The sequence below is a fragment of the Scyliorhinus canicula genome, chromosome 11, assembly GCF_902713615.1.
Source record: "Scyliorhinus canicula chromosome 11, sScyCan1.1, whole genome shotgun sequence".
NCBI lineage: Eukaryota > Metazoa > Chordata > Chondrichthyes > Carcharhiniformes > Scyliorhinidae > Scyliorhinus > Scyliorhinus canicula.
The window spans coordinates 117,087,858-117,159,946 of record NC_052156.1 but is presented as its reverse complement, the minus strand read 5'-3'; the positions used below and the strand labels follow the sequence as shown (position 1 = coordinate 117,159,946).

Genomic DNA, 72,089 nt, shown 5'->3' with positions numbered 1-72,089 from the left:
ATCCTCATCACTGGACAAGAGCAGCAGACATGAGAGGCATCAGTCTTTGGGGAATGGGTGGGGTACCTTTCATGGATGGGGGATTTGGTGATTGGGGGGGGGGGGGCAGAGTTGGGAGGTGCCCGTACCAGCAGCAGCACATATTTACTGTGTCCTCATTGTGGGCAGGCAAGACACCCAGGATTCGGAGGGTGTTCTTGCAGAGGAAACAGTGCGCTGGCCCAATTTTGTTACATTATTATTGAGCAGCAAAAATGGAAAAGGTACGGCAGTGGTGGGAGGAGGAGGCGTCACAGTCGTTAAGGATGGAGGGTGTGGTGATATGCATCACTGTAAATGCACAAGGGGTTATGTGAATACACTACGACTAAGTAAACACTAGAGGGAGCACCTGAGACATCATGACTTGCAGACATACAGCTAATGAGCACATAGAATAGGACATGACCAATGGGCAGTCAAGACACTCAGAGGTGACACGACCACAAGGGGGCATTACCCAACCCATATATAAGGACAGGGCACACATGCTCTGTCTCTTTCCACAGGCGACGCTTAGAGAGTAGGACAGGGGCAGATCAGAAGCATCACACGCACCACGTGGCTTAGAGCAGACTGGTTAGTTAGACTGAGTTACTATAGCAAGATTGCAGTAAGAAGTCTTACAACACCAGGTTAAAGTCCAACAGGTTTGTTTCAAACACGAGCTTTCGGAGCACAGCTCCTTCCTCAGGTGAATGGAGAGGTATGTTCCAGAAACATTTATATAGACAAAGTCAGAGATGCCAGACAATGCTTGGAATGCGAGCATTTGCAGGTAATCAAATCATTACAGATCCAGAGATAGAGGGTGATCCCAGGTTAAAGAGGTGTGAAGTGTCTCAAGCCAGGACAGTTGGTAGGATTTTGCAAGTCCAGGCCAGATGGTGGGGGGTGAATGTAATGCGACATGAATCCAAGATCCCGGTTGAGGCCGCACTCTTGTGTGCGGAACTTAGCTATAAGTTTTTGCTCGGCAATTCTGCGTTGTCGCGTGTCCTGAAGACCGCCTTGGAGAACGCTTACCCGGAGATCAGAGGCTGAATGCCCTTGACTGCTGAAGTGTTCCCCGACTGGAAGGGAACATTCCTGCCTGGTGATTGTCGCACGATGCCCGTTCATTCGTTGACGCAGTGTCTGCATGGTCTCGCCAATGTACCACGCTTCGGGACATCCTTTCCTGCAGCGTATGAGGTAGACTACATTGAGGCACAAGTTTGAACAAGACTTCCTCATCGCCCAGGACCTTCAACCGACGTTATACAACAGATACATCGATGACATTTTTTTCCTTTGGACCCACAGTGAAGAATCATTGAGAACTGTGCTAATGGTTCAATAAATCACGTTGAACTTACTTCAATGTCTGGAGTATCTTTTGGTCAAAGTTGCAGCCTGTGTTATCCCAGAGTACATAACACAACAGAGGAAGCCCCCTTTGTGGGGGGGTGTTCAGGACTTTAGCAACAGCCTCTCTCCTGTTTTCGCCAGACAGGTTTACAACGAATCAATGGTGATGGCATCCCTTTGGAACCAGCCTAGGGCAGCGCGGTAGCACAAGTGGATATCACTGTGGCTTCACAGCGCCAGGTTCCCAGGTTCAATTTCCGGCTTGGGTCACTGTCTGTGCGGAGTCTGCACGTTCTCCCTGTGTCTGCGTGGGTTTCCTCCGGATGCTCCGATTTCCTCCCAGAGTCCAAAAACGTGCAGGTTAGGTGAATTGGCCATGATAAATTGCCCTTAGTGAACAAAACGGTTAGGAGGGGTTATTGGGTTACGGGGATAGGGTGGAAGTGAGTGCTTAAATGGGTCGGTGCAGACTCGATGGGCCGAACGGCCTCCTTCTGCACTGTATGTTCTATGTTCTAGGCGACACTTGAAGTGGCCCCGATATGTGGGAATCATAGATTTGCAACAGCGAGGATGGATGTCAGACAAGGCCGAGATTAGCTTAACTACCCTCTGAAAAATGCCTTGGGGAGGAATGTTGGGAGGGACTGGAACACAATCAAAAACCTTGGGAGAATGTTCATCTTTATGGTCTGCATTCTCTCTGCCAAGGACAACGGGGGGGGGGGGGGGTGGCTTCCCACCTCTTTAGATCCCCACTCACCCCCTCTGTCAAAATGGCCAAGTTCCACTTGTGCATTATAGCCCAATCACCAGGCCACCTGAATCCCCAAATACCTAAACCTTCTTTTGGCCAACTTGAACGGCGGAGCTCCCAAATTAGCACTTCTTCCTTGGTCATTCAACGGGAATATCTCAATCTTTAGCACATTGAGTTAATGGTTAATTGAGTTAGCCTGAAAAGGTGTTGAACTTCCCTAACAGGCCCATTATCTTCTCCATGCACGCCAATGGATCTGAGACATATAGCAACAGGTAATCTGTGCTCCCTGTGCTCCCTACTTCCTCTATCAATACCCTTCCAATCCTTTGATGCCCGCAATGCAATAGCCAGAGGCTCAGTAGCCAACACAAGCAACAGCTTTGTTCCCGTGCAGCCGGAAATATCCCAAGCTCATCGCATTCATCCTTACACTCGCCATGAGGGCAGCATACAGCAATTTCACCCAAGAGGTGAACATGGGCCCAAACCCAAACCACCCATGATCTCAAGCAAGTACCTCCATTTAAAAGCCTTCTCCATTGAGATGATAACTTCTGGAACCTTTCCCCAGATTTAGTCATCACCATGTTCAACAGCCACCTGTTACTTGACAATTGTCACCCCTTGACAAAACCCTCATCCTCAGAAATCACCTCCAGTGACCTCGTCAACACCTTGGCCAACACCTTCACATCGGTATTCAGCGGGGAAATGGGCCTAAATGACCCACACTCCACTGGGCCCTTATCCTTTTTTTGGAATCAAAGAGATCGATGCCTGTGCCTGTCACACCCCCGTGCCAACGAATCATCGTACATTCCCAGGAAATGTGGTGTCAATACCGCCGTGAATTATTTATAAAATTCTATGGGAAAGCAATCCTGCCCTGATGCCTTCCCCGGTTGCACAGCCCAATGGTCTCCACTATCTCCTCCAATCCAAATGGTACCTCAAACTCTCTCCCTTACCCCTCTCCACCTCTGGGAACTCCAACCCATTGCCACGTTCTCCCCTTGGGACCCGCACCTACACAACCCCCTGTAAAATGCTCAAGTGCCTTGATATTTTTTTCCGGATTTGTCACCAACCTTCCCCCCTATCCCTCACCTGCGCTATCTCCCATGTAGCCACCTGACATCTCAACTGATGGGCTAGCAGGCCTTTTCCCCATATTCATAGAACAATCACCTTGAATGACGGAGCTGGCCCGCCACCTTCCCTGTCAACATCAGATCAAACTCCACCTGCAGCCTCTTTTGCTCCGCCAATAACTCTCGAGTTGGTGCCACTGAGTACCGTCGGTCCACTTGCCTTCACCAACCTCTGTCTCTCTGTCCTCTTACCCTTGTCCCTGTGAGCCTTTTAAGATATGGACCACTGCCTTCAACGTTTCCCAAAATGGGGAGGGTGAGACTTCCTGGTTTTGGTTAAACTCCGTATGTTCCTCTATCGCCGAGGACACCTTCTTGAAGAACTTCTTGTCTTGGGGCTCGACCTATCCATTCTGGGATCTAAAACACAATCAAAATCTCCCCCCATAATCAATTGGTGTGAGTCTAAGTCCTGAATGGCCACCACCCCTTCTTAACGAATTCCATATTATCCCAATTAGGCACATAAATATCAACTAACCTGATAGGCGCCCCACCAAGACCCCGCTTACCATCACTTACTACCCTCTTGAATCCTGCACCTCATTAGCCAACACAAATAGCACCTACTTACTGAACAAAATCGCGACCTCTCTAACCCCGAGTGGAATGACTTCCCAACTCATCCCACCCTTAACCTCATCTGGTCCTTCATCCTCAAGCGCGTCTCCTTCAGGAAAACCACATCTGCATTCAAACTTTTCAAATGGACAAATACCCGGGATCGTTTAACCGGACCATTCAGCCGCCACATGTTCCACGTCACTATCCTCACCGGGGATCTCTGAACCCGTCTCTATTAAGGTCCCACCATTACTCCTCCGCCCAACCATGCATCCCAGTCTTACAAGAAACCCCCACTACCTCCGGGCTCATCTATCATTCGGGCCCACCCAAAATGGCCTTCCTCTCCATGCCACCCTACACCCTACCACAAAGCCAGCTGTGTCACCATCTCCCTCTCACCTGACCCCATACCTCCTGTCTCTCTGCCTCCCCTCCGCCTTGAGCCTCCCATCCAACCCACCCTCCCCCTACCTCTCCATTCCTTTTCTAAAATAAATAAGTACCCGATTATTTATTTTTTTCCAATTAAGGGGCAATATAGTGTGGCCAATCGACCTACTGTGCACATCGTTGGGTTGTGGGGGCGAAACCCACGCAGACACGGGGAGAATGTGCAAACTCCACACGGACAGTGACCCAGGGCCTGGATTCGAACCCGGGTCCCCAGCGCCGTAGGCAGCAATGCTAACCACTGTGCCACCATGCTGCCCTACCTCTCCATTCCTACCTAACTGCTCCACTGCCCATCTCTGGCTCCCCGCTGCAGCGCCCACCATATACGAGCATCCCCCTTCCATTCACGAGCATCCTTGCTAGCATGGCAGCTCCCACCTGGAGGTCTACACAAAGGACCCCACCCAAGTCACCCTTCCACCCACTTCCTTCCCAATCTTCGCCTTTTGGATAGTTCCTGCCCAGGCGTTCCCCCCCACCTCCCACTTCCCTGCTGGAGCTCCCTCACTCCTCATCTTCAGCTGCAGAAGAGAAAACCCAGGACTCAGAACCACCCCCTTCGACCATACCAGAGTCAAACATGTGCAGCAATAATATTTTCAAACATTCACGTTACGAACGTATCGACATCAAGCAATTCCCACCCAACAGGCAGCACATGGCACAGTGGTTGGCACTGTTGCCTGCAGCGCTGAGGACCTGGGTGTGGTGAATCACAATCCTGGTAATTCACACTGTGTTATATTGTATGTGTTGTGTCTTTGTAAGCTCGGTATACGAGCAGTTGCGCGGCTCTGCCCATAGGGGGAGATGAGGAGTTTGTACTGGGCTCCACCCTTGGCTCCGCCCATGATTCCGCCCATGGCTCCTCCCACTGACTGGAAGTATAAAGGTCTGCAGTTGTGAGCCTGCTGCCAGTTCATCTCGTCGCAGGCAGGCTCAGTTGTAAGACTATTAAAACCACTGTTCACTTCCAACCACGTGTCTTGTGAATTGATAGTCACATCAATTTAATAGTCTTAGGAAACTTGAAGAAAATGACTATGGAATCAGCCCTCAAACCTGATCGACTAGAACTCGACCCGCAGGCTGCAGAGGCGAAAGAAATCTTTCAACACTGGCTCAGATGTTTCAAGGCCTACCTGGCTGAATCAAGCACATCAGAAACTACAGAGGAGCAGAAACCCAGCCTACTGCACGCAAGGGTGAGCCACCGTATCTCTACTCAACTTAACAGTATTACCTCGTATACGGAGACCCTAGCCATGCTAGATCAAATGTACGTGAGGCCCATCAACAAGGTCTACGCGCGCCACATTTTTACGACCCGCCGCCAGCGCCCCGTGGAGTCGTTGGATGAATTCCTGTGGGATTTAAAAGCTTTAGCTCGGGACACTAATTACCAAGCTGTATCAGCCGAACAGCATATGGAGCTCGCTGTCAAAGGTGCGTACGTGGCAGGGCTCAGGTCAACCTATGTGCGCCAGCGGTTGCTTGAAAAAGAACCCAGAACTTGGAGGACACTGTAGAATTGGCTACTACCATGGAGGTCTCGTTCCGCAGCCTCACCTCGTTCCCCGCGGACCAAGCGACCCCATCCTGGGCCCCCGACCAGCGACTGCCCCAGGCCTGCGCTGCGCGGCCACCCACCCACTACGCAGCCCCAGTGTGCCATTTTTGCGGCCAGCCCCAGCACCCACGGCAGTACTGCCCGGCCCACAACGCGACCTGCAGCAGCTGCGGTTGCAAAGGACATTATGCCCGGGTTTGCCTGGCGAAGAAATCCCCCTCTCCAAACTCTCCCGCAGCCCAGAGTACTCGTTTCCAAAACGCACAGGCCCGCAGGCGCCGAAATGCTGCGGCCTGTACTCCGACTCCGCCCCCACCAACACATGTGACTCATGGGGGCCGCCATCTTGGCAACTCCTGCACCATGCGGCCGGCCACGTGCGACTCATGGGGGCCGCCATCTTGGGCGCCATCTTCCTCGCCACCCACCACGTGCGATTCACGGGGGGGCCATCTTGGGATCCATCCTCTTCAAACTCTGAAACTCACCTCGAAGACTACGAACTCAGAGGACAGTCATCACGGGGTCACTCCAGCACAGCTGATCGAGCCACCGACTACCCGCAACTCAGCGCGGTCACGTTGGACCAGTCGCGTCCGAAATATCTCTGCAACTCAATGATGACCGTTAAAATCAATGGGTACAGGACACCGTGCCTCTTTGACTCCGGGAGCACCGAGAGCTTCGTACACCCAGATCTGGTAAGACGCTGTTCGCTCCCTAGCTTCCCTGCACGGCAAACTATCTCCCTCGCTTCGGGCTCTCACTCTGTTCACCTCCAAGGGCGCACAGTCGAGACCCTAACGATCCAGGGCACTAGCTACTCGAACTTCCGGCTATATGTACTCCCCGAACTCTGCGCCCCACTCTTACTGGGACTTGACTTCCAGTGCAACCTTAAAAGCCTCACACTCAGCTTCGGCAGACCCTCGACCCCACTCACTATCTGCAGCCTCGCTACGCTAAAATTCGACCCCCCTCCACTCGTTGCCAATCTCACGCCGGACTGCAAACCCGTAGCCATTCACAACAGGCGATACAGCCTGCTGGACAAGGTGTTTATCAGAACCAAGGTCCATAGGCTTCTACGTGAGGAGATCATAGAGGCCAGTAATAGCCCCTGGAGAGCTCAGGTGGTGGTCGTCAAGACCGGGGAAAAATTCTGAATGGTAGTGGACTATAGCCAAACCATTAATTGGTTCACGCTCGACGCGTACCCCCTCCCCAGGATTGCAGACATGGTGAATCAGATTGCCCATTATCGCGTCTTCTCCACGGTGGATCTGAAGTCTGCATACCACCAGCTCCCAATCCGCCCAGAGGACCGCTACTACATGGCGTTCGAGGCTGACGGCCGCCTCTTCCACTTCCTCTGGGTTCCCTTTGGCGTCACGAATGGGGTCTCGGTGTTCCAATGAGCAATGGACCGAATGGTGGACCAGTACGGGCTGCGGGCCACATTTCCGTACTTGGACAACGTCACCATCTGCGGCCATGATCAGCAGGACCACGACGCTAACCTCCAACGATTTCTCCAGACTGCCCAGAAACTCAACCTCACGTATAACACGGAGAAATGCGTTTTCCACACGACCAGGCTAGCCATCCTTGGCTATGTCGTGGAAAACGGAGTCCTGGGCCCCGACCCGGACCGTATGCGCCCCCTCTTAGAACTCCCTCTCCCTCATTGTCCCAGGGCCCTCAAAAGGTGCCTGGAGTTTTTCTCATATTATGCCCAGTGGGTCCCTCAGTATGCGGACAAAGCCCGCCCACTATTTAAGGCCACACTCTTTCCTCTATCAGATGAGGCTCGCCAGGCCTTCACCTGCATCAAGGAGGACATCGCCAAAGCGGCAATGCGGGCGGTGGATGAATCCGTCCCCTTCCAGGTGGAGAGCGACGCCTCAGAAGTCGCTCTCGCAGCCACACTAAATCAGGCAGGGAGACCAGTCGCTTTTTTATCCCAAACCCTCCCTGCTTCGGAACTTCAACACTCCTCAGTCGAAAAGGAAGCACACGCCACCGTGGAAGCTATACGTCACTGGAGACACTACCTCGCAGGTAGGAGGTTCACCCTCATCACCGACCAAAGATCGGTTGCCTTTATGTTTGACAACTCACAAAGGGGCAAAATTAAAAAGGATAAGATCCTACGGTGGAGGATCGAACTCTCCACCTACAAGTACGATATCAAGTACGACCCGGGAAGCTCAACGAGCCCCCAGATACCCTGTCCCGCGGCGCTAGATGACCACCTGAAAGCTATCCACAATGACCTCTGCCACCCGGGGGTCACCCGGCTCACCCACTACGTCAAAGCCCGAAATCTGCCTTTCTCCGCCGAGGAGGTAAAAGCAATCACCAGGGATTGCCCGATCTGTGTGGAGTGCAAACCACACTTCTATAGACCAGACAGGGCCCACCTGGTAAAGGCCTCCCGGCCCTTTGAAGACCTGAGCATCAATTTCAAAGGGCCACTCCTCTCGACCAATCAGAACGTGTACTTCCTGAACATCATCGACGAGTTCTCCCGCTTCCCCTTTGCTATCCCATGCCCCGATATGACCTCCCACACAGTCATTAGGGCCCTTCACAGCATCTTCACCCTGTTTGGTTTCCCCAGCTATGTACACAGCGACAGGAGTTTGTCCTTTTTGAGCGATGAGCTGCGTCAGTACCTGCTCGACAAGGGCATTGCCTCGAGCAGGACTACCAGCTACAACCCCAGGGGGAACGGGCAGGTGGAGAGGGAGAATGCGATGGTCTGGAAGACCGTCCTACTGACCCTCCGGTCTAGAAAGCTCCAAGTCTCCCAGTGGCAGGAAGTCCTCCCAGACGCGCTCCACGCTATTAGGTCCCTTTTGTGCACAGCGACCAACCAGACCCCTCACGAGAGGCTCTTCATTTTTTCCAGGGGCACTACCATGGGGGTCTCACTTCCGGCATGGCTGAGGACGCCGGGCCCCGTCCTTCTGAGGAAACACGTCAGGGCGCACAAAACCGACCCCCTTGTTGAAAAGGTGCGCCTGCTCCACTCCAACCCCCAGTACGCATTCGCTTAGTTCCCTGACGGCCGTCAGGACACGGTTTCCCTCCAGAATCTGGCACCCGCCGGATCCAGCGCCCCCTCTACCCCCACAGAAGGACCTCTCACCTTACACCCCATGCTGCCGCCCCCTCGCGCTCCCGAGCCCACGAGCTCGCTCCACCAGTTCCGTGCACCCGCGCCAGCCAGCCCCCAGCGCCCCCAGTCGAACCAGGAGAGTATGAAGCTCGGATACAACCCTCCCTGGAGTCCGTCATCGTACCCCAGCACACAACACGCATCCAGCCACCGCAAGAGGCTGCAACCCCGGTGCTCCGCAGATCACAGCGGACAATTCGACCACCGGACAGACTGACGTTGTAGGCCACCACCCCCGCCGGACTTGATTTTTTTGCAGGGGGTGAATGTAATATATGTGTATGATAACTTACACTGTCTTTGTAAAGCGCTGTGGCACTATCCTACCACTAGGGGGAGTAGCTCTGGGAGTACTCTGGAACTTGTACTTGGCTCCACCCTTGGCCCCGCCCACGACTCCTCCCCCTAGTGCCGCTGTATAAATACCCTTGTCCAGAGTCAGCCTGAGTTCACTACGAGTTCATCAACGGGTAACAGGCTGGCTCGGAAGTAAGTCGATTAAAGCCTAGATTCATATCGGAAACACGTGTCTGGTGAATTGATGGTTCCATCAGATCCCCAGGTAGCGGAATTTGTGTTGGACTTGTTTAAACGGCAGCCCCTTTAGTGCTGCCCCCCCCCCCCCCAACTTGCGGGTGTACTGGGAATATTTCGCTTTTGCTCATGTTGCTTTTGTAGCCCGGGAAGGCTCCAAACTCTTTCAGGAGCACAATGATTCCATCCATGCTGCTCTGTGGGTCCGAAATGTAGAGGAGCAGGTCATCTGCATAGAGTGAGATTCTGTGCTCTCTGCCTCCCCTTCGGATCCGCCTCCAACTTTTTGCTGCCCTGAGCGCGATTGCTAGCAGTTCGATCGCTAGGGCGAACAGCAGCGGGGACAGTGGGCATCTTTGTCTGGTGCCCCTGTGCAGTTGGAAGTATTGGGAGTTGGTATTGTTGGTCCGTACGCTCGCCATGGGAGCGTTGTATAGGAGCTTTACCCAAGAGGTGAACCCTGTTCCAAGCCCGAACCGCTCCAGTTCCTCTATGAGGTATTTCCATTCGACTGTCGAAGGCCTTTTCTGCGTCCAGGGAGACGATCATCTCTTGTGTTCTCTCCCCGGAGGGGGTCGTTATCACGTTCAGCAGGCGCCTGTTGTTCGAGGTAAGCTGTCTACCTTTGACGAAGCCCGTCTGGTCCTCTGTGACCACCTCAGGTACACAGTCTTCTAGCCTTTTGGCTCGGATTTTGGCCAGTATTTTGGCGTCTGCGTTCAGCAATGAGATGGGTCTGAATGACCCACATTCCGTTGGGTCTTTGTCTTTCTTAGGTATCAGCGAGATTGAGGCCTGTGCTAGCGTGGGTGGCAGTGTGCCCCTGGCTAGCAAGTCTGTGAACATCTCCCGCAGGTGCGGGGCCAGCGCTGTCGCAAATGTTTTTGTAGAAGTCCATCGGGAATCCGTCCAATCCCGGCGCCTTCCCCGTCTGCATGGAGCTAATGCTGTCCATGATCTCTCCCAGTGCTAGTGGTGTTCCAGGCCCCGTTTTCTGCCCTCCCCACGGCTGGAATGTCCAGTCCATCAAGTTTTGATTTGTAAAAGTTCTTTTTTCTTCCTTTTCCCTCACTCACCCAGGGTAGAGAGAGAGAGGCTTCTGGTCCGGAGTCCCTTTGTTCCTGCCTCGTGGTGGTCACTGCCGGTTGGGGGGGGGGGGGGGTTGGGCGGTCCCACTGCTGTCCCCGCTGATCTGTCCGGGCCGCCGCTCGTCGCACCCCGCGCTCTCCCGGTGGGATGGGGGGGGGGGGGAGGGTTAGGTCACTGGTCGCTCCTCCGTGTCCTCCTTTCCACAGGCTGGGCCCCGCTTCATTCCGGGCCGCTGCTGCTCCGCTCCTGGCCTGCGCTCTGGTGCCGTTTGGGGGGGGGGGGGGGGGGAGGTGGACCTGCCGCCGCTGCCGCTGCCGCCGCTGGACCGCTCCGCCGCCGAGGATCCTCTGCCCATAATTTTGTTTGGGGGGGGGGGGGGGGTCCCCTTCCCTGCTCTTCCCGCTGTGGAGAAAAAGGCCCCGACCTCGTTACCCTGCGGGAGCCCCTTTCCGTACCCGGGGCCGCCATCATTAACTCCGCCCGAAACGAACAACTCATGGGGGCCGCCATCTTCAACCCAGCACACCATGTGCGACTCATGGGGGCCCGCCATCTTCAACACCGCCTGACACGTGCGACCGGTGGGTCCCGCCATCTTCGGACCACCTCGCTACCACCAACCACGCCGGCTACCCGCAGCTCGGCGCTGTCACTCTCGACCAGTCACGGCCCAAGCACCTCAAGAACTCCATGATGACCGTCCAGGTCAATGGGCACGAAACGCCCAGTCTGTCCGACTCCGGGAGCACGGAGAGCTTCATCCATCTGGACACGGTAAGGCGCTGCTCCCTCCAGATTTCCCCCGTGTCCCAATCTCCCTTACTTCCGGATCACATTCAGTGCAGATCCGGGGGTACTGTGTCATGAACCTCGCGATACAGGGTGCCGAGTATGCCAATTTTAAACTCTATGTCCTTCCCCATCTCTGCGCTCCTCTCTTATTAGGACTGGATTTTCAGTGCAACCTCAGAAGCCCGACCCTGAAGTTCGGCGGACCCCTACCCCCTCTCACTGTATGTAGCCTTGCGACCCTTAAGGTCGCCCCCCCCTCACTCTTCGCAAACCTCACCTCCAACTATAAACCCGTCGCCACCAGGAGCAGGCTGGAACAGTGCCCACGACAGGACTTTTATCAAGTCGGAGGTCCAGCGGCTCTTGAGGGAAGGGATCATCGAGGCCAGTAATAGCCCCTGAAGAGCCCAAGTGGTGGTCGACAGGACCGGGGAAAAGAACTGGATGGTTGTAGACTACAGCCAGACCATAAATCAGTACACGCAAGTCGATGCGTACCCCCTTCCCCGCATAGTTAACCATGGTTAATCAGATTGAACACTACCGGGTTTTCTCCACGGTAGATCTGAAATCCGCATACCACCAGCTTCCAATCTGCCCAGAAGACCGCCACTACACTGCCTTTGAGGCAGACGGCCACCTCTCCCACTTCCTCAGGGTCCCCTTCGGCGTCACCAATGGGGTCTCGGTCTTCCAAAGAACGATGGACCGAATGGTTGACCAGTACGGGCTGCGGGCCACATTCCCGTACTTGGATAATCTCACCATCTGCGGCCATGATCAGCAGGACCACGACGCTAACTTTCAGAAGTTCCTCCAAACCGCCCAATCCTTGAATCTCACCTACAAGGAGAAATGCTTTTTCCGCACAACTCGACTAGCGATCCTCGGCTATGTCGTGGAAAACTGAGTCCTAGGGCCCGACCCCGACCGCATGTGCCCCCCCCCCCTCAACTCACCCTTCCCCACTGCCCCAAGGCCCTAAAAAGATGCCTGGGGTTCTTCTCATATTATGTCCAGTGGGACCCCAACTATGCAGAAAGCCCACCCACTTATCAAAGCCACCATCTTTCCCCTGATGACTGAGGCCCGCCTGGCTTGAACCGCATCAAGGCAGACATTACCAAGGCCACGATGCACGCGGTGGACGAGTCCATCCCCTTCCAGGTGGAGAGCAATACGTCAGACGTCGCCCTGGCCGCTACCCTTAACCAGGCAGGCAGGCCCGTGGCCTTTTCCCGTACCCTCAATACCTCCGAGATTCGACACTCCTCTGCCGAAAAGGAAGCTCAAGCCATTGGGGAAGCTGTGCGGCATTGGAGGCACTATCTGGCCGGTAGGAGGTTCACCCTCGTCACCGACCAACAGTCGGTAGCCTTTATGTTCAACAACACACAGTGGGGCAAGATCAAGAATGATAAGATCTTGAGGTGGAAAATTGAACTCTCCACCTATAATTACGATATCGTGTATCATCCTGGGAAGCTCAATGAGCCCCTAGATGCCCTGTCCCGCAGCACATGCACCACCGTGCAAGATGACCAACTTCAGGCCATCCACAATGACCTCTGTCACCCAGGGGTCACCCGGCGTCTCCACTTCATCAAGGCCCACAACCTGCCCTACTCCACCGAGAAGGACAGGGTCATGACCAGGGACTGCCAGGCCTGCGCAGAGTGCAAGCCGCACTTCTATCGGCCAGACAAGGCCCACCTGGTGAAGGCTTCCCGCCCCTTTGAGCGCCTCAGCGTCGATTTCAAATGCCCCTCCCCTCCACTGACCGCAACGTGTACTTTCTCAACGTCATTGACGAGTACTCCCGTTTCCCCTTTGCTGTCCCATGTCCCGACATGACCACGGCCACTGTCATTAAGGCCCTGCACAGTATTTTCACCCTGTTCGGTTTCCCCACTTACGCCCACAGTGACCGGGGCTCCTCTTTTATGAGCAATGAGCTGTGTCAGTACCCGCTCGGTAAGGGCATTGCCTCGAGCAGGACTACCAGCTACAACCTCTGGGGAAACGGACAGGTGGAGAGGGAGAATGCGACGGTATGGAAGGCCGTCCTTCTGGCCCTACGGTCTAGAAGTCTCCCGGTTTCCCGCTGGCAGGAGGTCCTCCCCGACGCGCTCCACTCCATTCGGTCGCTCCTCTGCACAGCCACGAACGAGACCCCTCACGACCATCTATTTGTCTTCCCCAGGAAGTTAATCTCTGGGGTCTCGCTTCCATCCTGGCTGACAACACTGGGGCCTGTCCTCCTCCTGAAGCACGTGAGGAGCCATAAGTCCGACCCCTTGATGCTCAGTATTTGATTCAAACTGTTCCCCCCCCCCCCCTCCCTCACAGACACTGCCTGTCCGGCTCAGTATTTCCCCCAAATTCTGCTGGGCTGTCTCGCCTTTCCCCGCAATCGGGCTCCCTGGCCAATCAAGGAGGGACCCCCGTTTGTTACCCGCGCTTTGATTGGGCCTCCTGCGGCTCCCTGAAAGACCGGCGAGCTGTGATTGGTCAGCACCGGTTGATGGGCTACGGCGGGCCTGGTGGGAGCAGCCGAGGGAGGAGACCCAGGGCCGCTCACAAGGAAGGTGCCGGGGCGACGGAGGCGGTGAGTGGCGGCCTGGAGGCGGGACAGGGACAGGGAGAGGGTTCGGGGGAGTCTGTTAAGTCGGCGTCTCTCAGCTGTTGCCAGTGGGAAAGATCGGAACTGACCGCAAAGGGCGGGCTCTTTGTCGTTCTGTCAAACTGAGCTCCTGTCAGCTGCAAACCAAGATTGGACAGCAGCAGAGAATCTAACATCATATCCAATAACTTCCCCACGTACATCCCTTCCATAGTTACCAGAACCCTTCTTCTTCTGAATCACTAGAAAGTGGCTTGTAAGGCAGGGACTAATGCCACTGGATTATTGTTTAAGGAGATGGGGGAATGAGGGAACAGCAGCAAGTGGAGAATTGTGCCCGACCCTCTCCTCTTGTAATTTTTGTGCTTTTACAAACTTAAACAGTATTTGCAATTTTTCTGCCATTATTGTTTCTGCAGGCACAGTGCAGGGACATTTTTGATAACGTCTTACTGGTTTTCATTCAAATTAATGATCTGCTGTATTTTCATGTACTTTCTTCTGGGTTAAACAGTGCAGCCCCTAAAGAGGCAGAGCGATAGTAAAAGTGAGAAGTAAATGTTAATTTAAAGGTTTTTTTTACATTTTAAAAATTTGAAACAATTCACATATTGAGGAGAGGTTGAGTACTCGTTGGAATTTAGAAGGATGAGGGGGGATCTGATAGAAACATATAAAATTATGAAGGGAATAGATAGGATAGATGTGGACAGGTTGTTTCCACTGGCGGGTGAAAGCAGAACTAGGGGACATAGCCTCAAAATAAGGGGAAGTAGATTTAGAACTGAGTTTAGGAGGAACTTCTTCACCCAAAGGGTTGTGAATCTATGGAATTCCTTGCCCAGTGAAGCAGTGGAGGCTCCTTCATTGAATGTTTTTAAGATAAAGATAGTTTTTTGAAGAATAAAGGGATTAAGTGTTATGGTGTTCGGGCCAGAAAGTGGAGCTGAGTCCACAAACGATCAGACATGATCTCATTGAATGGTGGAGCAGGTTCGAAGGGCCTACTCCTGCTCCTAGTTCTTATGTTCTTATGAATGCTTAAATCTCCACCCTTATGAGTTCACTTCTTGGTCAAGAGAGTCAGTCAATAGTCATAATTGTGTAGTAGTACTTGCACTGTTAGTTACAAGACTTCACTTTTGCGATGAATTTACTTAATGTGAACATGCAACAACTTGGTGAAAGTCATTGAGACCCCTGGTCAACACTCTTCATAGACAGAAACTTATGGCTATTTGCAATTCTCTGCCGACCACATTTCCAAAATTTGCTGGCCGATTTGCACATTTATAATAATAATAATAATAATCTTTATTAGTGTCACAAGATGGCTTACATGAACACTGCAAATGAAATTACTGTGAAAATCTGCTAGTCGCCACACTGCAACGCTTGTTTGGGTACACTGAGGGAAAATTCAGAATGTCCAATTCACCTCGCAAGCATGTCTTTCGGGAATTGTGGGAGGAAACTGGATCACCCAGCGGAAATCCATGCAGACACGGGAAGAATGTGCAGACTCTGGACAGACAGTGACCCAAGCCAGGAATTGAACCTGGGTCCCTGGTGCTGTGAAGCAACAGTGCTAACCACTGTGCTACCGTGCCAATCATTATTAATGGTGTTTTCCCCAACAAAATATGCCTGTAGTATTGAGAAAAGTTGGGCATGAGAGGAGCAGAGTGAACACATTCCATTACCATTCCTAAATTTTTGTAATTCAGAAAGCATTTGTGTATGATGTAAAACTGGGAAAGGATTGAAACTGATCCTGAAATTGCAACAGTAGAGGTGTTGCGAAGCCACTTAGGAGCTGATCATAAAAACTGATTCTGGTGTGCCAAAGTCTGTACTGATCTTGGGCTGCACTGGGAATCACAGTTTATCAGTGACTACACAAGTAGTTTTGGAGAGGAGGAGGAGGCAGAAAATCATGAGTTTCTACTGGTCAGCAATTATTTTTTAAAAATTTCTGTTTTTTCCAATTTATGTTGGTAGGTTTACTTTGATCAAAACTTATACATGACTTCACATCTTTAAATGAAAGCACAGGATAAAACTTGATTGTAGCACAATAATGTGTGCACCATTGCTGGAAGGCTTGGATGCTAACAGAGTTCTATTGCATTGTAATTCAAGGGATTAAGATATAATTGCAACTCTACCTTTTTTAGTCAAAATGTTGACGTATCTTAAGGAGCTTCTTGTAATAAAAAATCGGAGCAGTGTTTACCTTGTAATGTGCATGTTACTACATTAAGATAGCTTCAAGTTAATACTCTAAATTGATCAATATTTCAATACTTTCATCCCTCAAAGTTGCCACCCAGGTTGATAGAGTTGTTAAGAAGGCATATGATCTGTTGACTTTCATTAACAGGGGGATTGAGTTTAAGAGCCTCAAGGTTTTGCTGCAGATTTATAAAATCCTGGTTAGACCACACTTGGAATATTGTGACCAGTTCTGGTCGCCTCATTATAGGAAAGATGTGGATGCTTTGGAGAGGGTGCAGAGGAGATTTACCAAGATATCTTATGAAGAAAGGTTGAGGGAGCTAGGGCTTTTCTCACTGGAGCGAAGAAGGAAGAGAGGTGACATGATAGAGGTGTACAAGGTGATGAGAGGCATGGATAAAGTGGATAGTCAGAGACTTTCCCCCAGGGTCCGTGACTGTCACGAGGGGACATAATTTTAAGGTGATTGGAAGGAGGTATAGGGGAGATGTCAAAGGTCGGTTCTTTACACAGAGTGGTGGGTGTGTGGAATGCACTGCCATCAGAGGTGGTGAAGTCCAAGTCATTAGGGACATTTAAGCGACTCTTTGACAGGCACAAGGACAACAGTAATTTGAAGGGGTGTAGGTTAGGTTAATCTTAGATTAGGTTAAATGGTCGGCACAGCATCGTGGGTCGAAGGGCCTGTAGTGTGCTGTAATGTTCTATGTTCTATTTTCATCCCAGTATTGTGAAATCTAGTTTAATGGCATTGGTGATCACTTTCATATTCATTATTACTTGTCTATCCATTGAATCTGAAATATTCGTTTGACTACTGGTAATTCAAAGTCTGGGCCCAGTGAAGTTTAAATGTGTTTTACTATTTTGAGGTTTATTCTATAATAAAATTATGTGAATTAAGCTGTAATGGTTAGAGGGAATGCTGTTTTATCTCAAATGACAAAAACCACAAACAAATATACCCACACGCAATTTCACAGTTCAAATTACAGTGCTTGAATGATTCAAGATTGTTGTATTTCGAGAGTACTTTGAATGTAGAAAATACATGCCAAAGGCATAATTTAGATTTTAAAAATCTATACCCACATGAATCTGTTATCTGTGTCAATGCATTGAAAAGTAATGGTGTAAAATAAAATTAATCTAAGAAAATCTCCCTCAAGTTCCACCAGTATTGATTATACTTGTTTCAAAAATGTATTTTTTTAATAAGATGTCTGACAAAATAGCACGGTTCTAATAGTTTGTCCTTTGTCACTTGCGCTTTTATTATATATTTCTTTAAAAAACAATTGTTTTTAGAATACCCAATTCATTTTTTCCAATTAAGGGGCAATTTAGTATGGCCAATCCACCTACTCTGCACATCTTTGGGTTGTGGGGGCAAACTTATACGCCGAGAAGCTCCCAAAGACTCTTAGGATCCGCATGACCTCCCCCATCCCCTCTAGCGGGTACGAAATATACAATAGCAGGTCGTCTGCATAAAGCGAAACCCAATGCATGAAGCAGCAGTGCTAACCACTGTGCCACCGTGCTGCCCTTTATTATTTATTTCTAACACTTCAGATAATTAGCCTAATGTAGATAAACTATTCATAGTGTTTTGTGCATATAGATAATTTATTGATGCCACTGATTCCCTGGCCTTGAGGCCAAGCTATGATTTGGTGTTGTACCCTGATCTTTTGACACTTTCTCCTTCTTTGAGCATCTCACCTTATTCCATCTCTCTCAGCTCTCATTTATAGTTCTCATTCTCTACCACTCGTCCAAGTATCATAAAAATGTTGTCACTGAGATATGCTTATAATATATATATATAATATGATAAATGCTTTCCCCACTGAGCTTTTGCAGCAAGGCTCTTCTCATCCTTGGTAATTTCAATGTCTACCTCATTTCATTGCTTTCTCTCTCCTCTCGAGTTCACTGCTTTCTGACCCCTCTTTAATTTCTCTCCACAAAAAATCCCCAGTGCATATAAACAGCAGCCCCCTTGAGCTTCCATCTCATTTGGCCTTGCTTTTCTTATTCAGTCAATCACAGATAAGGCCAATCTAATCACTTTACATAGAACATAGAACAGTACAGCACAGAACAGGCCCTTCGGCCCTCAATGTTGTGCCGAGCCATGATCACCCTACTCAAACCCACGTATCCACCCTATACCCGTAACCCGTATCCACTCTATACACTTTCTTGTATCACTCTCCATGCAACCCTCCTTTCTCATTCCTATTCACCGCATCATTTCTGCAGCTATCAGCCTGTTCAGCCACACTTTAACCTCCACCTTTGATGTCCTAGTCTGCATTAAAATATTGCTGTCTCTCACTCCGACCATTCCCCTAGTATGGCCCTCATCTCCGCTTCCATAAGTCCAAGGGTCGCAGACTTGAATTGATCTGGCAGACAACTGGGTTAACCATTCACTGCCAGACTGACTGGACCACTAAAGCACTACCATGTCCTGCTCTGATCTTTCAAAATAGCTCACGACTCTAGCACCTTCCTGCAATTAAAGCTAACCCCTGGCTCCCACGCTTATGGCTTGTTCCCACCGAGAATCCTTGCTTTGCCCCCTCGTATTTGTCATCCATATGCTGACTGCCAGTGGCATTATCAGAAAACATGGTGTCAGTTTTCATTTGTAACTGATGCAATCCAACTCTACATCACTAGCACGTCTGTCATCACCACCATTAGTCTCAACCCACACTGCCTGGCCAACATCCATTCCAGTGGAAATTCACAACAACAAGCTATCAGGAAGTAGATGTTGCTGATTCGGCCAGCAATTTTACTACCTATACCTAATTGCCGATGAGATGGTATTCGTGCATTGCCTTCTTGAGCCATTGCAATCCCTCAAGTGCACCCACAGTACTGTTAGGAAGTTCTGAGACTTTGGCCCATTGACAGTGAAGGAATGGCGATGTGTTTCAAGTCAGGATGGTGAGTAGCCTGAAGGGGAACTTCCAGGTGGTGATGTTCCAATGTGTCGGCTGCCCTTGTTTTTTTAAATGGAAGAGGTCATGGATTTGTCAAAGGAGCCATGATGAGTGCTACAGCGTTTCTTGTAAATGATACACACTATGCGTCAGTGGCGGAGAGAGTCCATGTCTAGGTTGGTGCAGGATATGCCAATCAATCGGTCTGCCTTGTCCTGGATGGTGTTGAACTTCTAGAGTGTTCTGAGAGTTGCATTGATCCAGACAAGTGGAAAATATTCCACTGCTCCTGACTTGTGTTTCGTAGAAGGTGGATATGCTTTATGGAGTCAGGAGGTGAATTATTCTCCACAGAATTCCTATCCTCTGACCCGCCTTCGTAGCTACAGTACTTGTATTGCTGTTCCAGTTCAGCTTCTGGTCAGTGGCAACCCCAGGATGTTGATTGGGGGTATACAATAATGGTAATGCCTTTGAATGTCAAGGTGAATGGTCACTGCGTGGTACTTGTATGGCTCAAATGTTACTTGCCACTTATTAGCCCGAGTTGTAGAATGTATCTAAACAGTGTTTCTCTCTTGTGTCTTCCTATTCTAGCTAGTTCTCAACCTGGGTGATGCAGAATATGCGTAGGCATTTTATGATGTAAATCCTAAGCAAATGATAGATTTGGTTAAAGTATATCTTTAGATATTTTACTGGGAAGTTGGCAAACATATAAGGGAGGAATGAGTACAGGGTTACAACAATAGATTTAGGTGAGGAACGATGAAAGGAGACTCGAGTGGAGCATAAATGCTGCCATGGACTGGTTGAGCCAAATGGCCTGTTTCTGTGCTGCATATCTTTTTAAAAATAAATTTAGAGTACCCAATTCATTTTTTCCAATTAAGGGGCAATTTAGCATGTTCAATCCACCTACCTTGCACGTCTTTGGGTTGTGGGGGCGAAACCCACGCAAATACGGGGAGAATGTGCAAACTCCACACGGACAGTGACCCAGAGCCGGGATCGAACCTGGGATCTCGGTGCCGTGAGACTGCAGTGCTACCACTGCGTCACCGTGCTGCCCGGTGCTGCATATACTAAGTATGCGGAGGATTCTGCTATGTCAAGGCTGACCAAATTCAAACTAGAAATTGGTGCTCCTAGTAGGATTGTTTTTTTCCCATCTTTGGGTTGCAATTTTATTAAAATAGCTAACTGCACTATCGCAATGTGTTTGTATCAGCTGTTGTTGTCTCCTATCCGTCTGTATCACTTCTATGATATTTAACCAGGCAGGTTTCAGCAGGCAAAATGCATGCATGTAGGGGGAAATTTAAAATCCACAGCAGGTATAACTGAATTGGAGAGAGAGTTATCAAATCGAAGTGTAAGAACCGATAGTAATTGCTATTATTATTACACTTCACAATTGCTAACATAAGGAAGTACAGGAAAGGTATGTTTATTGCCAGCAGCTGATCCAAAGGGGAAAAAGTTAATTGAATTTCCTAATACTACCTTGGAGTTTTTGTTTGGTGGGAGTGGCAAGTTTGGAAGCATTATCTTGTCACCTTGTATGTGGGTGGATATAATTGCTTTCTCATTTGACATTGATATCCTTGCCCTATTTCCACAACCTCAACATTTTTGATGTTTTCAATATTAGCAATGCAATAGCCATCCTGTTTACCTCTTACCAGTGATTCAACAATACTCGGGAGCAAATTGATCCCGAGCGACCATCGAAATTGAAAATTGTTCGCGACTGAGGCTAGGAATGAGCTATTTTCGCAGTATTAGTCTTCTGAAAATCCTGCCTTTTCTGATTTTTAAAATAATTGTAACTTTTAGAAGGGTGCCTTTTAGACATCACCAGGAAGTTTGTGAAGTGTAATAATTTTAAATACATTAAGCTAGCCTTTTATACAGAAGAAGCAGCTTTTGTTCCTTTGGACACACCCAAGTCCCTAAAAAAAAGAAATTGGCTCAAATTCTATTTTTTGTCATAAAGAATGAGCTATTTGCAGCATATGCTGGGTGAAATCTGCTTGCTGCTTAAATGACTTGAGATATAGTCTGTGCAAAGGGAAAAATCGGAAGTTGTTTACTGGATTCAAAGTGAAGTCCTTTGACGCTGTAGCCACCTGGGGTGGCCACATCCCGATTCCAAAATGGATACTCGCAAAGAGTGCAGGGAAAAATGGACAGCACTAGAGAAAACAAGCAGGTGCAAGGTTTCCTGTGTATTAGGACTTGCAGAACCCAGACAGAATTGAAACTACAAGCCATTAGCATAGTAATGAGCTATCTCTGGGGACAAAAAGAAACATTGAAACAATCGGTGCCAGGACAGACTTCCCGGCGCCAGTGGAAGCTAAAACAAAGGCAGGCCAACGGTTACATAGGGCCCGCCCAACGATCAGGGAACAACCCCGTTATTGGAGAAAATCAATACGAACAATTGGGACATGGTCCAATTAATTGGGACCAAGTCCGGGGTCCGCCCAGAAGGACGCAAAACCCTTGGGGGCTATAAAACAGAGTTCCCAAGGTCAGTTCGCTCTCTTGAAAGATCTCTTACTCCTCTTCACCTTCACCTTGGCTTTTGGCTCTCAGCGTCGAGAGGCCGCCAAGCACCAACCAGGTAAGTCTAAGGTCAACGCACGCTACGAAATAGGCACTCCTAGCTACTATTCTATACCAGTTCGAAGCTAGCAGTATCAGAACTGGCCAACGGCCATTGTTCCTCTGACTGAGTGGGCCACTCGAAGCTAAATATAGGCTTTTAGTAGTAATTGTAGTTTAGCGAGTAGAGTTTATGCATGAGTAATAATTGACTGTGTGTAAATAAACGTGTATTGATTTCAAACTTATTAACTGGTGTATCGAGTCATTGATCAGTATTCGGCTTTGAACCCTGTGGTGGTATCAGAAAGATACCTGGCGACTCTTGAGCAAAGGTAATTAAAACAGAGCAAATTAAGGGAAAGCATAACGAGCAACAACGCTGTAAGCAGGATAATCAATGTGCTATAATACATCATACCAGCATTTTGATTGCTAACTGCCCCTGAATTGATTACTGGATTTGGAATATTTTGGGCATTCTGCCTGAAAAATATGGATGCTTTTGAGTGTTCGGAGAACAGAAACATAATAATCCCAGCACTTGGAGAGCTAAACTTATTTTACAGGAGCAACTTACAGGGCTTGATCCATATGACACTGATTTTAAAAAGAAGGAATATTAATTTCCTGCTGCAGATGAAATTACAGCCCCAGTGTAAGTAGGAATTTGAGACTTGGCTGCACCATGACCTCTCCTGTGTGACTAATATGGTTGGTACAAGGCCAATGCCCTGAGTTCATTCCCTTGCCTCACTCAAGCTGTTCAGAATGCAGTTTTCCAGGTAAGAACAGTTAACTTAGAAAATGTAAGAATTCTACTTAGATACATCTGCTGGTAAACGTAACCTGGTTTAGATTTATGAGACTTGCCTACCTTATTTGTCGAAGTGCTTCTGAGTTGAATGTAAACAGTTTAGTGTCTCTCCCATACTGCTTGTTTCTATAAATGGCTCTTTTCATAAATCTGCTCAATAAATTAGCCTGTTTCAAAAAGTGTCTAACGTTTGTTGAAATGTCTTTCGATTGATGTGATATGTACATCAATTCTAAGTAGCACCAAATTTATAGTAACAGTGTACTGTATTACATACAAAATGCAGTCTGACAAAACTGTCCGAACATGGACTGATGTGATTTGCTTTTTGCAATGAAAACAAGATGTGGCACTTGGAGGAGGCATGCAAGTTTAAAAAAAAAATTGTGACAGCATGGAGCTACAAAGAAAAGGACACTTTTTTCCTTGTTAGTGTCCTTTCTTCCCTTGCTCTGAATTTTCTGTCCTTTGTAGTTAAAGAGTATCTTAAAGAGAAGAGGGAATTCAGAGGAGTTTAATGTGTGTGTGTTGGGGGGGAGGGAAATTACAGAGAGAGAAACTGAGTGTTCGGGATTGGAGAGGTGGGCTGGTGATATGGGGAGAGGGTGTTATTGGACAAGAGGAAATTAGAGATGGTGAGGTACGGATCCGTAAAAAGATTAAATGTGCGTGAGGAACTCGGTACCAGGAAGCAGTGTAGGCCAGCAAGGATGGAAAAAGAGGTGAACAAGACTTGGGCCTGAATTTTCACTCCTCAGTCAGGAGCGTAAAGTCAGGAAAATTCCCGACTCGACAAACCTGGCTCAGAAGGAATTACCCCAGGTGGATTCATTTTTGTTCTGGAGCAGGCATTAGTGGGAGTCAGGCTGACTGCCCCAAGAAAGAGTTTGGAGGCAGTCACAGGGCTGCTGGGTGCAGAGGCGTGCTCTGTGAAAGACCTGCCTTGGTGCTTCTGGACTTCTTCCCAGCTATGAAAAAAGCAATTAAAAAGAAAAATAGCCTTCTAGTTCTTATCCCCCTATGCCCCATCTGTGCTGACTCCTGCTCCCATGGCCCGTCATATCCTCCATACCGAACTATGCCTCTGTACCCACTCCCTATGGTTCCTCATGTCTTCTATGTCAAACTATGTCCCTGTACTTACCTTATGGCCCTTTATAGCCCCTATGCCAATTTAGCATCAATTCTTACCCTCACCCAACACCCTTTGCACTCACACTGTCATGGGAGTGTCCCTTTAAGGAATGTTTTGTCTTATCACTTGGCTTCAGTGATGCCATTGTGTGGGTGGAGCTGGGCTGTGGCTCTGGGTTTCACTTTCATTTTTGAGCTGGGACCTGTTGAGTGGCTCTGATTTTTTTGCTTTTGTTTTCACATTTTGGTTGCTGGATTCAGACAGAGGAGTCTTGTCCTGTCTCTTTCTCTCTCTCTAAATTTTAAAAGCTGTTTCCAGATGACTTGATAACTTGAAAAGAAATAACTGCTTTCAGGAAGGAGCTCAAACCTGATGTTTTGAAAAGGATGCAAGAGTGCATACTAGGTCTGGAGTGCTGTGCTCTGGGCCACACCTTTGAAAAGGGGTTTCTGGTCTATGGGATTGTGTTACTAAATTGAAATAGCTTAAAGGGGGAATTTATTAAGGGTTATACATAGAGTACTGTAGCTGTGTGGGATATTTATATTTGTAGTTGTTAAAAATGCTTACTGTGTGTATTTATAAAAATGTTAATTAAATTTGTAGAATAAACTTTGTTTTTGATTAAAAGTGCTTAAGGCGTCTATTGAATAACACCTGAAAGGTAGGCCCTTGTGCTCCCTGTAACCAAATTTAATAAACAGTTGTAGGTAAGGTGAACATAGAACATAGAACAGTACAGCACAGAACAGGCCCTTCGGCCCTCGATGTTGTGCCGAACAATGATCACCCCACTTAAACCCACGTAACCTGTATACCCGTAACCCAACAATCCGCCCATTATCCTTACACTACGGGCAATTTAGCATGGCCAATCCACCTAACCACCTATATCGATGATATACTTTGGAGCTTTCTAAACCCTGGCCCATAACAACACTCTACATGTCAGCTCACCCAGTATCAATGGGCAGAACCCAGGACTGATGATGAGATGAAATGAAAGTAAATTTTAAGTGCCTACTGGAGACTTCAAAAAGCAATTTCATTCATAAAAACACTCTTCGTAAAAACACATTCATTATTCTTTACCCGTTTATATTCCTTCAATGACATAATCCCTTATAAATTCATTTCATTCAAGAGCTGAATCCACTATAAAACAAACATTTGTTTTCATTGCACCAAATCAAGGACTTTACTGGTTGCGTTGTGCACGAAAGGTGGCACGGCCGGTAGGTGCCAGGAGATATCTCTTCTGAGATCTACACGGCTCACCACACCTCGCAAGATCTAACGCGGTATTGTGAGACGTCGCGATCTGAATCCCGTCCATTGTGGGCATATCACTATTGGGCAAATCTGCATATTAGAGAAAGACAGCTAGTCTCACTCTCATATGCACTCGCCGGATCTACCAAAGCCCTGGGTTCAAACCCCGTCACCTCGGAGACCTCTGGTGAGTGCCATTCAGTGCTGCTCTCCACAAATTGGAAGCAGACAGAGCAGCACTTGTGGGGGTGGGGGGGGGGGTCTCCTAGGGATTGGAGGCCCCCAAATTCTTGCCATATGGGCAGGGTGGCACTGCCAGGGTTCCCCGCTGGCATTTTTCCTGTGGTGGAGATCGGGCCTGGGGGTGCCTGCACATGTGAGGTAGAGTGCAGGGGGAACCTGAGGACACCCTTATAGGTGAGTTGGTGCTTTGAGGGAGAGTTCGGGGGGGGGGTCACATTGGGGTGGGCGGGGTTGAGCAATTGGGACGCCATTTAAAAATGTCATCCTGATCTCTTCCTGTACTGAGGAGTTCCAGCGATCGGAGCTCCTCAGGGCAGGAAACAGGACTAAGCGGGCATCCCCTGCTGAAGCCCTGAATTGAAACAGAGTCCCAATAGATAGGGCATGAGCGCCTGGAAACACCAAACTAAACGCGCTCATTACAGGACTTTGTTTTCAACTTGATTAGATCACACACTTTTTGACCACTTGGAGCTATAAATCAAACTCACAGCTAATAGGCACCCCAGTGTGATAATAATATGTTATGAAATCAGTTATGCAGCACAAATTCTATGATAATGGACCTCTGGTTTATGCCAACAGAGTTAAATAACAAGCACTGATGTCTTTTTAAACTGCAGAAAGTTCTCCTTAATATTTGAAGGCAAAGATATTTAAATTCCTTGACAGTTCTGGTGCGTTTATCCACTTTTTATGCATAGAATCATAGAACCTACAGTGCAGATGGAGGCCATTCAGCCCATCCAGTCTGCACGGCCCTTGGAAAGAGCACCCTACCTAAGCCCATACCTCCACCCTAAAGCCACCTTCTCCCCGTAACCCCAGCTGACCTTATTTGGACACAAAGGGCAATTTAGCATAGCCAATCCACCTAACGTGCACATCTTTGGACTGTGAGAGGAAACCGGAGGAAACCCACGCAGACACGGGAAGAACGTGCAGACTCTGCACAGACAGTGACCTGAGTGAGATTCAGACCTCCTAACCACTGTACTACCGTGCTGCACATTCATGATTACTGTTAACCATCCCAAGTGGCACGGTGGCTTAGTGGTTAGCACTGCTGCCTCACAGCGCCACGGATCCTGGTTCAATTTCGGCCTTGGGTGACTGTGTGGAGTTTGCATGTTCTCCCCGTGCCTGCGTGTGTTTCCTCCGGGGGCTCCGGTTTCCTCCCACTGTCCAAATATGTGCAGGTTAGGTGGTTGGCCATGTTAAATTGCAGGTTACGTGAGGTTACAGGGATAAGGCTAGGGAGTGGGCATCAGTAGGGTGCTCTTTCAGAGGGTCAGTGCTGATTTGTTGGGCCAAATGGTCTCCTGGAACCAAAGGGCGCTTGAGCTGTGCGGAAGGCTACCGTACCTAGGCTAGGGAAATTGCAGATGCACTAGTGATAATTTACCGAAATTCACTAGACTCTGGGGTGGTCCCGGTGGATTGGAAATTAGCAAACGTGACGCCACTGTTTAAAAAAGGAGGTAGGCAGAAAGCAGGAAATTATAGGCCAGTGAGCTTAACTTCGGTAGTAGGGAAGATGCTGGAATCTATCATCAAGGAAGAAATTGCGAGGCATCTGGATAGAAATTGTCCCATTGGGCAGACTCAGCATGGGTTCGTAAAGGGCAGGTCATGCCTAACTAATTTAGTGGAATTTTTTGAGGACATTACCAGTGCAGTAGATAACGGGGAGCCGATGGATGTGGTATATCTGGATTTCCAAAAAGCCTTTGACAAGGTGCCACACAAAAGGTAGCTGCATAAGATAAAGATGCATGGCATTAAGGGTAAAGTAGTAGCATGGATAGAGGATTGGTTAATTAATAGAAAGCAAAGAGTTGGGATAAATGGGTGTTTCTCTGGTTGGCAATCAGTAGCTAGTGGTGTCCCTCAGGGATCCGTGTTGGGCCCACAATTGTTCACAATTTACATAGATGATTTGGAGTTGGGGACCAAGGGCAATGTGTCCAAGTTTGCAGATGGCACTAAGATGAGTGGTAAAGCGAAAAGTGCAGAGGATACTGGAAGTCTGCAGAGGGATTTGGATTGGTTAAGTGAATGGGCTCGGGTCTGGCAGATGGAATACAATGTTGACAAATGTGAGGTTATCCATTTTGGTAGGAATAACAGCAAACGGGATTATTATTTAAACGATAAAATATTAAAGCATGCCGCTGTTCAGAGAGACTTGGGTGTGTTAGTGCATGAGTCACAGAAGGTTGGTTTACAAGTGCAACAGGTGATTAAGAAGGCAAATGGAATTTTGTCCTTCATTGCTAGAGGGATGGAGTTTAAGACTAGGGAGGTTATGTTGCAATAGTATAAGGTGTTAGTGCGGCCACACTTGGAGTATTGTGTTCAGTTTTGGTCTCCTTACTTGAGAAAGGACGTACTGGCACTGGAGGGTGTGCAGAGGAGATTCACTAGGTTAATCCCAGACCTGAAGGGGTTGGATTATGAGGAGAGGTTGAGTAGACTGGGACTGTACTCGTTGGAATTTAGAAGGATGAGGGGGGATCTTATAGAAACATTTAAAATTAAGAAGGGAATAGATAGGATAGATGCGGGCAGGTTGTTTCCACTGGCGGGTGACAGCAGAACTAGGGGACATAGCCTCAAAATAAGGGGAAGTAGATTTAGGACTGAGTTTAGGAGGAACTTCTTCACCCAAAGGGTTGTGAATCTATGGAATTCCTTGCCCAGTGAAGCAGTTGAGGCTCCTTCATTACATGTTTTTAAGGTAAAGATAGATCGTTTTTTGAAGAATAAAGGGATTAAGGGTTATGGTGTTCGGGCCGGAAAGTGGAGCTGAGTCCACAAAAGATCAGCCATGATCTAATTGAATGGCGGAGCAGGCTCGAGGGGCCAGATGGCCTACTCCTCCTAGTTCTTCTGTTCTTATGTACCTCTCCTAAAGGTTATCCTAGCTCTCCAAAGAATCTGGTAAATTTAGACTTTATCCTGAAAAGTGTAAAACTCACATGTCTGTGTGAACCACGAATGTTCAAAGTACAACCCTCCTTTGTACCTCCCAGAGACAATAGTGGGTGCCGGATCCAGGAGAGGAACTTCTGGAATGAGGCTCTGACACCATTTTGGCTAAGCCAGGGATCTCTGTCTTTATTAAAATTCAGACTTTGGTGTTGGATAGTATGTGGGAACAGAACAATTTGCCCATTATTTTTCTATCTGTTGCATAATCCTGAATCTCTGCCTTGTCTTCAGTAAGCAATGGAACATCAAAGTTTCACACTGATAATAATTTTAACTGAAATTATTTTGTAGCAGGTGAACAAGTGAACATATGAGCAAGTGGTAACAACCTGGAACTCACTGTCTAAAGGATTGTGGAAGTGGAAACAACTGGTGATTCCATGGCACTTGAGGGAAATACACTTTGCAGGGCTCCAGGGGTAGAATGCAGGAATTGTCTTCATTGAATTCCTCAACAGAGCCAGGACGGACCTGATGGATTGAATGGCTCTGTGACTTATATAAATCCATCTAGCTCTTTGAAAATTAACCACTGCAGTAGTTGAAACTGGCTTGAATTAATTTTCTTGAGAATAAGAAATAACGCAAAAGGTTCATACAGCTAAAACTCATTCAATATCCCGAGAAATTGTGATCAAGACTTCTTGGATTTGAATAACTGTGTTGACCTTCATTTGAAAATAATTGGCTGCCGTGTACATAACTGAAGACTGCTCAATCTTTCTTTGTTAGAAAGTAGCTTTGTTCTTCTTTAAAGACTTGCGGGTAACCATAAAGTTTGAACCATTTTATGTTGAGTTAACTTTCAGATTGTATCTTTTATTGACTTTGCTACCTTATGTTATCCTGTCTAGGAACAGGAAGCCCATACACATAATTATTTTCTTTAAGCACACTACTTTCGAATCCTGCTGCTTTTGCCAAGATTGATTTGGATCTAATTGGAAAGAAGAAATACACTGCTTTAGACCAGAGATGTCTGACTTGAACATTTGATTTTAGGTTTTACCGCATTGCATTCTGTGAATGTTGGTCCTTAAAAATTCATTTACAGGATGTGGGCAGCGCCAGTTACGTCAGCATTTATTGCCCATCCCTAGCTGACCTTCAGAAGGTGTCGCCTTGAACAGCTACAGTCCTTGAAGTGCAGGTACACCCACTATGCTGTTAGGGAGGGAGTTCCAGAATGTTGCCCCAATGATAGTGAAGGAACGGCGATATATTTTCAAGTCAGGGTGGTGAGTGATTGTTGGGTTTTGTTCCCTGATAGCAAGTATGACGTGAAATAAATCGGTAGCAGCATGTGCTTTGACCTTTGTTATTTGATTTTTTTTGGACCTGATCTAAAATAGCAAACTGCAAACATATATGAGCCTTTTGAAAAGTGTTCTCTACTCTCAGCTTGTTACTGGTCAAAGATCACAGGACAACCAACGGAAATGTCTCAATGTACCCTGAAAGTCTACTTGAATATTGGCTTTGACCTCAACAGCTGGGAAGAGCGTGCACATGATTGCCCACAATGGCTAGCCCTGCTTCACTGTGATGTAGCTACTTTTGAAGCAGTAGATGAAGAAGGCCAAAAATGCAAGAGTAAGAAGTAAGCTGAAGAAGGCACATAAGCCTTCATCGACTACGGAGCGACCAACTGACTGCTCATGTGGAATGTGAATTTTTGATTTTTTTCCCCCTTCTTAATGATGTTTCTCTCTTGGCCTTTCATTTTTTTTCACCTCCTTTACCTGCACTGATTTCACCCCTACCTCTTACAACCTGTTATTTCCATCTTCTTTTCCTCCTTTTTCTCCTCCCACTTATCCCCTCTGCCCACTCTTACCCCTTCTCCCATACCGCCTCATCTGTCCTCTCCCTCCCTACCCTCTCTCTCTCGCCCCGTCTCTCTTCCTACCTCCCTTGCCCCCCCCTCGCTCCTCCCTCCTCGCTCCCTCTCCTCGCTTCCCCCTCTCCTCGCCCCCTCTCCTCGCCCCCCCCTCCTCGCCCACCCCTCCTCGCCCCCCTTGCCATCCCTCTCTTTCTTGCTGACCCCCTCTCTCTCGCCCTTTCCCCCTCTCTCTCGCCCTTTCCCCCTCTCTCTCGCCCTTTCCCCCTCTCTCTCGCCCTTTCCCCCTCTCTCTCGCCCTTTCCCCCTCTCGCCCTTTCCCCCTCTCTCTCGCCCTTTCCCCCTCATCCTTCCCACTCTAAGGGCCCAACTTAAGTAGTGTAGCTTTGATCAGGTGTTTGAATAAGCATGTGACTTGTGTTTCTTATTTCTTTTAAGTATCTTAATCTTAACTGTTTTTTAATAATTTTCTGTCCTCTTTAATGGCTTCAGTGGTTTTGTATCTAGTCTATAATGACCACATTTCTATGCAATTCTCAACAGATTATTTATTCTGTTTTTCAGAGGCTTTTGAAGCTGTGCGCACAAGTTAACTACTCTTAGATCAGTATGACATTCAAGCTGGTGTTGTTGAGGCATGGCGAAGGTGCGTGGAACAAAGAAAACCGATTTTGCAGTTGGGTTGATCAGAGATTGACTCCCAATGGTATCAAAGAAGCCCAAACATGTGGAAAAGTCCTAAGCGAAGCAGGATTTGAATTTGATCTTGTGTTTACATCTATTTTGAGCCGATCCATAGAAACCGCATGGCTAGTTTTGCATGAGATGGGGCAAGAATGGGTACAAACTGAGAGCTCATGGCGACTTAATGAGCGTCATTATGGAGCATTAATAGGTCTTAACCGGGCAGAATTGGCCTCAATTCACGGAGAAGCAAAAGTTAAGCTTTGGAGAAGAAGTTATGATATCACTCCTCCCCCTATTGATGAATCGCATTCATACTTCTATGAAATTTACAACGATCGGAGATATAATTATTGTGATGTTGTAAAAGACAAACTACCCAAAGCTGAGAGTTTGAAGGAAGTTCTTGAAAGATTGCTGCCTTATTGGAATGATGTAATTGTGCCGGAAGTGAAAAAGGGGAAATGCATTCTAATATCTGCACATGGAAACAGTACCAGAGCTCTGCTCAAATATCTGGAAGGTAAAATAATATAAGATATATAATTTTATTTCCTTGCATCATGATTGGAAAAAGTGTCATAATATCTGTTGTGCTTTGTCATGGAATGTTGAGATGGACATGGGCAAATTTCTGACCTCCATTTTCACTGGGTTTTCTTGTTATGGGGGGGCATACGTGCTATAGAAAGAATGGATAGGGGAAACTCTAGCTTGAAGAAAGTGCAGGGACAAGAGAGGATATGAATTAGATAAATAATTTTCCCTTATTGTGTAATTTGGGAACATCTATCCCCATGATAAAGCCAGTAAAGCTATGAAATAGTTTATACAGCAACATCCTAGTCAATTGTTAGAGGCTTCAATGAGCTGGATTGCATTGGTATTAGCTACCATTGTTCAGGCACTCTGTGTGCAGAAAGTGTTCTTAATAGACCATGAGAATACCGTTGCTGCTAGAACTTTCCCTATGTCCACAACAACTTGGCTTCTTTAATTGGGCAGGCCCAGTTTTTGTTGAGGAAAGACAAAGTGTGCAAATAGCGTAGGAGAAACAAATGGTGGTTGAAAGTTATTTCAAAAATTAGTTTGGATGTTTTGACTCATCCATCTTGCCCTTCTTTACCTTATTGGTAGATTCTCTGAGATAGAGTTTGATGATTGGTTGTTTCCATTCAAAGTTTATCTGCTTGCCTTCCTCTCATTTGACTGTTGCAGTGCCTACCTGTTCAATTATAGTTTGCTGATTTTCCAAATACAATGTGAACTAGTTGAGAATATCTGTGCCAGGTTATTAAAGTACAATCTGAAATCTTGCATATCTAAAGTTTTTTGAGGAAAGATAAAAAAATATTCATTTGAATATGTAATAGATAAACACCTAGAAACTGAAAACATCATGGAGTAATCAGCATTGATTTTAAAAGGGAAGGTCATGCTTAATCAATCTTATTGAGTTCTTTCAAGAAGCCAGAGTAGACAAAGGAAATGTAATAGATGTAATATATTTAGATTTTCACGGTGCAACCGTGGTTAGCATTGTTATCTCACAGTGCCAGGGACCCGGTTTCGATTCCGACCTTGGGTGACTTTCTGTGTGGAGTTTGCAAGTTTTCCCAGCGTCTGCGTGGGTTTCCTCCGGGTGCTCCCACAGTCAAAAGATGTGCAGGTTAGATGGCTTGGCTATGCTAAATTGCTCCTTAGTGTCCAAAGCTGTGTAGGTTCGGTGTGGGGATGGGGTGGGTGGGTGGGTCGAGGTCAAATGCTTTTCAGAAGGTCGGTGCAGACTTAATGGCCGAATGGCCTCCTTCTGTACTGTAGGGATTCAATTCTATGATTGATGACTTCAATAAAACACTGCATTGTAGACTTATGGCCAACATAGAACACATGGAGTCGGGTTGAGCTCAATTGGCTGACAGCAAGTTTGTGATGCAGAGCAAGGCCAACAGTGTGGGTTTGATTCCTGTAACAGCTGAGGTTATCCATGAAGGCCCCGCCTTCTCAACCTTGGCCCTCGCCTGAGGTGTGGTGATCCTCAGGTTAAATTACCACCAGCCAGCTCTCCCATTCAAATGAGAAAGCATTCTATGGTCACCTGGGACTAATGCAACTTTACATTGTACAAGCAACCTTATCTTTTAGATATGACATACAGCTTGTGTTACAGCGAGTGAAATTAACTTGTGACATTTAGAAATGGCAGAACATCCAAAGCCAAATTTGCAACGCATTCATTTATTAATAGATTGCTGTGTGCAAGAGAGACTGCAGTTGAACTTTTCAGTGTGCGATGAGCCTCATAAATCTAATCTTCCAATCATTAGGGAGGGAACTGCAATCTTGTTTTAAGCAAGCTCTTTTAAAGCATTTTGCATCTTGTAATGTCTTTTGAAACCATAAGCTGATTGTCAATACTGCCACATTGGCAGGACTCTCTCTCCTTGAGTCTTAATAATGTAGATTTAGGCCCCAAAATGGATTTGACCACAGACACTGTTCAGAATATCAGATAAGTGAGATTTGGCTTGCTTGCTCATATGGACATTAAAAATGCCTGTTGTATTATTAGAAGAGCTGCAGATTTTCCTTAAACCCGATTTATTCCACAACCAATATCGTTTGAAAGCAGATTATCTGGTGATTCACTTGTGATCTGATGTGCATACATGGGTTGTTCCGTTTTGGATAAATAACTTCAAAATCTTCCATTAGCTACAAACCAATTCGAAGCATCCTGAGGATATGATGAGGCATTAACACTGGCAAGGTGACATTTTGCTGTGAATTTCAAACATCTTTTGTCTTTTGGCCTGGCCAATATCACTGATCGCCACTCCATCCACCACCATAAACTTTCACTCCCTCCATCGCCAGTGCTTAGTGGCAACCGTGTGTACCATATACACGATACACTGCAGTAACTTGCCAATGTATTTTCAACAGAAGATCCTCAACCTTTATCATCTGGAACGACAAGGGCAGCAAGATGCATGGAAGCACCACCGCCTGCAGGTTCCACTCCAAGCCCCACACCACTCTTACTTGGAACTATATCACCGTTCCTTTGTCCTGGAATGTAGTTGCACCTACACCATATGGACTGCAGCAGTTCAAGATGGTGGTTCACGGCCACCTTCTCAAGAGTGTCTGGGAAAGAGGAACAATTGCAGCCTAGTATTCTCCGTAAATTACCTGACACTTTGACCAGTTTATTAGCAAAATGTTTTACCCAAGAGCCTTTACTTATGAGACGAACAAAGGACAAAACCTAATTTTACTCTCAATCCTCTCACTCACACAAATATGACTCTGACTCACAGCTGGGCTCTAAGTATTATCCACACTTAGTGAAACAGGCTGGCCAGACTACTATCATTCGATGTGGATATCTTCTCCGGACTCGGAACCCAGGGTCCCTACTTGCGATAATTGTGTCTGGCGACTCCTAGGTTATCGCTGACTATCTGTTCTAATCTTCCTTTTTTTTTTACTTGTTCTACTCCCACTGAGTCATAGGTATATGCCCACACTTGGCCTGAGTTTTATTATTCCATCCAGACTTAAACTCATTAATGGGAATAAACAGGATGGACCTATTCAGTTGAAGAAGGGTGATTCAAACAAGATCTATTGCGTTCTGAAACACTCTTGTCTGACCAGCTATTAGCCCATTATGGGGTCTGATCACCTCTTTGTTTGTTGTTTGTCCTGCTACAAAGTTGACTACTTGTGTCTGGAAGTTAGTTACATACTCATAGCATGGTCTTGTTCGTTTGTGTAAACATGAGTGGATAATCACAAAGTCCATATTGCGATAATAAGTTTGTGTTAATTTGAGTGCTCCTGCAGAGGCCAATGTCGATTCCAGCCAGAGCCTCATTTGGCAGTTTGTATTCCCAGCCTATGTGTCTGGTCAGCTTGTTCCCAGTACCCACATTAGCTAGCGATGCTCACATGAAGGAATTTTTAAAAATTTGGATTTCAATGGAGTGAATCATACGATTCACTCCATTGTGGGGTGCGTAAAACCCACAAGATGCAAGAGGCATAGAGCTGGGGGGATAAACCTAAGGGCAAAAAGAAGATGAAAGTGTGTGGCAACAAACGGAGAAGCACAAGCCAGGACCATTAACAGGCAAAGCAGCAGAGGCTGATCGGCCAAATAAGGCCCGCAGCCACCAAAGAGAGACAAAGCAGACAATTTTAAAAGGTACAGCAGGCTTAATCTGTTTGCACTCGGGAGAAATTATTTAATTTTAAAAAAAAATTCTCTCATATAAACTAGAACCGTACCCTCACTACCTTCTGTAAAATACTCACGGATATTACATCTGTAACATAACATTCAAACTTAAAATATGTAATATAAAACAAATAGTCAAACATTTAATGTGAAAATCTAATTAAAAAACACTTTATATAAAAAAAGAAGAATCCCTATTCCACCCCATACACATTAACTCATTCAGAACTCTGTAGCTCATATATATAATGGAACAGTGCAACACAGTACAGGTCCTGCGGCCCACAATGGGCAGCACGGTAGCACAAGTGGCTAGCACGTGCCTTCACAGTGCCAGGGTTCCAGGCCGGGTGTCTGCGCAGAGTCTGCATGTTCTCCCTGTGTCTGCATGGGTTTCCTCCGGGTGCTCCGGTTTCCACCCACAGTCCAAAGATGTGCAGGTTAGATGGATTGGCCATAATAAATTGCCCTCAGTGGCCAAAAAGGTTATGAGGGGTTATTGGGTTAAGGGGATAGGATGGAAGTGAGGGCTTAAGTGGGTTGGTGCAGACTCGATGGGCCGAATGGCCTCTTCTGCACTGTATGTTCTATGTTCTGTGATGTTGTGCCGACCATTTATCCTAATCTAAGATCAACCTAACCTACACCCCTTCAATTTACTGCTGTCCATGTGCCTGCCCAAGAATCGCTTAAATGTCCCTAATGACTCTGACTCCACCACCTCCGCTGGCAGTGCATTCCAGGCACCCACCACTCTGTGTAAAGAACCGACCTCTGACATCTCTCATATACATTCCTCCAATCACCTTAAAATTATGTCCCGTCATGACAGCCATTTCAGCCCTGGGAAAAAGTATCTGGCTATCCACTCTATCCATGCCTCTCATCACCTTGTACACCTCTATTATGTCACCTCTCTTCCTTCTTCACTCCACACATATCCTCCAGTTCAGGCAGCATCCTGGTAAATCTCCTCTGCACCTTCTCCAAAGCATCCACATCTTTCCTATAATGAGGCGACCAGAACTGGACACACTATTCCAAGTGTGGTCTAACCAGGATTTTATAAAGCTGCAGCGAAACCTTAAGGCTCTTAAACTCAATCCCCCTGTTAATGAAAGCCAACACATCATACGCCTTCTTAACAATCTTATCAACCTGGGTGGCAACTTTGAGGGATCCATGTACGTGGACCCCAAGATCCCTCTGTTCCTCCACACTTAGAACATAGAACATAGAACAGTACAGCACAGAACAGGCCCTTCGGCCCTCAATGTTGTGCCGAGCCATGATCACCCTACTCAAACCCACATATCCACCCTACACCCGTAACCCAACCCCCCCCTTAACCTTACATTTATTAGGACACTACGGGCAATTTAGCATGACCAATCCGCCTAACCCGCACATCTTTGGACTGTGGGAGGAAACCGGAGCACCCGGAGGAAACCCACGCACACAGGGGGAGGACGTGCAGACTCCACACAGACAGTGACCCAGCCGGGAATCGAACCTGGGACCCTGGAGCTGTGAAGCATTTATGCTAACCACCATGCTACCCTGCTGTCCCAACTTCCAAGAATCCTGCCTTTAATCCTGTATTCAGCATTCAAATTCGACCTTCCAAATTGAATAACTTCACATTTATATAGGTTGAACTCCATCTGCCACTTCTTAGGCCAGCTCTGCATCCTGCCAATGTCGTGTTGTAATCTGCAACAGCCCTCGACACTACCTACAACTCCACCAACCTTCGTGTCATCGGCAAACTTACTAACCCACCTTTCCACTTCCTCATCCAAGTCATTTATAAAAAACACAAAGAGCAGAGGTTCCAGAACAGGTGCCTGCGGGATACCACTGGTCACCGACCTCCAGGCGGAATACTTTCCATCCCACTACCACTTGCAGTCTTCTTTCGGCCAGCCAATTCTGTACCAGACAGCCAAATTTCCCTGTACCCCATGCCCCCTAACTTTCTGAATGAGCCTACTATGGGGAACCTTATCAAATGCCTTACTGAAATCCACATACACCACATCCACTGCCCGACCTTCAATGTGTCTTGTCACATCCTCAAAGAATTCAATGAGGTTTGTGAGGCATGACCTGCCCCTCACAAAGCCATACTGACTATCTTTAATCAAACTTTGATTTTCTAAATAAGCATAAATCCTATTTCTCAGAATCCTTTCCAATCTTTTGCTCACCACTGGTCTGTAATTCCCAGGATTTTCCCCTATTCCCTTTCTTGAACAGGGGAACAACATTTGCCTCCCTCCAGTCATCAGGTACCACTCCAATGGAGAATGAGGATGCAAGATCATCGCCAATGGTGCAGCAACCTCCTCCCTCGCTCCCCGTAGTAACCTTGGGTATATCCTGTCAGGCCCAGGAGACTTATCTTTCCTGATGCTTTTCAAATTTTCCAGCACTTCCTCTTTCTTAATATCAACCTGTTCAAGCCTATTAACCTGTTTCCCACAGTTTTCACTAGCAACAAGGTCGCTGACTCTAGTGAATACTGAAGCAAAATATTCATTTAGGGCCTCCCCTACCTCCACAGACTCTAGGCACAAGTTCCCTTCACTACCCCTGATCGGCCCTACTCTGATCATCCTCTTATTTCTCACATAAGTATAGAACGCCTTGGGGTTTTCCCTAATCCTTGCCGCCAGGGCTTTTTCATGCCCCCTTCTAGCTCTCCATTTTCGAGTTCCTTCCTGGCTACCTTGTAACCCTCTAGAGCCATGCCCGGCCCACTGGCTGCTTGTGCCTCAGCGTATTGACATTAATATCGTCATCCTGATCTTCAAATTTCTCCTTGGCCACACTCAAAAGTTTGTTACTGTTCATTTTATTACCCCTTAAACTGATATTTTTCAGATTCTATTTCACAAGCCAGGAGAAGATCAGGAAGAAAACAATTGGACCTCAAACCTTATGGGTAAAGTCATTAAATCAGTTTTGTTTCAAACATTGATAGATGTCAATAAAACAAGACATTGAAAAAAATCAAAAACGGCTAACTACATAAATTCTCTAAACTTTTGTTTTATTCTGTCTCATCTTCCAGGCGTTTCTCTCACCAGTAGTTTGATCACCTCTCCTAATATCGCTTAATTCCTTTTAAATGTTCATCACTTATCCTGTAAAATTAAAATATAACCTTCTTACTTAAAGGTACTAAATAGGTAAGCTATACTTTGACATAGTGATTGTATGACCTGGAATCAACGGGTGGGACATGGAATCAATGGCTATTACACAGAAGGAATCCAACCAGCCCATTGTGTGTGCATTTACTCTTCGAACAAGCTTTCCATTTAGTCCCATCTGCCTACTATTTCCCTATAACCCTGCAAGTTGTCCTGTTCAATTATATATCCCTTTTAAATGTTACTATTTAATTTACTTCCACATCTTTTGGATAAGATGTTAAACCGAATGTGGTGAATTATAAACACTAATAATCCACACTGTATTGTACAACATGTGTTGAGCCTGTACCTTGTACTAGATCATGTGTAGTTGCGCGGCTCTACCCATAGGGGGAGATGAGGAGCTTGTACTGGGCTCCACCCTTGGCTCCGTCCATGGCTCCTCCCCCTAACCGGAAGGATAAAGGTTGCTGTTGTGAGCCTGCCTGCCAGTTCATCTAGAGTTAATCTCGTTACAGGCAGGCTCTGTTGTAAGACGATTAAAACCACTGTTCGCTTCTAACCACGTGTCGCGTGAATTGATGGTCTCATCAATTTAATCGTCTTAAGAAACAGTAAGGAATGACCATGGAATCAGCCCTCAAACCTGATCGACTGGAACTCGAGCCACAGGATGCAGAGGCGAAATAAATCTTTTTACACTGGCTCCAATGTTTTAAGGCCTACCTGGCTGAAGCAAGCACTACAGAAACTACAGAGGAGCAGAAACTCAGCCTACTGCACGCAAGGGTGAGCCATCGTATATCTACTCCGCTTAATTGTACCGGCTCATATACAGCGGCCCTGGCCCTACTCGACAGATTGTATGTGAGGCCCGTCAATGAGGTCTGTGCGAGCCATGTTTTTACTACTTGCCGCCAGCGCCACACAGAATCGCTAGAAGAACCGGGCAGCACGGTAGCATGGTGGTTAGCATAAATGCTTCACAGCTCCAGGGTCCCAGGTTCGATTCCCGGCTGGGTCACTGTCTGTGCGGAGTCTGCACGTCCTCCCCGTGTGTGCGTGGGTTTCCTCCGGGTGCTCCGGTTTCCTCCCACAGTCCAAAGATGTGCGGGTTAGGTGGATTGGCCATGCTAAATTGCCCGTAGTGTCCTAAAAAGTAGGTTTAAGGGTGGGGGGTTTGTTGGGTTACGGGTATATGGTGGATATGTGGGTTTGAGTAGGGTGATCATGGCTCGGCAAAACATCGAGGGCCGAAGGGCCTGTTCTGTGCTGTACTGTTCTATGTTCTATGTTCTATGTTCTAATTCCTAAGAGACTTAAAAACCTTATCCCGGGACTGTAATTACCAAGCTGTAAATGCTGCAGAACATAGGGAACTCGCTGTCCGCGATGTATTTGTTGTAGGCCTCAGATCCAATTACGTGCGCCAGCGGTTGCTTGAGAAGGGGGCCCAAAACTTAGAAGACACTGTAGAACTCGCCACTACTATGGAGGTCTCGTTCCGCAGCCTCACCTCGTTCCCCGCGGACTCCGCGACCCCGTCATGGGCCCACGACCAGCGACTGCCCTAGGCCTGCGCCACGCGGCCACCCAGCCATCACGCAGCCCCAATGTGCCATTTTTGCGGACAGCCCCGGCCCCCACGGCAGTACTGCCCGGCCCGCAATGCGACCTGCAGCAACTGCGGTCGCAAAGGACACTATGCCCGGGTCTGCCTGGTGAAGAAATCCCCCTCTCCAAACTCTCCCGCAGCCCAAAGTACTCGCTTGCAAAACTCACAGGCCCGCAGGCCCCGAAATGCTGCAGCCTGTATGCCGACTCCGTCCCCACCCGACTTGTACGATTCATGGGGGCGGCCATCTTGGCATTCCTACTCCATGCGGCCGGCCATGTGCGACTCATGGGGGTGGCCATCTTGGCAATCCTCCTCCATGCAGCCGGCCATGTGCGACTTATGGGTGCGGCCATCTTGGGCTCCATCCTTTCCAAACTCAGCAACCCAGATCGAAGACTGCGACCTCAGCGGGCATTCATCACGGGGCCACTCCAGCACAGCTGATCGAGCCGCCGACTACCCACAACTCAGCGCGGTCACGTTGGACCAGTCGCGTCCGAAACAACTCCGCAACTCCATGATGACCATTAAAGTCAACGGGTACAGTACACCGTGCCTCTTCGACTCCGGGAGCACCGGGAGCTTCGTACACCCAGATCTGGTAAGACGCTGTTCGCTCCCTGTTTTTCCTGCACGGCAAACTATCTCCCTCGCTTCGGGCTCCCACTCTGTTCATCTCCAAGGGCGCACTGTCGCGACCCTAACGATCCAAGGCGCTAGCTACTCTAATTTTCAAATATACGTCCTGCCCGAACTCTGCGCCACACTCTTACTGGGACTCGACTTCCAGTGTAACCTCAAAAGTCTCACCCTCTGCTTCGGTGGACCCCTACCCCCACTCACCATCTGCAGCCTAGCCACGCTGCGAATCTCCCCCCTCCACTCTTTGCCAATGTCACTCCGGACTGTAAACCCGTAGCCACTCGCAGCAGGCGGTACAGCCTGCAGGATAGGGTATTTATCAGAGCCGAGGTCCGGAGGCTCCTACGTGAGGGGATCATAGAGGCCAGTAACAACCCCTGGAGAGCTCAGGTGGTGTTCGTCAAGACCGGGGAAAAATTTCGCATGGTCGTGGACTATAGTCAGACCATTAATCGGTTTACGCTCCTCGATGCGTACCCCCTCCCCAGGATTGCAGACATGGTGAATCAGATCGCCCAGTACCGCATATTCTCCACGGTGGATCTGAAGTCTGCATACCACCAGCTCCCAATCCGCCCGGAGGACCGCCACTACAGGGCGTTCGAGGCCGATGGCCGCCCCTTCCATTTCCTCTGGGTTCCCTTTGGCTTTACGAACGGGGTCTCGGTGTTCCAACGAGCAATGGACTGAATGGTGGACCAGTACGGGCTGAGGGCCACGTTTCCGTACTTGGATTACGTCACCATCTGCGGCTATGACCAGCAGGACCATGATGCCAACCTCCATCGATTTCACCAAGACGGCCCAGAAACTCAACCTCACTTACAACATGGAGAAATGCGTCTTCCGCACGACCAGGCTAGCCATCCTCGGCTATGTCGTGGAAAACGGAGTCCTGGGCCCCGACCCGGACCGTATGCGCCCCTCTTAGAACTCCCTCTTCCTCATTGTCCCAGGGCCCTCAAACGGTGCCTGGGATTCTTTTCATACTATGTCCAGTGGGTCCCTCAATATGCGGACAAAGCCCGCCAACTATTTAAGGCCACACTTTCCCCCCTGTCGGCTGAGGCTCGCCAGGCCTTCAACTGCATTAGGGAGGACATCACCAAAGCGGCCATGCGGGCGGTGGATGAATCCGTCCCTTTTCAGGTTGAGAGCGATGCCTCAGAGGTCGCTATCGCCGCCACTCTGAATCAGGCAGGGAGACCAGTCGCATTTTTCTCCCGAACCCTCTCCGCTTCAGAACTTCGACACTCCTCAGTCGAAAAGGAAGCACAAGCCATTGTGGAGGCTATACGTCACTGGAGGCACTACCTCGCAGGTAGAAGGTTCACCCTCATCACCGACTAATGAGCGGTTGCCTTCATGTTTGCAAAGGGGCAAAATTAAAAATGATAAAATCCTGAGGTGGAGGATCGAACTCTCCACCTACAAATACGATATCATGTATCGACCGGGGAAGCTCAACGAGCCCCCAGATCCCCTGTCCCGAGGCACGTGCGCAGAGCGACCGCCTGAAAGCCATCCACAATGACCTCTGTCACCCGGCTCGCCCACTACGTCAAAGCCCAAAATCTTCCTTTCTCCATTGAGGAGGTAAAAGCCATCACAAGGGATTGCCCGAATTGTGCGGAGTGCAAACCGCACTTCTATAGACCAGACACCCTGGTCAAGGCTTCTCGGCCCTTTGAACGCCTCGCCATCGATTTCAAAGGGCGACTTCCCTCGAATAATCGGAATGCGTACTTCCTGAATGTCATCGACGAGTTCTCCCACTTCCCTTTTGCTATCCCGTGCCCCAATATGACCTCCCACACAGTCATTAGGGCCCTGCATAGTATCTTCACCCTGTTTCGTTTCCTCAGCTACGTACACCGCGACCGGGGTTCGTCCTTCATGAGCGACGAGCTGCGTCAGTACCTGCTCGACAAGGGCATCGCCTCGAGCAGGACTACCAGCTATAACCCCAGGGGGAACGGGCAGGTGGAGAGGGAGAATGCGACGGTCTGGAAGACCGTCCTACTGACCCTCCGGTCCAGGAATCCCCCGGTTTTCCATTGGCAGGAAGTCCTCCCCGATGCGCTCCACGCTATTAGGTCCCTCCTATGTACCGCCACCAACCAGACCCCTCACGAGCGGCTCTTTGTTTTTCCCAGGGGCACTACCACGAGGGCTTCGCTCCCAGCATGGTTGAAGACACCGGGCCCGGTACTCCTCCGGAAGCACGTCAGGGCGCACAAAACTGACCCACTCGTAGAGAAAGTGCTTCTACTACACTCAAACCCCAATACGCCTTCATAGAGTACCCTGACGGCCGTCAGGACACTGTATCCCTCCGGGACCTAGCGCCGGCAGGATCGAATCCCACCACTACCACCGCCGAGGTACCCCTCACACTACACCCCACCCAACCCGTCGCTCCCCACGCCCCCGCACCTACCAGGTCGCTACACATGTTCCGCGCATCCGTGCCCACAAGCTTCCAGTGCCCCCAGTCGAACCAGACGGGTATGAAGCTCGGACAGAATCACCCCCGGAGTCCACCATCGTACCCCAACCAACCGTGATCGTCCAGACACCAGAAGAGGCTGAAACCCCGATGCTCCGCCGATCACAACGGATAACTCGACCACCGGACAGACTCAATTTGTAAGCCATCACCCCTGCCGGACTTGATATTTTCACAGGGGGTGAATGTGGTGAATTATAAACACTAATAATCCACACTGTATTGTACAACATATGTTGAGCCTGTATCTTGTACTAGATCATGTGTAGTTGCGCATAGGGGGAGATGAGGAGCTTGTACTGGGCTCCACGCTTGGCTCCGCCCATGGCTCCTCACCCTAACCGGAAGTATAAAGGTTGCTGTTGTGAGCCTGCCTGCCAGTTCATCTAGAGTTCATCTCGTTACAGGCAGGCTCTGTTGTAAGACGATTAAAACCACTGTTCGCTTCTAACCACGTGTCGCATGAATTGATGGTCTCATCACCGAGCACCTATCTACCTGGTTGAATGGCTGCAAAGGATGGCATGCCACTATGTCAAAGCAGGAGTCTTATCCCTGATGCCCTGGCTAATATCTATCCCTCAATCAACATTATGAAACAGGTATCTTGCCATTATCACATTGTTATTTGTGGAAGTTTGCAGTGCGCAAATTGGTTGTCATGTTTCCTGCATTACAACAGCGACTACACTTCAAAGAAGTACTTCATGGGCTGTAAAGTGGTTTGAGCCATTTGGTGCTCATGAAAGTGCTACATGAATGAAGCTCTTTGTCTTTAAAATGGCACCATTTATATTGCCTCTCTTCAGTCTTTCAAAATGTATCACTTCACTTTCAAACAATGGTTACAGCATAGAAGAATGCCATTCGGCCTGCTATGTCCTTGTCAGCTTCCTGCAAGAGCAACTTCTCTTTTGAAAGCCTCGATTAAATTTGCCTCCACCACGTTGTCAGGCAGAATGTTCCAAATCCTAACGATGCATTGTGTAAGAACAGTTTTTTCTCATGTAACCATTGCTTGTTTTGCCAATCATCCTAAATTAGTAGCCTCTTGGTCTCAACCCTTCTGCCAACAGGACCAGTCCCAGCTTTTCCAAGGGGACATAAATTTAAAGTGCGTGGGGAAAAGTTTAGAACAGATGTGCAAGGCAAGCTTTTTTACACAGAGGGTGGTGAATATATGGAACACACTGCCTGGGGAGAAGGTGGGAGCAGGTACCATAGCGGGATTTAAGAAGCATCTAGACAAATCTATGAATAGGGTGGGAATGGAAGGATACGCACTCTGTAAGTGCATACGGTTTTAGTTTAGACATGGTTGGTGCAGGCTTGGAGGGCCTGTTCCTGTGCTGTATTGTTCTTCTTTTATTCACATAGCTGAAGTTCCTCATCCCTGGAAATATTCTCGTAAATCTTTACTGCATCCTCATTCATCCCTCCACATTCTCCCTAAATTGTGGTGCCTGGAATTAGACACAGTATTCTAGTTGAAGCCAAACCAAAGTTTTATATAGGATCATCATAACTTCCTTGCTATTATACTCTATGACCCTTTATGTTGCAGATATCTAGTTCATAGTAATATTTTGGATGTAAATCTTAGTTCCTGGAAGACCTCAGTCATAAATTTAAGGTAATTAAAATACAGAGCTTTAGGGATTACCAGAAACATCTCATCAAATGGCATATCAAAGGTGACCTTTGTTTGTTTAGTAAATTCAGAATAGACGAGATAGAGCTATTTTAAAAAAAAAACAGGCAGATTTGCTTTGCTAAAGAATTGGAGACCTGAAGTCTGCAATCCTTGTAAAGGCAATCCAGAGCGATGTTAAAGTTTTTGAGTGAAGAGTTAGATTAATTTAAAGGCATTCAGTGAACCCTGCCTTAAAAGCTGCTAAGACCCATTTACTTAATCAGATGAAAAAGACATTGTAAATGAGGGGTAATTAACCTAAAGGTCAGTTTGAGGACATCCCAGAGCAAGCTATGTTGTTCTGGAGATGGCTGGAGCTGAGGAAGGGTTCTCTGGTTCCAATGAGTATTGAAAAAGTTAGTTACTGTTTGGACTGACTATGATTTACAACTCACTGAGAGAAGGTAGCCAAAGTCAATAACAGTTAGCTAAACCTGCACTGTATGTAGGGTAAAAGAACTAACTTCTTTATTCACTGGATGAAATGTAAGCGAGGTGTAATCAGTTTGAATTTGTGAGGCTGGAAGATTACCTAGTTTAAAACTACTTGGAAAACCTACAGGGTTTTGTAGTAAAGGAACAACCAGATTAACTTGGAAGTATTGGAAAAATACCCAAAACAAAGGACTGAGATGTTGGCGGTCAAGAAAGGGCAAAAGAAAAAGGGTAAATAAAAGTTTTACCTTTTGAGAACAACTGGACCTGAGGAGAATTCTCCAGAGGATTCTGGCATACTGATAGATGGCTCCTTCAGAAGTAAGATTGATTAATAGATTGACATGTATTATAAGCAAATTCTTGGCAGAAGAAAGTAAACCTCAGTGCATAATGCAACCTGCCTTACCACCTTCAACAATTTGAGCATAAGTACCCCGAGGTCCATCTGCTCCTACACCCCTTTCAGAGTTGTACCCTTTATTTTACATTGCCTCTCCTTGTTCGTGCTACCAAAAGAAACAACTTTGCACTCCATCTGCCATTTGTCCAACCTTTCCACCAGCCTGTCTAAATCCTCTTGAAGTCTATTACTATCCTCCAAGTTCACAGTTCTTCTACGTTTTGTATCATCTACAGATTTTGAAATTGTGTCCTATATACCAAAGCCTAGGTCATTAATAGAGTTGAAGAAAAACATTGGTCCGTATAACAATCCTAGGAAACCCCAGTATATATCTCCCTCTGGGCCAGAAAAAACCTCATTCGCCAATATTCCCTGCCATTCAGCTGATTCGTTGTGACACTTTACTGCCTTTTGGAAGTCCACGTATACCATATCACCCACGTGAGCCTCATCAATCCTCTCTGTTACCCCATAAAAAAAACTTGAACAAGTTAGTTTTTTAAAAATATTTTTATTCTCCTTTTTCACATTTTCTCACAAATTAACACCCACCAACAATAAGCAGATACAATGTCAATCCCCATATCAGCAACAGCAACCCCATCCTCCCACCAAACCCCCAAATAGCAGCCCGAATGTTAACATAAGTAAATAACAAAAAGGAGCCAGGAATCACCCATAGTCACCATTAACACATACAGCCACACCACAAACCCCCCACCCAATGTTTGGTGTAATCCAATTCTTGAAAGTGCATAATGAATAACGCCCATGAATTATAGAACCTCTCCATCCTTCCCCTCAGTTCAAATTTAACCTTCTCAAGAGTTAAGAATTCCAGCAGGTCCCCCCACCACGCCAAGGCACAGGGTGGAGAGGTTGATCTCCATCCCAACAGGATCCGCCTTCGGGCGATCAACGAGGCGAAGGCTACAACATCTGTCTTCGCACCAGTTTCCAACCCCGGCTGATCTGACACCCCGAATATGGCCTCCCGAGGGCCCTGGTCCAGTTTCACGTGCACCACATTAGAAATTACCCTAAAAACCTTCCAGTAATCCTCCAGTTTTGGACAGGACCAAGACATATGAACGTGGTTTGCGCCCCCCCCCCCCCCCCCCCCCCACCCCCCGCAGCGTCCACACACATCTTCTACCTCCTCAAAGAGCTGGCTCATCCTCACCCTTGTAAGGTGCACTCTGTACGCCACCTTCAGCTGTATCAACCCAAATCTCGCACACGTGGTGGAGGCGTTCACTCTCCGGAGCACCTCACACCAGAACCCCTCCTCCATACCCTCTCCCAACGCTTCCTCCCACTTTGCCTTGATCCCTTCCAGCGGTGCCTTCTCCTCTTCCAAAATAGCCCCGTATACCGCCAACACTACCCCCTTCTCCAGAACCCCTGTCGTCAGCACCTCCTCCAGCAATATGGAGGCTGACTCCACCAGGAAGCTCTGTATCTCCTTCCTGGCAAAATCTCGAACATGCATGTATCTGAACATTTCCGCCTGCTCCAGCCCATACTTCACTCCCAGCTCCTTCAATCCTGCAAGCCGACACCCAAGAAACAAATATTTTAGTGTCTTAATCCTCTTCTCCTCCCATCTTCGAAAATTTCCATCCCACTTCCCTGGTTCAAATCTGTGGTTCCCCCGAATTGGCATTTGCCTTACCCCTGCCCCCAACCCAAAATGTTGGCGAAGCAGCCTCCAAATTCTCAATGAAGCTATTATTACCGGACTCCCTGAGCATTTCCTCGGGCCATTTGGAGCGGCGCTGCTGCTAGCGCCTTCAATCCCGACACAAGCTCTCCTCCATTCTGACCCACTGGGAATAATACATCGGGTTTGGAAGACCCAAACCCCCTGCCTGCCTTCCCCTCTGTAGCAGCACCTTTCTAACTCTGGCTACCTTCCCTCCCCATATGATGAACAAGTTAGTTAGACTAGATTTGTCTGTGTTAGTTTTTCTTAATTTGCATTCATCCAAGTGACTATTAATTTTTGTCCCCAATTATCATTTCTCTGCATCAGCTATCATGTGATATGTAGCTGCCCCTTTTCTCAGATTGTCGATGTCCTCCTGATGCCTGTTCCTATCTTCTTTGCTGCTCATTACATTTCCAAGCTTGTATCAGCTGAAACCTTTGAAATTATGTCCTCTGGTGTCCCTCCGTGTTTTTTGAAGCTGAGCTTAGTATATTTTAAATGCGGATCGAGCCTCCCTTTAAAGATGGTGTCCCGATCTCTGTGGAGCTGGCCTTGCTGGCTCTATCAGGCCCTGCCCTGCCAAACACATCATTCAAACCACTTAGTGCACAGAAATTCTGCTCTGAAAATGTGTCTGTCCTTCTGGAGATACATATGCCGGTTTTCAGTCAGAGCCTGACACTCTGGCAAATATTAGGAAAATTCCACCCCATGTGTAATTTTCATCCTTTGTTCGATCAGTCTGACCTGTTCTACCATAGACCATTTATGTTTCCAAAGTTTGTGCAGCTAAATCAGTGTTGCATCAGTTGATCTTGTTTTGTGTTTTTGCATGTGTACAATGAAGCAATAAACTGCGAAAGCAAGGAATAGTTACTGCTGGTCAATTGCTACAAGTGCAAAGAGCTTTTGGTGAGACCACATCTGGAGTATTGTGTGCAGTTTTGGTCCGATGTACTTGCATTTGAGGCAGTCCCATAAAGGTTCACAATATCGGTCCCTGTGATGAGGGGGTTGCCCTATGATAATAGGGTGAGTAAATAGTGTCCATATTCATAGAATGATAGAATCCCTACAGTGCAGAAGAAGGCCATTCGGCCCATTGAGTCTGCACCGACCCTCTGGGACCCTAGGCACACTCCCCCTCCCTATCCTTGTAACCCCACCTAAAATGCACATCTTGGGACACTAAGGGTCAATTTACTTGGCCAATCCACCTAACCTGCACACCTTTGGACTGTGGTAGGAAACCAGAGCACCCGGAGGAAACCCACACAGATACTGAGAGAACATGCAAACTCCTCACAGGCAGTGACCCAAGGGCAGAATCAAACCCGGGTGCCTGGCACAAGGGCAGCAGTGCTAACAACTGTGCCACCTGTCTGGATTTTAGAAGAACGAGAGGTGATCTCATTGAAATGTACAAGATTTTGAAGGGGTTTGATAGGGTAGACCACGAGACATTGTTTCTGTTGGTTGGGAAATCTAAAACACAGGGGGAACTGTCTTGGGATAAAGAACCAATGATTTGGGACCAAAATGAGGCCACATTACTTCACTCACAAGGGTTGTGAATCTTTGGAATTCTGTACCCCAGTGGATTGTGGATGTGCCATCACAAATTACATTTAAGATTGGGATAGACAGAGGTTTTGCCTCTCGGGGAACTGAAGAATTGGGGAGTGGGCGGGCAAATGGAATTGAAGCCCAAGATGAGCCATGATCGTATTGAATGATGGAGCAAGTTTGTTGGCCCCTGTGGTCTATCCCTTCTCCTGTATATTGTGTTCATCTGGTTCTGAAGCAAGAGATGTTCATTAATTCAGTGTAAACAAGTTGACTAACAGAATGCAGTTTGCAGTATTTAAGCTTAGTTTATGTTATAAAATCTAGAATTCAAATATTTAGTCTAGGATTAAAATATCATTAGTTCTGTTTGTCTTTTGTACAGCCAGTAAGGAAATACGGATGTGCCAACTATTTGAAAAGATTGCTTCAACTTTTTCCCCCTGTATTTTGTATGTGAAATATTGTTATGTACTTAAGTATTTTAATTGAGCACAAAGTTAGGGAGGAATATCTCACTAACCTGAGCTGTAGAGTTGGATCTTTATATGTCGGGAGAACTGGAGGTGACTCTTCACCAAAGCTGTGGAAAGGCAGTATCACATTACTGCCACCAGAGGCTGATAGAGTATTTCCATAGCCTGCAAACTCTCCCAGCAGTCAAGGTAATTGAACTGGTCATCATAGAGCTGGGGCTGGATTCTCCGCCGTCAGGATGCTCCCTTTTGCCGGCAGCCCGGGGGTTCCCCGACGGCGTGGGGCTGCCCCACAATGTGAAACCCCATTGACCAGCCAGCGTAATGGAGCATCCCGCCGGCAGGGTGAAACAGAAATGTGGTGCGGCAGGGCGGAGAATCCATCCCCTGGACTTACTTTTTGCTATGAACCACCAGTCTTATGACTTATGGATGAAGTCACGGTCACTAAAATCAGGAGGCGAAAATTACATGAACCCATACCTTGAAGGCTTATGGAGGATAGGGAGGGTCAAGGCCATGGAGTGATGTGAAAACAAGGTTGACAATTTAAAAATTGAACTGCTGCTTCACCGTTGGCCAGAGTAGGTCAGTGAGCAAGTGGTGATGGGTGAAGCGGATGTGGTGCGAGTTAGGACATGAGCAGTCGAGTTTACCTCAGATATTCCAGGAGTTGAATGTGAGTAGCTCACCAGTACAGGGGCAGTTAAGTCAAAGGTAGCAAAGGAATTGCTGATAGTTTCAGAAGCTGATACAGGTCACAGTAGGGTGATGGTGTGCAGGTGGAAATAGGCAATCTTAGTCACGCATATGTAGTTGGGAGTTCATCACTGGGCCAGAGATGACACTGAGGTTGTGAACAGTCAAGGCTCAGCCTCCTAAATTGCCAGGCAGCAGTGAGTAGGGAGTGGAATTAGTACTGGGGACACGATCAATGACTTTGGTCTTGTCAGTATTTAAATGAAGGAAATTTCTGTTCATCCAGTACTGGATATTAAGCCTGGATGGTATGTGACTCGGAGGGAAACCTTCAGGTGATGGTGTTCGCACACACTTGCTACCTTGGTCTTTCTCGGTCAACTCCCTGATGTCCTCAGCTTGTTTTAGAAAATATAATGAGGGAAAAAAATTAACGGATTTTGGAAAGATTTGAGTTAGTTAAAGCAAGTCAACAAAGGCAGATCACGTTCGATAAAGTAACGGAACAGAGACAGGTTTAACGGTAATGCAATGGATGTTGTCTATCTGGACTTTAAGAAAGCATTTGACAAAGTACCATATAAAAGGCTGATTTAAATTGAAACTCGTGTAATAGGGGCGTCAGTCTCAGCTTGTACTAAAACATTGGCTTCAGGACAGAAGGCAGCGAGTTGTGGTAAATGGGTATCTCTCAGGCTGGAGGTTATTTCTCAGGCTGGAGGATATTTAGGAGTGATGTTTGCCAAGAGTTAGTGCTAGGGCCACTGTTTTTTAAATAGATATAAATGACTTGGTGCTGTAATACAAAGTAACATGTCACAATTTACCTATCAAACTAAACTTGGAAGTTTGACAAACAGTGAAAGTGATACCAGTCGACCAGTGGACAGATTAGCCAGGATGGACAAACGATGATATAAGGAATTTAATACAGAGAAGTGTGAGGTAACGCATTTTGAGAGAAGAAATAGGGAGATGTGGTTTATACCATATGTGGTATGTGAGATGTGGTTTATACCACATGTGGCCCACACGATCCAGGCAGTGTCAAAGAGGTCACATCCAACATTGACTGTGATTTAAACTGTCCACTTGCCATTTTATGCTGAAGCCCTTGCACCTTCCAATGCCAGCTCCAGCAGAAATGTAGGGAAGAACAGAGTCAAGTGGCAAACTGCCAAGTGTAATTTCAGCGCAATCATGCCCCCTTTTCTCATCATGAATTAAAGATATGTCCCTTAAATTATGACTTTAGTGCATTGACTTACATTAGTTTAAATGAAGCTGTCAACCTTCAAAACTGCATAATGTCATCCCAGTGACAGTGCTAACCCCCATCCCCGGGCATTGTTCAGCCCCCTGACAGATTTGCCCACCCTCCCCCAACAATATTCACCTCGTCAACCATGTTCATCCCATTTTCTCATCCCTAATAGTATTCAACCCCTGACAGTGTTCACCTCTCACCCCCCCGCAACTGTGTTCACCCCTCTCTCTCAACCCTGACCGTGTTCACCCCCACTCTCAACCCCCGATAATGTTCACTCCCCTCTCCCAACCCCCAACAGTGTTCATCCATCTCTCTGACCCCCGATGGTGCTCACCCCTTCTCTCTTAGCCCTGACAGTGCTCACCCCTTCTCTCTGACCCCACTAGTGGTGCTCACCCCTTCTCAATTACCCCACTAGTGGTGCTCAGCCCCTCTCTCTGACAACCGACGGTGCTCATCCCTTCTCTCTTAGCCCTGACAGTGCTCACCCCTTCTCTCTGACCCCACTAGTGGTGCTCACCCCTTCTCAATGACCCCACTAGTGGTGCTCAGCCCCTCTCTCTGACCCCCGACGGTGCTCATCCCTTCTCTCTTAGCCCTGACAGTGCTCACCCCTTCTCTCTGACCTCACTAGTGATGCTCACCCCCTCTCTCTGACTCCATTAGCGATGCTCACCCCCTCTCTCTGCCTCCAATAATGATGCTCACTCCCCTCTCTGACCCCACTAGCGGTGCTCACCACCCCGACCCCACGAATGTGCTCACGCCCCTTCTCTGACCCCACGACTGGTACTCACAGCCCTTCTCTGACTCAATGAACAGTGCTCATGTCCCTTCTCTGACTCCACTAACGGTGCTTACCCCCTCTCTCTGACCCCAATTTCGGAGCTCACCACCGCTCCCTCCCTCATCCGATCACCCAATGAAAATGCTCAACAAACTCCCTACTCTCTGAAATGCTGACTCTTCTGTTATTGGGCAGACATGAACCAGGGATTCTGGTAGCTAAGTCAGGAATGATGTATAGGAGGGGGGCAACACTGTCTGGTGGGGGGAAGGGGGCATTACCTGGTTGAGGATGAACATTATTGGTAGTAGGGGGAGTTTGAACATTGCCGTGAGAGGGTTGAACATTACTGGGGCACTGGAGTGTTTTGACACTCCAGCTGATTTATTTAGAGTTTCGCTGGTTGCATACCTGTGATGAAAAACCCTAAGTAAATCTGTGTAAAAAAAACAAAGGTGACTATACCGCAAACAGCTCAAGTGCCCATGTTCTGGCCACCTGACTCCACTGATATTGGAATAACGGAGCCAGCCTGGCAGATTCAAACAAGCAATCGGTACTTGCGATGTAAGGACTTCAAATCCTCAGGATCCCAATGCACATCAGTGTCCCAAGTGAGTCAAAGACCTCTCCCCATACTGGGGGATTTAGGCCATTGTGACATTGGCAAAGTATATGGGATTTTGAGCCTCCTAATGAGAGATATTGAGTACAAAAGCAGAGAAACTAGACTGAATCTTTCGAAAGCACAGGTTAGGACACATTTAGAGTATGCCCAGTGCCAATCACCACACTTTAGAAAGGTTTTGAAGATCCTTGAGAGAGTGAGGTGGTGCTTTTAGGCGTGAGGGAATTTACGAGGTTAGGTTGGAGAAAAGGAGATTGAGGGGTGATTTGACAAGAGCTGTACGGCATTATGACAGGTTTGGATAAGGTAGACAAAGAAAAGCACTGAGGGAATGATGCTCATCATAAGAAATGTCCCTTTAATATTTAATTGTGCACAGGCAGTTTCCTCACGGTGTGGTCCCTTTAATTTTGTTTGCGCGGTCACGCAAATGCAATATTTATATAGACTGAGGCCTGCTTAGTATTCGCAACCATGTATCTGCACAGCCTCGTGGGAGCATTGGCCACCTGATGGGCGAGACTTTAAACTGAGGATCTGTCTATCATCTCAAGTGAATGTAAAAGATCCCATGATCTATTTGAAGAGACCAAACTTTATTTCTCGATCTACATCATTAAATTGGATTGTCTGTTTTTTTAAATTGTAGTTCATAAGACTTTGCCATGTGAAAATTGGTTGCTGTGTTTTCCCTCATCAGAATAGTGATTGCATCATTACCAGTGCTATATTCGCTCTAACTGCACCTCTATTCGATATCAACTCAAAAAGTGACTTGAAACGGCATTTGTGATGCTTGAATATTGCTACCATTGATCGAACAATGTAGCAGTGCAAACAATGAGTGAGCCTCCATTTTATTGGGAACTTTCACTTTCATTTGGGGATAGCAACAATGTTGCCTGTTGGTGCTCATTGTACAGAGTAGGAGACTATTTGTTCCGTCATGTCTGGGCAGCAGGGTAGCATGGTGGTTAGCATAAATGCTTCACAGCTCCAGGGTCCCAGGTTCGATTCCCGGCTGGGTCACTGTCTGTCTGTGCGGAGTCTGCACGTCCTCCCCGTGTGTGCGTGGGTTTCCTCCGGGTGCTCCGGTTTCCTCCCACAGTCCAAAGATGTGCAGGTTAGGTGGATTGGCCATGATAAATTGCCCGTAGTGTCCTAAAAAAAAAGTCAGGTGGGGGGGGGGGGGTTGTTGGGTTACGGGTATAGGGTGGATACGTGGGTTTGAGTAGGGTGATCATTGCTCGGCACAACATCGAGGGCCGAAGGGCCTGTTCTGTGCTGTAGTGTTCTTAAAAAAAAATGTCTCCACTTAAGAGACAGGGTAAAGTATAGCCGTGGTCAGGGCCGGTGCTAGGAATTGCGGGCCCAATTAGAAAAGTGATGGCGGGGCCCCTACTCTACAAAAGTAAAAATTTATGTATGTTTATATTTCGTGTAGTATGCTCATCTTTAACCAAAAAAAAACATTAAATGCTTGATATACTAAAATTTTGAAACTTACTTACCCGGGCGGAAGTATTTGGCGACGCAGGGCTGAAGGATTTGTCGACGGTAATGCAGTGCGTTCCCCAAAAGTAAAAACTACCCTGTAGTTCCTCTTAGAATTCAGAAAAGGCTTCAAACGGTAACTCTGTCGCCGCTGGCGCGGGGCCCCCTTAAGGTGCGGGGCCCAATTTGATGAAATTGGTCAAATAGGCTTAAAACCGGCCCTGGCTGTGGTAGGCAAGCTTTGATCATTTTAACTGTTAAATAGGGCATCTTACCTGTAGTTTAGAGTAAAGGTTACCTATTGAAAGTGTGTTTAGACAATGCTGCATTTAATTTGTTTGTTCAGTAACAGTCTTAAAACTTTACATTTCATTATGTTACCATTTCAGTCATTCACTGGAAGTTCAAATTTCTTTTTGTAAAGTTATCGGTTTCTACAGGGATCATAACAGCTTTCGTGGTCATTTTGCATGTGGATGCATGTGATGTAAATTTATTGTTCACTTGTGAGGTTGCAGGTTAATTACGGTAGCAACTGGTGCTGCAGTAGTGGGACCACAATTGGTCTCACAACTGGGGTAAAAGCATCAACATAAGCTCGCTTTCTAGCATCAACCAATGGAACCAAATGAAGGAGCCAAAATATCAGTGGGTTTCAGTTCCTGTTCACAGAATCACAGAATAATACAGTGCAGAAGAGGGCCTTTGGCATATCAAGTTTGCACAGTTACATGAAAAACACCTGACCACCCACCTAATCCCATTTGCCAGCACTTGGCCCATAGCTGTGAATGTTATGACGTGCCAAGTGTTTATCCAGGTACTTTTTAAAGGATGTGAGGCAACCCACCTCTACAACGCTCCAAGGCAGTGCATTCCCGACTGTTTCATTGACTTGTGTTAGAAAACATGCTTATGTTGATACTTTTACCCCAATTATGTGATCTTTTGCTGTGACTGTAAACAGACTGTGCCTGAGGAATGGGCTTTGTGATGCCAACACTTGTGCAGTCTTACTCCATCTTTGGAGCAGATGGAATCCCTGCTGGAATTCTGAAACCTGGTGGAGATGCACTCTTGGCATGGCTGCACAACCTCACATCCCTCAAATGGGAAGACCAATTTGAGTGAGCGCACATCTGCATACTGAAGTTCTATGATCGCTGTCGGAGTGATTTTGGTTTTGATTGAAGATGGTGTAGTTAAACAGTTTCCTGACTGTTTTGTAGATTATCTCCATGCCTGTGAATAATTATGATGTGGAGATGCCAGCGTTGGACTGGGGCGAGCACAGTAAGAAGTCTTACAACACCAGGTTAAAGTCCAACAGGTTTGTTTCAAACACGAGCTTTCGGAGCACGGCTCCTTCTTCAGGTGAATGAAGAAGGAGCCGTGCTCCGAAAGCTCGTGTTTGAAACAAACCTGTTGGACTTTAACCTGGTGTTGTAAGACTTCTTACTGTGAATAATTAGTTAGAGGTGAGGTGCAATATTACAGTGAGGAAAATGAAGAGGAGCATTGGTTTCAATGATACAGCCTCGTTAGACCCCAGTTTTCACAAAGATGGAGTTTGTGGTGGTTTGTGAGAATCATAGCTTGCATGACATTCTGGAGTAGGTGGAGGATGGTTACAAATTACTAAGGGCAGCCAAATTTAAGGAGGGTATTCCATAAGCACTTGCGGTAGACAAGAGTCAAAGGCTTTTGTGAGGTTGAAAGAACCATGTAAAGAGGTTGGTGCTATTCCTTGTAATTTTCCTTGCTGTGCAGTGAAGATATATCTGTGATGCCTCTTAATGGGTGAAAACTGAAACTGCAACTCCCAAGAGAGTTATTCAGTCACTGGGAGCAGGGAGCTAGAAGGATCCTTGTAGTGATCTTCTCTGTGTAATTATCGCAATCAGATTTGCCTCCCTTCTCGATAGTCATGATCACTGCATCCATTAGATCCCCCAGCATGCACTCCACTTTGCATTTGAGAAAGCGAGTAAGGCAGTCCAACAGCATAAAATCCCTACAGTGCAGAAAGAGGCCTTTCGGCCCATCGAATCTACACTGTCCTTCCGAAAGAGCGCTTCATCTAGGGCCACTCCCCCAACCTATCCCTGCAACCCCGCGCATTGACAATGGCCAATCCACCTAATCTGCACACCGTTGGACACTAAAGGGCAATTTAGTATAGCCAATCCACCTAACCTGCGCATCTGTGGAAAGAAACCGGAGCACCCAGTGGAAACCCAAGTAGAACAGGGAGAACGCGCAAACTTCACACAGACAGTTACCCAAAGCAAATGTCAAACCCAGGTCCCTAGCGCTGTGAGGCAGCAGCGCAAACCCACTCTGCAGTATCCTCTCCTAAGCCAACATGCCCAGTGTCAAAGTGCTGTATGGGGCATATCTTTCAAATGCCTGGCACCAGACTCCCAAAGCAATTGTTCTACTCGGAACTTGGTCATGGTACAGGTCTCACAGGAAGACAGTGGAAATACTTTAGGAATGTCCTTAAAAACATTCATAAATGGATCAAACATTCGTGCCGACTCATGGGAATCCCTGGCTTGTGACCGAGCAAAATGGAGAAGGTTTATTTGTGAAATCAGCAAACACATCGAGAGAGATTATTGGGAACACAAGGAGCTGAAGTCAAGACTCCAAAGAGAGTACACAAACGTCCAAACAGAGGGCTGGATTTTAACATGCCGAGGCCCTAAGCTCTGTCAAGTTTAAGAGACGCCATAGCAATACCAAAAAATATATTAATCTACAATGACACAAATCAGCACTTACAACTTAGAAGCAGCAATACAACCTGCACAAAACTCCAAACTTTTTTTGGGAAGCAAAGACACCGATGATGTCGGAAAATTATCAGGTATAGGTTTATTATTTTCTATGCACATAATGCTTAATGCAGACAGTGTTTCTTGCAGAATTGTTGTTCACATTTCTTTCTTGATGCTTTTCAGTCACTAAAATTACTTTTCTTCTAAGTAGTTTATTACCATTAGACTCAATAATAATAATCTGTGTTGTCACAGGTAGGCTTACATTAACATTGCAGTGAAGTTACTGTGAAAAGCCCCTAGTCGCCACATTCCGGTGCCTGTTCGGGTACACAGAGGGAGAATCAGGAATGTCCAAATTACCAAACAGCACCTCTATTGGGACTTGAGAGGAAACTAGAGCACCCAGAGGAAACCCATGCAGACACGGGGAAAACGTGCAGACTCCGCATAGACAGTGACCCAAGGAGGAAATCGAACCTGGGACCCTGGCCCTGTGAAACCACAGTGCTACCCACTGTGCTATTGTGCCACAATAGTGCTTCTACATTAAAGAAGCCAACTGAATTTTATCTTGGACGATGGGTTTGTTGCAGAAAGTTCCTTTATCTGAATAATTTTCCTTGATATAAGCTAGGAAGTGCTTTATTTCTCCAGTGAGGTTAACAGAAACACCATCAGGATAATTTTTCATCAGAAGCTCTATACCTCCACACAGCTGTTTTTCCAAGGCATTTAAATCAACCAAAAATAAAGAATTGTTTGCAATGTTTTTGTACATGATTGCTCTTTTCTTCAAGTTGGATTCAAGTGCATCCATCGTAGCAAAAAAGTATGTCACTCAAAACCTTTCTCTTAGAGAAAGCGTTTCATAATTTGATGCACCGTGACCATTGACTTTTGTTTTCAGATTCTTTTCCTTTTATTCACACACTAGTTTACATAGGCAGGTTTTCTTTTGCTTGGGGTTCAATTTCATTAAAACATTCTTGGGTTTCTTTCAAGAAGTGAGAGCGCGGAAGTCGTGAGAGAACAGCATGTAAAGCCTTGCACATGTATTAAGGGCTATCTGTGAATCCTGTAGGGTCTGGCTGGTTTTGTGGAACTGATCTAACAAATTATTCCAAACTCTGATTCCTCCATTTTCTCCTGTAGAATTCTGGTTTCTTTCCTTCTGTCACCCTTTTCACTGTCAACAGTATGAAGATGAGTAAGGGCATCAATAATTGAACCATATGCCTCTCAGCTATGGCTGAAGTAACCTTTGCATAAACTAGTGTCAGTAGATATTTTGGTACAGGGGAATCAGACCCAAAAATGATTTGATTACAGCCCAGTATTTTGCAGAGGCAAAGAGGAATGTGTGCATTTATTGCACAACAGCAAAATAATTTACTGTGTCTAGACAGTAATCAACTACAGAACAGCCAACAAAACTCACAAACTCAGTGACTGTCCAATACATGTATAGAACACTTAGTTTTCTCTAGGCGTTTCTGTTGCATGCTAATATACCTTTCTGTCATGTTGGCTGCATTGTCATATGACTGTCCTTTGCACTTTTTCAAGCCAACTTTGCAGACTTTGCTTAGATGTACTTTCACCACTATGGGTTTCTAATTGAGGGAAAGTTAGAAAACGTACAATGGGAAAGCCATCATCGGGAGACACATCTTACAATAACAGTTAGCTGATCAACAGATGAAAGAGCCGGTGTAAAGTCAACAGACAAATTGAAGTATCCTGCTTTTTTCAAATCATTCAAAATAAATCATCTTACTTTTTCAGCCATAAGCTGGATGAGTTCATCACCTATTGTTTTAGACAAGTGTGAAAGCTTCCCAGACTGGTCTTCCATAATGTTTTGTATGGATGACGAGAAATGGATCAAACATAGCAATGAGTTCTATCAAGCCAAGAAAGATCTCACTGTATGCCGAGCCAAACTTTTCATTGCCTCCCTTAAAAGCTAGTCCATGTTATGCTAATTTGCACACAACTACAATGATATGTTCAAGTACATGCCTCCAGTAATCTTGCTCCTTTTTTAGCTGTTCCTTTAGGTGTGAATGCAAGGTTAACCCACATTGCCTTGTCAGGGGCGAAATTCTCCGAAGACCTACGTGACACCCATTTCCGGCGGGAAAAAGCGGCGCCGGTGACTCCGGCGTCGCGGCCTGCTTTTAAGCCCGTTAAGATCTCCGTTCCCGAAAGGGCCAGCAGCGGAGTGACGCTGTACGCGTCAGTTTCACCCGCTGCGGAAGTGGCGCGTCGGTTGATGTCGGGCGACATCATCAACGTCGCCCGGCGTTTTGGGGGGGGGGAGGGGAGTACAGGCGTTTGGTGGGGGGGGGGGAGTACCGACGTTAGGGGGGGGGAGAGTACCGGCGTTTGTAGGGGGGGGGGGAGGAGAGTACTGGTGTTTGTGTGGGGGGAGGGGGAGGGGGAGAGTACCGGCGTTTGTGTGGGGGGAGAGTACTGGTGTTTGTGTGGGGGGGGGAGAGGAGGAGAGTACCGGCGTTTGTGGGGGGGGGGGGGAGTACCGGAGTTTGTGGGGGGGGGAAGAGTACCGGCGTTTGGGGGGGTAGGGGGGGTGGGGGGTAGGGGTAGGTGGGTAGGGGTGGGGGTGTGGTGGGGGTAGGGGTAGAGGTAGGGGGGTAGGGGTTGGGGTAGGGGGCAGCGGGGTGGGGGGGGTAGGGGTGGGGGTGGGGGGTAGAGGTAGGGGGTTGAGGTAGGGGGCAGCGGCGTGCAGAGGGGGGGGGGGGCGACGGTGCATTGGCCCCGGGCATCCATTGGATGGGGGCATCAGCAGATCTTCCTCAAGGCTCCCCTTCCTCCCAACTGCCTTGTCTTTGTTTGCTTATTTCCTGCTTATTTCCTCAGACTCTTCAAAAGGTTGTTTTTCCCCAGGATTAGAAAAGGTGCCTTGATAATTCACAGCACAGAACTCTTTCTGCGCTGTGAATTATAAAGGCAGAACCCAGAAACGTTGCCAAAAGTTTTTCCCTCTCTCTCCGCGCGTTTTTCCTGTTGTTGCGAAACTGACCTGAAATCGCAGAGGCTGAAGCTGAAATAGACAAATCCAGACACATCTCCCACCCCGGGATCCCAGCATTTCCCTCTGCATTCTAACCAGGCAATATTCCTGGGTTTAGGCAGATTGCAATATACTCACCAAAGCCCTGCTCTCAGCCAGAGGACGGACGGGACTCCCTCTCTCTGTCTCTCTCTCTCTGTCTGTCCCCACAATCTCCCTCTCTCTCTCTCTCTCTCTCTCTCTCTCTCTCTCAAACAAAGACAAGGCAGCTGGGAGGAAGGGGAGCCTTGAGGAAGATCTGCTGATGCCCCCATCCAATGGCTGCCCGGGGCCAACGCACCGTCGCCCCCCCCCTCTGCACGCCGCTGCCCCCTACCCCAACCCCCTACCCCCTACCTCTACCCCTACCCCTACCCCCCACCCCCTACCTCTACCCCTACCCCTACCCCCCACCCCACCCCTCTCCCCCACCCCACCCCTCTCCAACGCCGCTACCCCCCCGCCCCCACAAACGCCGGTACTCTTCCCCCCCCCCACAAACGCCGGTACTCTTCCCCCCCCCCACAAACGCCGGTACTCTTCCCCCCCCCCCCCGCCCCCACAAACGCCGGTACTCTTTTCCCCCCCCCGCCCCCACAAACGCCGGTACTCTTTCCCCCCCCCCCCAAACGCCGGTACTCTCCTCCTCCCCCCCCACACAAACGCCGGTACTCTTCCCCCCCCCCCCCCAAACGCCGGTACTCTTTCCCCCCCCCCCCCACAAACGCCGGTACTCTTTCCCCCCCCCCCCCCCCACAAACGCCGGTACTCTCCTCCTCCCCCCCCCCCCCACAAACGCCGGTACTCTCCCCCCCCCCACAAACGTCGGTACTCTCCTCCCCACGCCGCACTCGATGTAGGTAACTGAACGGCGTCAACCATCATCAATGGTTGACGCCGTTATAAACCTACTGTGATTTTCGCCGACGTGACTCGTGGCCACGTCGGCGGGACTTCGGCCCATCCGGGCCGGAGAATTATTCAATGTAAAAATTAAATGACATCCCGCCGGCGCCAGCTGTTCTCGGAGGCTGCCGGCGGGATTTGAACTACGCTGTTTAATGGCGGTTCGGTAAATTAAAAACATGGCGGGAGCGGGAGTAACGCCGCCGCCGGCCGATTCTCCGACCCTGCGTGGGGTCGGAGAATTTCGCCCCAGATATGTAAGCAAAGCTTTTCTATGAGCCTCAGTGCTCATGATATTGAATTCCAACAGGTCAGTCATTAAACCCATCACAAGCTAGTTCTGTCGATAATGTTGAGTAGTGTTCGCCGAGAAAGCAGTAAACACAATCTGTTGTTGAAGAGTTTACCGGCCGCTCTTGAATGTATTTTTCCCCATTAACTTTTGTTGGATGAGCTAGACCCTTGAACAGTGTCAAATTTGGTTTTCAAATGACTGCTTCAATTTCTCAAATGGACCGTTCCATTGTTGACACTGGGACCTTTCTGTGTCCAGAATGAAATATCATCCTCAGTCAAGACACCCCAGAGACCAAGATCATTGGACTTTGTGTATCTGTTTCCTTCAGCTGGGATTTCAGGCTCTGTAACATTCTCATGTGTAGTTGTCACATTCACATCTGTATCGTCTATCTTGGTAGGAGAGATGGATACTTCTGGTTGCTGACACTCGAGTATGGAGGCCTTTTTTTACAGTGCAATAACTGTCAACTTTCAGTAATTGTTTTCAGTAATTGTTTTACCTGCTCTTCAAGCTGCTGCTTTGTTCTCTTCTGACATCTACTTTCAAAAGTTATTTTAATTTTTAAAAGGCCTCTTGTTACCATTCCAGCTGTTTTTACCTCAGGTGAAAATAGGCCTGTTAGACCCTAATTTTTATAATTTGTTTAGAAATCTGGAGAGTTGCTACTGAGCAGAGTCTGATTCCGCTGGTGAACCTTTAACAAAAAGATAAAGCATTTATTAAATGAAAAAAGATTGACTATATTACACACTTCTTCGGCGATCACTCGCTAACAAGTATGATTGTCTACCTTAGAAACTCCGTGTTGATGGTCATGGGTTGTGTGGGTTCTTGCATGGCTGATGAGTCCAACCATTGAACCGCATCTTCGATCGCACACTTAGCAGGTGGTTCTGGGAGGTGGGATCAGTCCTCCGACTCTAGATCACTGGTATTCCTTTCTCATGCTCCTTTTCCAGGTCTCCTCTTGCCGTCGGGTGTCCTCAAAGAATTGTGTCCCTTCAATCAGGAGGTTCCTCCTTCACCACAACTACACCTTTACAGTTAGGTACAGATTCGTAAGGATAACGCAAATTACAAAATCTTACACTCTTAATGTTCACAGTAAGTACACAATCCAGCAAAAGAATAGACAACACTCTGAAGCCAAGTGACGGAGGCCACCTGAAACAGAAACAGATCTCTCATCAACTCCACCTCCCACTCACTCAGACACTAGTCACAGTGTGAACCAAATAGTCTCAATGGAACTCTGTCTTTCACACACTGGTTTCCAATCTCAATGATCAAAGTGCTAGTTTTGGAATATTCTCGCAAACAATGCTGTATCTCGGATGCCTTCCACCAGGGTCCACCTGCAGGGTTTTGATCTCTCCTTCCAATCTTCCTCTCCCCTGGATCGCCACATGCATTCAAGCGTTGCCTTCCACACACTTTCTTATGTAACCATACATACCAACTATTCACCATTGTTTCACAGGCCTATAGTAAGGTGTTCCACCTTACTGCTGCCTCCTTAGGATCTCTGGCTTCTCACATGCCTATTTTGCTTTAAGTCTACTTCCTGCAGCTTTCTCACTTCAAATTTGGAGCTTTTCTCTGCTCCTCACTCTTAGTTTCACTGAACTAGATCTTTCTTTCCACATTTCTGTTCTTTTCTTAACTTAACTGTCTTCCTGGGAATTTCTCCTTTTCCTTTAGGACCTGCTCCTTGCAGTTCCCTCTCCCACTAGAGTCCTGACAACTTAAGATCCAGAACTCGCTCAACATTCACTGTTACTTTGGTCAGCATGGTAGCACAGTGGTTAGCACAGTTGCTTCACAGCTCCAGGGTCCCAGGTTTGATTCCCGCTTGGGTCACTGTCTGCATGTTCTCCCCGTGTCTGCGTGGGTTTCCTCCGGGTGCTCCGGCTTCCTCCCACAGTCTAAAGATGTGCAGGTTAGGTGGATTGGCCATGCTAAATTGCCCTTAGTGTCCAAAATTGCCCTTCGTGTTGGGTGGGGTTGCTGGATTATGGGGATGGGGTGGAGGTGTGGGCTTGAGTGGGGTGCTCTTTCCAAGAGCCGGTGCAGACTCGATGGGCCAAATGGCCTCCTTCTGCATTGTAAATTCTATGAATACACGTTGTCATTTTGTTTAAACACCATTGTACAGTTGTTTTGATGTTTGTGTTTCACAAATGTTTAGACATTCAGCCCCTTTTTGGAGACTGCAAGTGTTGACCGATTGGGTGATCCATAAAGTATTCGATTTTCGAAAGCTACTTAACTTCAGCTACACTAAAAGTGTACTGCCTATAACATTATTGCTATAATGCATTTTGCTGCATGAATTTGTATGTCATCTCTTATAGATCATATAGTCTTTCTAGCTGATATCCAGTGTGTTCCTAGACACTTGTTTCAAATGCTGTTCCATCTGTTTCTGTACCTTCATCAGTGACAATATATGTTTGCATCATCCAGAATGTTGACTCTACGCTAGCCTCAAATACCGCATTTTTCAATCAGTTTAACTCTCTCCTGCTGCAAGTGGATTTCCATAGTCAGTCAAGTGTGTTTCCTTCCCCTTTGCTGGAAATGTAAGTTCCTAGGTTTATAAACTCATACACCTACTTCCCATCATTGTTCTCATTTATCAACCTCTTTTCAGCATTCTGTACTATCCTGCAAAGTAGATAGACATATTACACTTACAGTCCTTTTCTTCTGAATTATATACTTTCTGTTTAATATTTATGAAATTAATTACTTAAATAAAAAACAACTGTATTTTTGAGAAATTGCTTCTCTCAGAGGGCCGCGAATCTGCGGAATTCACTATCCCAAAGAGGTGGATATTGGGACATTGAATAAATTTAAGGAGAAGATAGACAGATTTTTAATCAGTAATGGGTTGAAGGGTTATGGAGAATGAGCAGGAAAGTGGAGTTGAGGCGAGAGGAGATGAGCCACGATTGTGTTGAGTGGCTGAGCGGGCTCGAGGGGTTGAATTGCCGACTCCTGCTCCTAGTTCTTATGAACAGCTTAGATGTTTGGAGAGAGGTGTACATTGGTATTGCCAATATCTCGAGTACCGTTGTTATCTGTTCTAGTTCTAATGCCGATTCATCTCATTACTGGAGGTTTTAAATAATCCCTGGGTGGGGAGGGAAGTAGGCGGTGGAAACAAATTGCTATACCGTATGTGTGGCATGTTTTACAGAGCATTTAAACAAAATACTAACCCTAACCCTTCCCCTCCCCCCAACAGTTGACCAATTCTCAAAAGTGCAATATAAACAGTCGCCATCTTCGATAGAACTCCTCAATCGACCCCCTCGTAGTGCATTTGACCTTCTTGAGGTTCAAAAACTCCATCAGCCATGGCAAACAACTCAATGGTGTTGCCAACCTCCAGCCGAACAGAATCTGCCTCCATGCCACCAACGAAGCGAAGGCTAGGACGTCCGCCCCTGCCCCTGTCCTCCGTTCCGACACATCGGAAACCCCAATAATCAGCGCCACTGCACAGGGTTCCAACCCCACATTCAGGATCGGCGATCTGGTGTCAAAGAAGGATCTCTAGAGCCCCATCAGCTTGGGACACAACCAGAACATGTGTGTGTGGTGCGCGGGCTGCCTCAAACAGCACTCGCACCTATCCTCCGTCCCTTCAAAGAAGTGGCTCATCCTCGCTTTAGTGAGGTGCGCTCAAAATTTTATTTTCAACTGAATGAGGCTCACTTTCACCCTCCTCAGCGTCGCACACCTCTTGTTCCAATATCAGCCCAGCTCTCCCACCTATTTCGCCTTCACCCCTTCCACCAAACTCAACTCCTCCCCTGCTATTCTCTGGTATATACTGGAGGTGTTACCCTCCACCGATCCTGAGCAGGATAAAATCCGCTCCAACAAGGTAGATGGCTGTACCACCGGGAAAGCCGGAAAGCTACTTTGCCTAACTCTGCACCAGGAGGTACCTAAACCCGTCAGCGTCCACAAGTCCATACTTCTCCATTACCTCCTCCAAGCTGGTAAACCGCTGCTCTAAAAATAAATCCCCCACCTACTCCAACCCTCTCTCCCTCCGTGCACCAAATATGGCATTCAACTTTGCCAGCTCGAATAGGTGATTTGCACAACTGGGAGCTAGCAGTGAGGCTACCCAAACTGAAAATGTTGGCGGAGATGCCTCCAGATCTTTAACATGGCCATCACCACTGGATTTGTTGACTGCTTTGCCGGTGCCATTGGAAGTGGTGCTGTTACGAATGCCCCCAGGCTTGTCCCCCTAACTGATTCCAACTCCATCTGGACCAAAGTGACCCTGGATGCCCGCACTTCCTCTGCGTTAGCCGGCCAATAATAATATCACAAATTGGGCAATGCCAGGCTCCCTGCCTGTATCTCCCTCTAAAGCACTCCCCTCCAAATCCTCTGGGCCTTGCCCGCCGAAATAAACCCCGTGATAAGCCGGTCGATGTCTCGAAAAAAACGACTTGGGCAGAAAAACCGGGAGGCACTGGAATAAAAATAAGAATCTCGGCAAGACATTCATCTTGATCGACTGGACTCAGCTCGCCAGTGACAACGAGAGAACATCCCACCTCTGCAGGTCCTCCTTGACCTTCCCCACCAAACCCGTATAATTCAGCTTCCAAAGCTATGCTCAAATGGTTCATTTATTAATTGTGAATTATAGCAGATCATTTAATTGCTGTTTGTTATGATATTTATGTGATCGTGTTAAAGTTTTTCTTGTTGGATTAAATCTGGATTAATAGTAGAGAGTGTTTTCAAACAGCAGATCATTATTGGAGAAATTGCACTTAATTGCAGACATGAATCATGCAAAGACCAATAGAGATTTTTCAGTGCCAAATTCTTTTGAGGTGCCACTAAAAATAGGACCAGTTGGATCATTTGACTGCCTTTTTTGGTACTGTAGTTATCTAGTATACATCACACGACTGTAGAGCTTTGTAAAGGTTTCCTCATAGTAACCAATATTCGCAAACTTACGTCGTCAAGGAAATTTTCAGGATACTGTCCGTCTTCAAATTTCCACTTTTGATTGATTGACGTATTTTTTTTCCAGATATTCCAGATGATGAAATAGTTAATGTGACCCTGCCTACTGGAGTGCCAGTTCTTTTGGAACTGGACGAGAACCTTCATCCGGTCAGACAACATGGATTTTTGGGTGATCAGAAGGCCATCCAGGCAGCTATCAAGAAGGTGGAGGATCAGGGCAAAGCAGCAGCTCCAGGAAAGTGTGACAATTAACCTGCATATGCAAATTAACTCTCAATCTATGACCTTTGGAGGAGAGGTGTAACTAGAAATCATTAAAAAAAAAAAAAAATTTGGATGGGAAATTTATTTTGTTTGGAACGCTTTTTGTAGATTTGCTGCAGTTGGTGAGAATATCTTAGTTTTGGCACTGGATAATATGTTGAGTTTTATTTGCTGCCTTGCACTAAAGTCTTAATAAGGCTATTAATTTAAAAAGCTAAAACTACATATGTGTTCATACGTAGGATGATAGTTCTAGTACTGTATCAAGGATTCTTCAAGTAAAAATAGTTATTACAAGATATAGTAAAAGTGATAATTATAAATTTGCAATTTAAACTGTGATGTACCTCCTTGGGAAGCTCCATGTTAGTTAGGAATTGCAGAATTCCATGAATCTATGCTAGATTTGAGACCATGGGCTGAATTTTAAGCAGCTTGTCACAGCAGAACCCATGATGACTGGCCCCACTTAATCAGAGCAAAGTCTCCCGGTGGCGAGAAAACCTTCCCAATTACGTCGGATGGCAGAAAGTGCTGATGCGAGATTCTGGGCCAGCAGTGGCAGAATATCTATCAAACTCATTGATGAGCCAATTGGCACCTATTATCCTTGAGCCCGCTGCAATTTAGTCTTCATCAATTCTGCCAGCAGCTTCCTGGTGGAGGGCCCTTTGCACTCCGTGTCTGATTGTGTGACGTGGCATCAGGCAGGGGTGACAGCTGAAGGCTATCCCGGCCCTTGCCTATGAACTCCTTTTGAGCACAATCCCAACTCCACAACCCAGATCCCGCCTTCATTCACCTATGGCTTAGGTCCCTCCATGATACTGGGCCTCGAGGGGTACAGTGTCACCAGCAGCAATAACTGCTATGAGAACTGATGATATGAGGAGTTGCTGGCCTATAATTGGCTGTCAGCTCTTGTCGGACAAGACCTCAATTAACAACAGAGAGACCTTCTCCACAATTAAGTACTGGAAGGGCACTTTATTCCACCGGGCCTCCCCCGCGATAGTGATCGGGGGCTCCCAGCCAGTTCTCTGACAAAATCCGGTTTAATGCCCAAGAGGTGAAAATTCAGTGGCTTAACCCATGGTGCCATTCACTTCCCAAAATTCCGTACCAGGTAATTTACTGATTATCAACATAATTTAAGATTGTGGGCTGGATTTACCGACCAACCCACTGCATGTTTTTGGAAGCGGAGGCAGCCTGCCTGCCGTTGTCAATGGCTCCTGTTGACTGCACCCCTCATCGCCGGGATAGCCCGTGCGCCGTCCGGGGATCTGAATATTCCGCCAGTATGAGCAGCCGGCAAATTCCACTCTGTATGTCGGAGATTATTGTTTTCCTCGAATAGATTATCAGGTTTTCTTATTCTAACAAGGTCCAAATAGTCTAATAAAAATGAAATGAAATGAAAATCGCTTATTGTCACAAGTAGGCTTCAAAGAAGTTATTGTGAAAAGCCCCTAGTCGCCACATTCCGGCGGCTGTTCGGGGAGGCTGGTACGGGAATTGAACCGTGCTGCTGGCCTGCCTTTGTCTGCTTTAAAAGCCAGCGATTTAGCCCTGTGCTAAACCAGCCCCTAAAGTGAGAAGTAATAGGATAACAAGTAATCAGTAAAGATTTACAGATCCTCTGGGTGTTCTGAAAGTGACTAAACATTTTAAGACTTCCCTAAAGAAATGACTCACAAGCCCTTCTATACAGCTGCCTGCCTTAATTATTGGAAAAATTGGAGAATCCTTAATCAAGTTCTTGCCTCTGGAGATCTTAACCATATATTACTTGCTGTTTGACATATTCGGAATCTGATCAATTCCAACAGTATTAATGGAAATTCATTGGAAAAACAAGTACAGAATGTTATTTACAATAAGAAGATTGAATGGGAAATACTCAGTGATCGGAGTGGAAAACCTGCAGGAAATAACATCTTGAAGCGTAGGAGAATGCTCCTGTACTGTAGTCTGCACATAAATAGCACTTAGACATTTTAGATTTTGGAGTTTATATTACCAATTTGTTTTGGTTATGAAACCATAAGCATTTTGTGAGCTTTATGTAACTCTTTAAATGATTAGAAATAGAAAAATATTTTTCTTTATTGCATATGATGGAAGGCTTAAAATACTGAAGATCTAGTATTCATGCCTCCTATGTTTCCCCAGCATTGCCCCCAGCCATGGCTCACTTAAGCTTATCCCATGAGGCACTCAGCTGTCCAGACCAGAATATCCCTTGGACTTATTGCTTGACTTGAATTGAATTGATTCAGCTGAATGGAAGTAATGTCAGAGATACTATAATTGGCCCCAGTATCTCTAGATTAAGGAGAGGATTTTTAGTTCTTTGATTTAATTGATCCTTCCTCAATTACTATCCAGCAATCCATGTTTAAATTGCCTTGTGTTCGCATGCATTCGTTAAGGCATTGGACACTTGGATAAAGTACTGGAGGACAATTCATGCCCACTGAACTACTCTCCAGCAGGTACCTTTGGGAGAAATGTGAAGTGCAAAGTTCATGCTATGAAGAATGAAGATTAAGCTAAGCAACAGAATACATCACACTATTTTTGTTGTATGGTGTTCTAATCGCAGATGGAGAGAGATGGAACTCTGGTATTGCATGATGTCATGGACATTCATACTCGACATTACCTTCTTCATTGCTGGTTCACGTGCTGCAAGGATTGTCAACTTTATGTCTGCTGATTAAAAGTTGTACAAAATTGAATGGTTAACCTATTTGTAATGTGACTCTACTAATCCTGTGAATGAGGGTTCAGATACCACCATGGCAGTTTGAGAACTTCAATTTGGTTTAAATAAAACTCTAGCTTTCAGCAGAAGAGACCATTAAAGCTGTTGGATTGCTGTTTAAAAAAAAAAATCCAACTGGTTCACCTAGGGAAGGAAATCTGTTATTCTTAACAGGTTGGGCCCATAGGTAACTGCCTTTTGAAGTGGTCTAGCAAGCCATTCAGCTGAATCTTAACTGCTGCAAAAAGTGTGAATTAAACTGGCAGCTACCCTGTTCAGACTACTGTGGTTCAAGAAGGCCCATTAAGGGCAGTTAGGGATAGACAATAAATGTAATCGTTGCCAGGGTGTCGACCACTCGAGACTGGATAAAAACATGCCGTTTTAACAGTACAAGTAAGGAGTATATAGGTCTTCCCATTTGGTCGATCTGTAGAATTTAGCAGCATTATCAGAACTATACTGTTTACTTCAGGTCTCCATTGGTATTTATCTTCAGTATAGTCTGTGCATACCTTAATAAAATTTCAGTTTGCGTCTGCTATTTAAATTATTACTTTGTTATTTATTATATTTGTAGGTACTGTATATGAAAATATTGAAGATTGTTAACCTACCCTCTTGTGTCTGGGGAATAAGTTCAAATATTATGGTGTTTATAGTTTATGTAATGAAATGTATAATTGCATTTTAGGTTCTGTTTGCTGTATAATACTGTGTTTGCTGAAAAAGTATTTTGCGTAATCCATTATATCTTCAGTGTTTGAATGTCTCCCCAAAAATGTTAAAAATCTTTAGGCAAATTCATTTGTAGCCCTGGAAATCATTTTAATTGCAAGAGATTAGCAACTCAATTCAACCAACCTTTATTCTAAATGAGAAGCCTAGTGGATTAGGGTACAGCAATGTTGGTAAAATTTTCTTCATCTGTCCTTTTCTTAAGCATGATGCAGCATTGGAATTCCCAAATTTACCCAGTTTTGTTTAAACCTCGTTTTGACCTTGTAGGTAGAGAGGCTCTAGTTAGACTCTCTTTTTACAATGGTTTCAATAAGATCGGAGTCTGCACGTCCTCCCCGTGTGTGCGTGGGTTTCCTCCGGGTGCTCCGGTTTCCTCCCACAGTCCAAAGATGTGCGGGTTAGGTGGATTGGCCAGGCTAAATTGCCCGTAGAGTCCTAAAAAGTAAGGTTAAGGGGTGGGGGTTACGGGTATAGGGTGGATATGTGGGTTTGAGTAGGGTGATCATGGCTTGGCACAACATCGAGGGCCGAAGGGCCTGTTCTGTGCTGTACTGTTCTATGTTCTTATTGGATACTGCCTGGATAGAGTGGATATCGAGAGGATGCTTCCACTTGTAGGAAAAACTAGAACCAGAGGGCACAATTTCAGACTAAAGGGACGATCATTCAAAACAGAGATGAGGAGGAATTTCTTCAGCCAGAGGGTGATGAATCTGTGGAACTCTTTGCTGCAGAACACTGTTGAGGCCAAATCACTGAGTATCTCTAAGACAAGAAATGGATAGGTTCTTGTTTAATAAGGGGATCAGGGGTTATGGGGATAAGGCAGGAATATGGGGATGAGAAATATATCAGCCATGATTGAATGGCGGAGCAGATTCAATGGGCCGAGTGGCCTAATTCTGCTCTTATGTCTTATGGTCTTATCGTGGTGGTGGGATCGAAGCAGAAGCTGGCTGGAAAAGTGGTGTGGATCTCAGGTGGGTTGCTGGAGTGGTAGGTGCCACTGGTATCTGAGTAAGTGAATATCTGGAGAGTGTGTGGTGAGGGTGTGCGGGAGAGCGTGAGGGAGGGGGGGGGGGGGGGCGGGGGAGAGTGCCAGAATATGGTGAGGGGGCGGGGGAGAGCGCCAGAGTGTGGCGAGAGGGGTGGAGGAGAGCGCTCCAGTGTGGCGGGGAAGAGTGCAAAGTGTGGCGAGGTTGGTGGGTGTGGGAGAGCGCCAGAGTGTGGCAATGGAGGTGGAGGAGAGCGCCAGAGTGTGGCGAGGAGAGTGGCGGAGAGTGCTAGAGTGTAGTGAAGGGGGTGGAGGGGAGCGCCAGGAGGGGCTAAGGTGGTAGGGGAGAGTGCACTGAGTTAGGAAAATGTGCGTTTAAGTGTGAGACAGCCAGAGCAATACGTAGTTGCACGTGAGAGTTAAAATAACCAGAGATAGAAAATTTAAGACACGATAAAGACATGGAGATAGAAAATTTAAAACAAGAGTTGAAAGCTGCAAAATCTGATTTATTTAGAGGTCCAAAAGAATCAGATGAATTTGGTACATATGAGCAAATTCCAAATGGAAACTGAGAAAGCTTTTCCAGAAAAGGAGTGAGCTGTTAATGAACGAAGCTCAGCTCAGAAGGAATTTAAAAGGCTGAATAAGCAATACGCTAATTTACAAGTAGCCATAAAAGCATTGCAGCAAAAGAGTAAAGCTTTTCAACATCAACCCACCATCCAGTCGAAATGTCAGCATGAGGTAGCTAAGTTGAAGTCACAACTCCACATCTGGTGGGATCTGATGTGCGCCTTTGGAGCTGAAGAACCAAAAAAGATGGAGGAAGGTGAGGTAGGTTGGGGTGAACTGGATGAAGCCATGCAAGAATATGTTGATTGGGAGGAAGGCGAGAGGCCGGACCCCCCTTTCTCTGGTCTGAACATCTTAGCAACACTGCTCCACAACCAGTTCCCATGAATCCCATCACAACAACATAAATG

General features: G+C 47.0%; 1 protein-coding gene across 5 annotated transcripts; it reads left to right on the top strand.

Moving 5' to 3' along the window:
* Positions 1-13,989: 13,989 nt before the first annotated feature.
* On the top strand, positions 13,990-70,358 carry bpgm (2,3-bisphosphoglycerate mutase). Of its 5 annotated transcripts, XM_038811181.1 has the most exons (4): positions 13,990-14,100; positions 30,792-31,434; positions 38,044-38,104; positions 66,399-70,358. In XM_038811181.1, exons 2-4 carry the CDS (start codon positions 30,837-30,839, stop codon positions 66,409-66,411), a joined length of 672 nt encoding a protein of 223 aa, XP_038667109.1. In that variant the 5' UTR covers positions 13,990-14,100; positions 30,792-30,836; the 3' UTR covers positions 66,412-70,358. The 5 variants fall into 5 exon arrangements, with proteins under 5 accessions (XP_038667109.1, XP_038667105.1, XP_038667106.1 ...); XM_038811177.1 differs by lacking the exon at positions 38,044-38,104 and having other exon boundaries at positions 13,991-14,100; positions 66,399-66,663; XM_038811178.1 differs by lacking the exons at positions 13,990-14,100; positions 38,044-38,104 and adding an exon at positions 22,625-22,711 and having other exon boundaries at positions 66,399-66,663.
* The last annotated feature ends 1,731 nt before the right edge of the window (positions 70,359-72,089 follow it).

Bases quoted from the DNA above. Each gene is read 5' to 3' on its own strand.
- bpgm (XM_038811177.1), top strand. From the start codon at position 30,837: ATGACATTCAAGCTGGTGTTGTTGAGGCATGGCGAAGGTGCGTGGAAC. The intron at 31,435-66,398 runs GTAAAATAATAT...TTTTTTTTCCAG, and splicing joins TCTGCTCAAATATCTGGAAG to ATATTCCAGATGATGAAATA.